This window comes from Vulpes vulpes, chromosome 10 (genome assembly GCF_048418805.1).
Source record: "Vulpes vulpes isolate BD-2025 chromosome 10, VulVul3, whole genome shotgun sequence".
NCBI classification, from domain to species: domain Eukaryota; kingdom Metazoa; phylum Chordata; class Mammalia; order Carnivora; family Canidae; genus Vulpes; species Vulpes vulpes.
In genome coordinates, this window is record NC_132789.1 from 37,208,077 (window position 1) to 37,278,978 (window position 70,902).

General features: G+C 51.0%; 1 protein-coding gene across 18 annotated transcripts; it reads right to left on the bottom strand.

Annotated features, from left to right (window-relative positions):
* Positions 1-1,916: 1,916 nt before the first annotated feature.
* On the bottom strand, positions 1,917-29,132 carry LIPA (lipase A, lysosomal acid type). Of its 18 annotated transcripts, XM_072723614.1 has the most exons (13): positions 28,963-28,995; positions 27,728-27,817; positions 27,352-27,425; positions 26,221-26,301; positions 25,911-26,022; positions 24,174-24,291; positions 13,657-13,855; positions 12,445-12,554; positions 11,736-11,872; positions 7,375-7,521; positions 6,326-6,397; positions 4,269-4,340; positions 1,917-3,375 (listed from the first exon to the last, which is right to left on the bottom strand). In XM_072723614.1, the coding sequence occupies exons 4-13, from the start codon at positions 26,238-26,240 to the stop codon at positions 3,142-3,144; spliced, it is 1,221 nt and encodes a 406-aa protein (XP_072579715.1). In that variant the 5' UTR covers positions 26,241-26,301; positions 27,352-27,425; positions 27,728-27,817; positions 28,963-28,995; the 3' UTR covers positions 1,917-3,141. The 18 variants fall into 18 exon arrangements, with proteins under 18 accessions (XP_072579715.1, XP_072579709.1, XP_072579719.1 ...); XM_072723608.1 differs by lacking the exon at positions 26,221-26,301 and having other exon boundaries at positions 28,986-29,014; XM_072723618.1 differs by lacking the exon at positions 27,352-27,425.
* Between the last annotated feature and the right edge of the window lie 41,770 nt (positions 29,133-70,902).

Here is a 70,902-nt window from a genome sequence, read left to right on the forward strand (position 1 = left end):
AGAGAGATTTGGAAGCAAAGCCAAGAGAGCCCTCTGATGGCGACGGCAAGAAATGACTGTCTTCTCAACCATTTGGGGGTTTTGCCCCGGGTGACCACAGCATCTTAGAGCCCAAGTTGGGTGCATTAATTAGTCTTCTTGCCCTGGAGATCTCTGGGTATCTTTGGTGCTGCTCAAAGGAATATATATCAAACCTAGTTGAAAAGAAGAGTCAGACCTCCTACCAACCTGTACCAGGACCTCTTAAGGGACAAGCTCCTCTCCACTCAACCAAAGATAAAGCAAGACTGTTTTGTTAAACAATAAAACAGGGGCACCTGGGTCGCTCAGTCCATAAAGCATCTACTTTTGGCTCAAGTGATGATCCCAGGGTCCTGGAATCCAGCCCCGAGTCTGGCTCCCTGCTCAGCGGGGAGCCTGCTTCTCCCTCTTGCCCTGGCTTATGCTCTCTCTCTTGCTCACTCTCTCAAGTAACATCTTTAAAAAACAATAAAGCTTTTGTAATTTAAAAAAAAAGGAGCAAAAAAATAAAATAAAAAATAAAAAAAAGGAGCTATGCAGTGATGTCAGGAACAAGAGGCCACCAACAGAGGCAAACGTGCAAGGTGCCAGGACTGTAGCAAGAACAGCTATGCAATGTCTAGCCTGCCCCACACTGAAGACGACGCCCCGGAGGAAAGCCTGGGAAGGGGGGAAGCGATACACATGCTGGTGGGAGGGGCCCTACGAATCACCCCGCACGTTCGTGTAGTGTCGCCCGGTGCCCAAAACTCTACTGACTCTTTCTCCAAGGCACAAGCGGAGCAGAGACCCAAGTCCCCTGCGATGGCCCGAAGTCCTTGCGTCTGGGGCAAGCTGTCGCCCACTAGTACCCGAGGGCAGCAGGCAGAAGCACCTGCCCAGCTCCCTCCTCCCAGCCCTGCCCATGCATCCCATGGCTGCTCAGCCCAAGCGGTTGCTTTGGCCCAAGGAGAAAGGGCGGCATGGGGGGACACAGAGCCAGTGAGGAGCAGCACCCTCCCAGGCACCTATAGCCTGTGCCTCTGGTGCCACTGGGGTCTTTTGTGGTGCCATGAAAACACAGGCTCCGCTTCAGACCTCAGCCCCTCCCAGGATATCACTGTGCATCTAACTCCACTCAGCTGACTGGTGTGGTCTCGTTCTCCACACTGCTTGTCCGTCCACGGGTACATATCGACTCGCTTTATTCCAGGCTTTTGCTTGACTCTGGGCCTATAGAAATGGGTAAGATGGCTCTTCGGCCCTCAAGCACACTGAGTGATGGAGAGATGGCGCCAGATGCCCCCAGATCGATGCCTTGGGGACCTGATAGCATGAATGATTGGTCTCTGCCAGCCTGGCTGCCTCCTGCAAGGGAGGGGTTAGATGGACAGTCCCCGAATCCACGGTCCCTCCTGCAGCCGGCCACTCCCTGAAGATGGGGGTCTCTGCTTGGTCTCCATCCGACCTCACAAGCTCAACGGCCCCTGTGGGGTAAGGCTGAGAGCCACTGTGTCCAAAATATCCCCCATGCCCCTTAGGTTCGCAACCATTCTCTCCTTACCATGGGAAGGGCCCAAAGGCCCACGGGCAGTGTCAGTGAGGCTTTACCGGGGGCGGGGGGGAGAAGATGAGAAAGAAAAGCCTAAATCCTGCCATAAGAGACAGTCAAGTACAGAAGGGCCAGCAAATAAAGGAGAATGCGGGGGCCCCCGGGGGGCTCAGTGGCTGAGCATCTGCCTTCTGCCCAGGGCGTGACCCTGGGTCCTGGGATTGAGTCCTGCACTGGGTCCCTGCAGGGAGCCTGCTTCTCCCTCTGCCCGTGTCTCTGCCTCTCTGTGTCTCTCATGAATAAGTAAATAAAATGTAAAACAAACAAACAAACAAAAAAAAAACACATACATACACACAGCCCCTCAGGTCCATGAAGCTACTGAGTTTTATTGCAAAGTTCCAATAAGACTTTTTCAGTGTTACAAAGTGGTATCGTGCTGCCTGCACACATCAGCCAGTACCAAGCATCGTTTATTATCGCAGCCAAAAGAGCTGAACCAGAAAAACCTATCGGTTGTCCTTCTGTCCATCTGTTCGTATTGCAAGGACATGGCACAGCAAGGAAGGCAGGTGAGTAAGGGCTTCGTGAACTAGGAGTGGGGTCTGGAGCATTGACAGCATGGACACGTACGAAACTAAAGACACGGGAAGAATCCCTGAGCATTAATCTGAAAACATTCATGTCACATTTCTCTTGGGTGAAAATGGTTAGGACACTCCTCCCGGGCAGCCCTGGGCTCCTGCCTCCGATGCCCAAGCACCGAGTCACAGCGGCCGGCCTAGCAGACGCTAACCCCATGGAGGAGACTGGGGCTCCCTCCCGGTCCACTTGTCTTCTCACACCAGTGGATTTCTGGCCTGCTGCATGATGAGAGGTTCCTGACTACGGAGGCTTTCCTGTACTCAGGCCATGTAAAATATAGGGTGTTGGGGGGTCGTTTTAATGAGTAGAATTTATTGTCTGAAGATTCCAGCCAATTGTTTTGTTTGGTCTGAGCAATTTAAACATTTGCTAAATAACGAGAATCATGGTTGTTGGCTAAAATTCATTATAGAATCTTTACGACTGGCCCAGCTCTGCACCGACTGCATGAGAACATGAGGGTGTCACTTAGCTCTCCGGTGACTCCAAGGCCGCTGGACTGAGCAGCCCTTTGAGGCAAAGAGATAAGAACTGGGCACATCCTGACCATTTTCAAATCAAAAGTCCGGTTATTTGCCAACGAACCTCACAGCTTTCAAACCCCATCACATACTTAGCATGTGTGTCTTGTGCAAGGTAAAAAGGCAGTATTGTGTATTTTAAATTGTAAGGATATACACAACAGTTAGGACCTTTTGCAAGTCAGTGGTAGCTTTAAAGAGGCTGCACCATGTTTGAGACACGAGCTTCACACAGGCCGCGACGAGAGAAAGTAAGCTAGCGCGTTTCTAATCCCGGAGAGACCTGAGCAACTTCAGTCATCACTCGATGGGATACAAAAAATTTAAAAGGCCTGGGAAAGACAATGATTTTAGAGAAATCAAGCCAACAAATTTAAACGTGACTCGTCACCCGAACTGGTGACAGTTTCTCCAGCGTGGCTCTCACAGATACTTCCTCATTAGGTTCACTATTTCGTTATAGAGTCGCCAAGGAGCATCCAAGCCCCAGATAAAGTCCAGATGCTGCCAGTCAGGGATGAACTTGTTGTACACCAGGTGGGTGATCTGGGGCAGCAAAACGCCGACGTCGTCGACATCCGCCAGCAAGTCGTTGCCGCCGCTCCAGACAGCGGTGGGCACTAGCATGTCCTTCACCTTGTAAGGGGGAGGGTAAGTCTGCAGTAAAACCAACAGAAGGCTTTGCTGTTGTTTCACTTTTCAAAAACACAAGCAATCCTCATTCAATACCGATTAGTAAGTGTGATGGGACAGTGGAAGACGAAGTTCTGACAACGGCTTTCAGCTCACTTTTGAAGTCACTACTACTGGAGCAAAAAGAAACCTAACCCTGAGCACAGACCTGTAACCCTAGTAACTGCCAGCTATCGCCCGCTGCCCCGTGCCAGACACCACGGCAGGTGCTTCAGTGCTTCAGCCCCAGAAGAAGGCGCTGATCTCTGGGCGGCGGATGCAAAGCCCTGGAGCCTGGGAGGTTGGGCGGGGGTGTCCTACACCCTACTCTGACTTCCTCTCCCTCTGGGGTTCCACACAGGTCACAGGAACTCTGCCCAGCTCAGTTCCCTTACCTTCCAGAACGATAACAGCCAGCACACCTGCCACACGGGCAGTGTGAGAACTAAACAGGAAAAATATGGGCCACGTGCCTCAGGCTTTAGAGCACTTGGTGCTCAGAAAATGGTCTGTTTCTGTATATTTGGAAGAAAAGGCTTAGGCTGTGCAGCCCGCCCAGCTGCCAGGGAGCAGACTGAGGGTTCCCTGACCCTAGAGTCCATGTTCTGGTCACACTGAACGATGTGAGACGGTGACAGTTGTTACAGAGCCAGCGGAAAAGACCAGGATGGGAGGCCCAGGCCACACCACCCACCACAAGGCTCGGGTTGTTCCAGAAGATGGAGGGAAACTGCCACCGTCTATTCAGGTCTCCCTCACATCTCCCCCAGCACCCGAGCACCCACCCCCCACCCAGCCCAGAGGCCCCGTGACTCCAGCTGCTCCGCTGGTGGTTTTTCAGAGCCAGGTTTAATTCTAAAGACTTTTGAAGCCCTTACCTGATTGTAATGGAAATAATTCCTGGCACAGCTTCCCCAGTCAAAGGCTTGGAACTTCTGGTATTTAATAAACTAAAAAGAAGATAATTTGAGGGAAAATGTTATCTGACACAGAAGTTTGAGAAAGCGTCACAGGTTGCTAGAGTTAGCTGTATCCTCAGAAGTCCATTTTACGCTGACCCCAGATTTACTCTTTATTTCCAAACTGTAATTTAAAATAAAACCGCAAAAAATAAAAAATATAAATAAATAAATAAATTAATTAATTAATTAAAAAATGAAATAAAATAAAACCGCATGGGGGGGAGCATCTGGGTGGCTCAGTCAGTTGAATGTCTGCTTCCTGGTTTCGGCTCAGGTCATGATCTCAGGGTCATGAGATCGAGCCCCACATCAGGGTCTGTGCTCAGCACAGAATCTGCTTGAGATTCTCTCCCTTTCTCCCTCCATCCCCTTCCCCTACTCTAAATAGTTCTAAATAAATAATAACGTCTTTACATAAATTAATTAAATGGCACTGGTACTGTAACGGTGCTGTGTGGTGACAGATGGTGGCTACGCCCGTGGGAGCACAGCATGACCCAAAGACTCGTCGAATCGCTGTGCCGTACACCTGAGACCAATGTAACATTGTGCGACAACTACACTTCAATAAAATAAATAATACAAGAATTTCATTTTGGTTGGAATGTAGCTACCCTATGACACACTAAAGCAGCTACACATGTGCTGTGAATGACACTGGATCGATGACTATACTCATGAGATAAACTTTATGCTGTTTACTGAAATGTGAATCTTAAACATTTCAAAGAGTTAACTACCTTGTTTGGGAAAGAAATGGATATTACATGTAATATACATATTAAGACTTATATAGGGATTAAAATGTACAGGGATTAATATATTCATACTAGTATAAAATACTGATTATATATTAACATACTCATGTGGATTACTATAAATACTATGTTCTACGTCTACTAATCTGTGAATTAATATATTTATTTATCATCCCCATCATAGTTTCTACATATCCACTTTTAGAAGCCTGGATTGTAGCCAACCCAACAGCCTACCATGAGCCCAACTCCCCTTACTTTTTTAAACAATATTTTGTTAAAAGGGGCAACTCAGATGCAGATGGTGACTACCCAGTGTTTGGCAACTGCTCTCCAAGGCACCTACAGCATCTTGGTTTGGAGCTTAAATGGTGAGTTAGTTCATATTTAAAAAGAAGTTATAGAGACACCTGGGTGTCTCAGTAGGCTAATCAAGCATCTGCCTTGGGCTCAGGTGGTGACTTCAGGGTCCTGGGATGGAGCCCCACACGGGGCCAGCCCCCTACTCAGCAGGGAGTCTGCTTCTCTCTCTGTCCCTCCGCCCCCCTCTTTCAAATAAATAAATAAAATCTTTAAAAAAAAAAGGTTAGGAAGGAAATTCCTACAAAAATATGTCCTAAGGTAGAAATAAGCCCCTGATAATACTGTTAGGTGGGAATAAAGCAAGTTATGAAAGAATAAGTAGAAGAAAATAATGTAAGCCATCTAATTAATTAATCAGCCTCTTCCTACAACTATTATTTCTATCATAAGAGCATTATTATTTTTTTCCTATACATGATTCCTGAATTTTCTGGAATGAACATGCATTGCTTTCTGGTACGGGACAAGACAATCAAAACTGCATTTTAAAAGCAAGTGGTTCCCATTGATGCGATGACTGGTTTAGCTCTGGTTTATCCACTGTGTTCCTGGGTTAGTGCTGACGTTGCAGCCTCCCTCTCAAAGCCGCTCCAAAATCTTGCTTTGTGGAACAACACAGAAATAAGATAAATCTAGGACTCCGTGAAAAACTGACGGGGGGAGGGGAGGGCAGGGGGAAAAAGTCAAGCCTGATAGCTGCTGGGTGAACTCGCAAACAGTACGGTAGCACAATGCCAGGAACCCAGGACACGGGGGCAGGAAACCAGCCCCGCTCTGGAAGCGGACTGGCTTTGTGGGGGGCAGGAAGGGTTTGGGATGGTGGGCAAACCCCAGTGCGCCCCCGGAACCTACCTGGGCCCAGTGCAAGATGTTTTGCACAGAAGTTCCAGCAGGAGAGTGTGATATATACACAGGCACTCTAGACTGCAAAATAAATACATTGGAATAAGTAAAGGACACGGCATTCAGGAGGCACCGGTAAGAAACATGTTCTGCACTTCGGAGCCACAATCTCAAATGTATGAGACGAAGAGCAAGGAAAAAAGTTCTAGTTCTCTGACTACAAATACGTCCTATAAAAAGACGTACAACCACGCACACGCAGAATATGTAGGAAGGAAGCAGAGAGACACAGTAACTAACTGTAGGGCTGCGTGGGTTGAGGTTACGGGTCATTTCCATTTTCTTCAGACCTTGCTTTTGTCATTGGGAACAAGAAAAATTGATATCACTTAAAAGAATTCCCTGGAGTCTTCATTCTAGAATTTTAAAGCCTGTTTTCAAAATGCAACATTACAAACGACAAATATATTTAGAAATACCAGCACTGGGGTGCCTGCATGGCTCAACCGGGTAAGCGTCTGCCTTCGGCTCAGGTCAGGACCACAGGCCCCTGCTCGGGGGGATCCTGCTTCTCCCTCTGCCTCTGCCCCTGCCCCTGTGCATGCTCACGCTCTCTCTCTCACTCTCCCTCAAAATACATAAAATTTTTTTAAAAAAAGCATTAGAAGTACCAGCATAAAAAAAAAAAAAAAGAAGTACCAGCATATTGCTGACCAAAGATCTACATTTTATAAAATAAGAAATGTGTGCACACACAGACACACACACACACACAAATTTAAATACACTTAACCATTATTTTTCAAAAGAAACAGATCACTAGAATGAATATAATTATCAGGACTTAAATTACGACAAGTCTCCTCACTCAGCAGGAAGTTGCCCACAGCAGACCTGAGACCAGCAGACAGCATCCCCAGGCACCTGCCAAAGTGAATCCCTTGCGTCTTCAGCGAGGTCATTTCATGCTTCTCTTACATCCTCCAGCACACATGCATGTTCACACACAAGATAAACTCACTGAAAGCTCAAGCAAGTGTGATCATAAACACACATACCATGTTTAAGTTCTTCTCGTTAAATCCACAGATAATAAAAACGGCATTTCCACAGAGCTCCTTCAGAATGACGTGAGAGCAAAAGTGTGCGCTCAGCCACTTCAGAAGCATACTCTGGGGGAGAAATTCTTTGGACCCGAGTAAGTCCTATAAAATAAAAAGAAACCCAAGAATATCTCAGCATTTCATTCTGGCCTACAAGCCCCCCAACCCACCTGCGAAGCGGAGACGCACACCAAGTGTCCCCACATGAGACCCCAGAAGACGAATGGCAACCGGCGGACGGTCACACCAGCATACTTACACGATAGGTTTACTAGGGCAAAAGCAGATGTTAGAGATGTGGACTTAAAGTCTCCAGTGAGGAAAAGAGGCAGAAAAACCAAATAAGTTAACAAACAGCAGACTTTGTACAGCAGGAAGGGGCAATGGGACGTGCAGGTGGCTCAGGGGTTGAGCCTCGGCCTTCTGTTCAGGTCGTGACCCCGGGGTCCTGGAAAGGAGTCCATTTCCCCCGCTGCTTGTGTCTCTCATGAATAAATAAGTAAAAATTTAAAAAAAGAAAAGAAAAGGAAGGGGCATTAATGATCACTCATCCCAGGGCCATCCCCAAGAACTCTCATTGACTGCTGGGCTGGTAGTGACTTCCAAGAAAGTCAAAACCAAGGCTGGTCAACAACGTGTCTCATGTAGGACACATACATCCATATAAAATCCATATAAATTCTACTGGCCAATGAGCCGATTCCTGCCCACTACCTGTTGTTTTTCTTTTCATGCTTTTTTATTGTGATAGAGCATGAGGAACACAAAATTTTACCATTCTAACCATTTTTTAAGTGTTCAGTTCAGGGGCATTAGGACACACATTATTGTGCAGCCCACACCACTACTCCTCTCCAGAGCTCTCCCAACATCTCAAGCTAAAACTCCATTCCCACTAAACAATAACTCCTCCTTCTTCCTCCACCTGCGCTGCCTATTCGTTAATAAAGTTTTATTGGCACACAGGTGCACTCATTTTCTTCTGCTTTGTCTCTGGCTGTTTTCACACTAAAGGGGCAGAGTTCAGTCGTTACAACAGAGGCCATGTGACCCACAAAGCCAACAACACATCCTACGGGGCCCTTTAGAGACCAAGTGTGCCGACTCCTGTCTCCACAAGCCCTGACCAACGGCCGCTGAGCCTGTGCTCAAGGATCTCTGGGGCAATCACTATGCCCCCAAAGATCTTCACGTACGGGTGCAATGCGAAACAGGAAAAGCATCTTCCTTACGTTGCACCCAAATTTGTCCCCCTAGGATTTATACTTCTGCAGATGCCTACCCCACGGAGGGACGAGCAGGGGTGAAAAGTTCAAATGCCTACCAAGGCCGTGTTCCTCCATCCCAGGAAAAAAAAAAAAAAAGGTATGTGGAAGCCCTAATTCCCAGTATCTCGGCATGTGACCTTATTAGAGTCAGGCCCTTACAGAGGCCGTCAAGGGAAGATGAGGTGAGCAGCGCGGCCCCCCACGCAGTAGGACCAGGGTCCTTACAGAAAGGAGGACTCTGGGTAGAGACAGACACGCAGGGGTGCTCACACATGCGGAGATGAAGGCAGAAACGGGAGAGAGCCTCTCACAAGCCAAGGAGAGCGGAGCAAGCCACCAGAAGCCGGGGGGGGGGGGGGGGGGGGGGCGAGGCATGGGGCAGGGTCCTCCTCACAGGCCTAATAGACCGGCGGCGGCGGCACAAAAGCGCAGCGTGTAAAACGGAGAATGTGAAATGCCATGCTGCCTGGGTGACGTTCTGAACCGGAAAGCTTAACCCAGCCTAAGGGTGCAACCGCTTTGGGGTACACAACACTCTTCCCTGCCCCCAAAATAATCAATTATTGAGATTTCAGCGTTAGATATGCTTTTTAAAGGGTGTGACTGATTTGAAGTTGTTACACCACACGGGCCACATTCAGCCCTACTTCGGGCAAGTTCTGTCCCCGTGCGCAGAGCCCGTGAGCTCTATCGGACCTGTCTTCTACAGGATGGCCACTGGGTCCCCTCGGGTTGCCTCTTCTCCTGACTAGCTGCATAATGACTGGCTGGGGGGGAGCGAGAAGCATGTGCAGAGCAGGACGCTGCAGGAAGAGGCATCAGTATGCAAAACTCCTGGCTTTAAGTCTACGTGATGGTCACATGTGACAAAGAGATTTTGGGGTTCTTTACTAAAACCACGGAGACAGGGCATCCCTGACGTGGGGTGCAATACGCCACGTTCTCCTTTGGACGGACAGGGTGGTGACGCTGACCTTGAACTTTATTTATTTATTTATTTTCTATTTTTTTGACCTTGCACTTTAAAACTGCTAACCGAACGTCACTGTGGCACACTCCACTGGCAACTACGTCAAAGCAGGACAGAGTGTTCCAAAAAAGAAAAATTCACCTTATGTACACTTACAGGCCTGCTCAGGTCAATCCTGAAGTCTTCCTAACTTACATCATCGTGTTCTGAGAGTGAGGGCACTGAGCTTCCGTGGAGGCAACCCAGATTTCCCACAGCAGCTAATTGAGAGGTTTTAGGAACATTTATTTTTCCCATTCTGTCACTGTCCCAGGATATCAGAAAACACCGCTGTCTGGGACAGGGACTCCAGAGGACCAGGCTGTTTAGTCTACAGTAGGGTCCTATGGGGTGTTCTGTGAAAGTGCAGATCCCCAGGGCCCTCTGCAGACTTAACGAGGCACCGCCTCCAAGGCGGGAAGTGGGGGGGGTCTACCTTTACAAAGCTATTAAATCACAACCTCCAAGGATTACATGAAATCAGAGACGCTCCTATGAGAGAGCCACTTCAGTTCTTCGGGAAGAAGGTACAGGGGCGTGGCCATGGCACATAAGCAACAACCTCAGCATCTACCACAGGAGTCTGGCTACGTAGGCGGCAGTTCCTGGGACGTGATGAGCACTGGGTGTTACGTGCAAGTGATGAATCGCTGAACTCTACCCCTGAAACTAATAATACACTCTAAGCTACTTAATTGAATTTAAATTTAAAAAAAAAGAAGAAGAAAAAGGTGGGGAAAAGCCCTTAGCTTTAGTTATCTGGATTTCAAAAGACAAAAAAAGAAAAAGTAAGCGGTAATTCCTGCTAAGGGGGAAGAACGGGTCAGTGTTTTATGCGGTCGCATGACAGCTCTCCAAGTGGAAGGCACGACCCTCAGAGCAATATATACCTAAGTTGGCCACCGTCAGCGTTAAAACAAAACACTGAATTTCTCTCAGGATCTGTGTGTGTATTTAAATCCACACCCAGGGAATCCCTGGGGGGCTCAGTGGTGGAGCGTCTGCCTTTGGCCCAGGGCGCGATCCTGGAGTCCCGGGATCGAGTCCTGCGTCGGGCTCCCTGCGTGGAGCCTGCTTCTCCCTCTTCCTTTCTGCCTGTGTCTCTGCTTCTTTCTATGTCTATCATAAATAAATAAATCTTTAAAAAATAATAAAAATAAAAAATAAATCCACACCCAAGGTCTATAGGAAAAGGCCCCATGCTGAGCACCTTGTTCAACTCTAAGGAGTGAGAAGGCCTGGGTAACGGATGGAAGGGCATTTTATTTGTAATCTCTGAATTGTTTGTAATGAAACCTGAAGCTTCTACGACCCGAGTCTGGTTAGAGGGGGCCACACATAACGTGCACTTCTGGTCACGGGGGCAGAGGATCCATCTTATGTGACGGTCGGCTTCCAAAATCAGAGTACAGTCTGCAGCATTCCCTGTGCGTGTGTATAAATGTATCACACGGGAAGCACATCGGGTGCATGAGTAATGGGCCATCTGGCCTCTGCTGGTTCTCAACTCCTCCTCCTGAAAACTGCTTTGTCCTTGGACAGAGCTTGGGGGAGCTCACAGAGCTCCTGGGTTGAGCCTCAGGCGGTTACTGGCCTGTGTTTGGGGTCAGACTATGAAATGCAATAGGAACAGTGTCTTTAGGTTGCCCTTGGGGCCAGGGTCTGGCATGTGGGGGCAGCACCTGCCTCTTCCTCCCAGGCACAGGCTCCCTGGGCTCTCCACGTGGCATCAAGAGCAACTCTAGCTGCTTAAGGGTTCCCTTGGGCTCCCTTTGTGTGGTGGGTGGTGAGTGGCACTGACAAGTGACCCATGAGAAGACAATGCCCCTGCAGCATTAGTGACCCGCCTTCCCTGACCCCCTAGGACCTGGAAGCAGGGGTGACGGGGACAGAAACACCATGGCGAGAAGCCCCACTATTCCATCAACAGCGAGACGGACCGGGGGAAGGCGCAGATTCTCCCTCTAAGGGCCAATTCTTCAGGTCTGAAAAGGAAGTTTGTGGGGCAAGAGGGGTTGGGGTCGGGGGAGTCCACGTACCTTCAGGAGAAATTCTGGTAATTCTCCTAATCTGCAGAGAGGGCTGGTAGAGAACTGGATCGAAGCCACGGGAGCCAGGGCAAAAAACATTTTGACCTTTGCGGCCAGCTCGGGGATCTGTGAAAATGCTATAAAACCTGTGGGAACAGAAGGAAGATACTTGGAATTCCCTCTTGCGGGACTTCCTCTGAGGCCGGCAAGGCTGCGCAGCAGCCCCGGGGCCCTGCAGCAGCAGCACGGTCACCGGGGCAGGACCCGCAAACCAGGAGGGCGCTGAGTGACCAGGACATGTGCAGCTGATTCAGTTCTGAGCCTGCGTACGTGCTGGACGAGGTCCAGAAGCTCCCCCTCGGTCAGCTAAGCCGAGCCTGGGAAAGACTCTCCCCAACAGGAACAGGCCGCCCCACCACCAGCCCCAGGGAACGTTTACCGCGGCCCTCAGATCAGTCACCAAAGACTCAAAAGGAACTTATGTGCTTAGAATGTTCTAGCTCTAACGTATCTCTTGATACGAAAGTCTGCATTTCCAGAGAACATGAGGTAGTACCCACATTCTCTGCCCTTCCCCTATTCGTTACTTTTGCTTGGCATTAAAACAAAAAACACACATCTCAATTTGAACTAACATTTTTTTTTTCATATTTCACTTTCAGGAACAAATGCAAACTGGACTAAGACATTCCATCAAGCTCTCGTCTTTATCACATACCTAGCGTGGTGCCTTGAGAGTGACCCACGTAATACACTTGCTTTTGGCCCGTTTTATTCAGGATGAAGTTGATTGAAGCTGGTAGGTCATAATTTGCCATTTCATCATAACTGGAATCCAAAAAAGGAACGCTCTCGTGAGGACACCGCATGCAAACACAAGTGCACGCGCACAGTAAGGCTGCGTTGTGACGGCGCCCGTAAGCTGAGCCCAGCCGGGAAGAGTAGCACCGAGCACAGAACATGTTAACAGGGCGGCGCGGGCCACCTTCTAAATGTGCCTCCCAAGGGTCACCACTGCCTTCCCTCTCATGCCACAAATTAGCTTAACCCATTCTTTTTTTTAAGATGCCGAGCCACCCAGGTGCCCCTAATTCCTGAATTTTCCCATAAGTATGGCCAAACAGCATGTCTGGCTACACCCATGCTGCTGTGCGGCCGCTGGCCGTCTGTTGTGTAGACACACAACACTCACCTTGTCCATCCACTGCTGATGGGCATTGATAGTTTCAGCCTTTTCACCACTACAAATGGTGTGACAAGTATATCCTTGCCCGGGCCTTTGGTAAAAACTCCCACGCTCGCGTTTCCTGTCCTTATAGGTAACTATGGTTTTTCAAATGAGAAACAAGCCTGGAGGAGTCCACAGCCCTGACCTTCTCTAACACCAGGTAGCAGGACACAGCCGTGGGCCCGCGCGTGTGCCGCTTGTCATCCGGAGATGCGCATGCAGACTTTACCGCCTGCGCCAGGCTCTCCCCTGTATCCTCTCCTTTGATTCTCTCGATGACCTCATGAGTTAGGCATTTATTAGCCCCGTTTTACAAAAAAACATTACTGACATGTCACTCCATGAGTAATAGGCAGAGCCAGAAGTAACAGAGAGGAGAGGACAATTTCTGGAAATAGAAAAGCAGTGCATGTTTATGGAGGAAGGAAGAAGGTCATAGGACACGAGTCATCCAGCAGCTCCCACACGACCCGGACTGCCAATATAACTAAACATCCGTAACCGGATCTAAATCTCAAATGTAATTATTTGCTTGTAATTCAGCTTGCTGTGATTTACTAAATTCCTCAGTAGGCTTTTACCCTTTAACAACCTTTTGCAACCTCTCCTACTGCCCTGAGTTCCCTGTCGATCTGCCTCCCCAGAGTGCCTGCCTGAAGGGTGCTAAGGAAGCAGACCCCATCGCGAGCAACTCAAACACACCTGAAAGCCCAGAACTCATCTTGGTCTATGGAGAGGGTCTTGTGCTTCCGGGACCAGGTGTTGCCCCTGCTGTTCCCCAGCCACACGTCAAAACCGGCGTCGGCCAGGATGAAGCCCAGGCTGCTGTTGGGCAGGTTGGTGACCCAGTTACTAGCATCTGCCAGCAAGCCATGCTGCAGGAACACCACTGCCTTAGGACCTGGAAAACATTGGTGTTTAGGCGGGGGAGCACCCAGCTATAAAGCAAACGTGAGATCGTGATGAGCAGATAATTCATAAAAGATCCCAAAGCAAATAGTGACTCAAAAACAAACTAAAATGTCAAGGTGGGATCCCTGGGTGGCGCAGCAGTTTGGTGCCTGCCTTTGGCCCAGGGCACGATCCTGGCGACCCGGGATCGAATCCCACATCGGGCTCCCGGTGCATGGGGCCTGCTTCTCCCTCTGCCTGTGTCTCTGCCTCTCTCTCTCTCTCTCTCTCTCTCTCTCTCTCTCTGTGTGTGACTATCATAAATAAATAAAAAAATTTAAAAAAATTTTTTAAAAATAAAATGTCAAGGTAACAACGTACTCCTATACAACGTCAATAAAGAACATCTTTTTAAGTGCTGCTGGTAAAGTCACAGCAAAAACAGAGGATTTTGTGTAGCTAACAAGACACATTCACTTCACCATAAAAAAATGTTAATACATTCTTAAGACCTTGTGAAATGCTTCTGTAACCTATTTGTCCAGTAATTACATTTCTTACAATGTATCCTGACAAAATAAATCGAAAGACAGAAAAATATGCACACAAATTCCTAAATATATATACACACACGTTCTTTTATCTATATATTTTTTTTTTTTTTTGCTCACCTATACAGTGATGTAGAGGTAAAACAAAGACTCGGGAGCCAGAGAAACGTGACCTCTGGCTGCTGACATCATGTTAAGACCATTTAGTCATTCGTTAACCAAACACGTATTGAGCACCAACTATGTGCCAGGCACTCCCAGCACTGGGGACGTAGCAGGGGGGAAACAATTCGCCCTCACGGAGCTGACGTCATATTGACCATGAGTGTTGGAGACAGACAAGCCCAGGCTCCAGGCTGTCCCTCCAACCTGGGATGTGCTGCCCCGCGCAGGGTCCTTCAGCATCGGCAACCCTGATGGTCCCCCGCAGCAGGGAGATGTGGGACGCGCCTCACGAGGGCCAGCGGGCGGCAAGCTACGGGATGCTACTGGAAGAGCTCTCAGCGAAGTGCCTGGCACGCAGCGAGCGCCCGACGCACGTCGGCTCACTACCGTCACCCGGGCAGTCTGGGTCTCCGCTCCGTAAACAACTGTCAACAGAAATGAATGAGCTTGTCTGGCCCTAGGGGGCGGGGGAAGCTAACTGTTAAGTAGTCCAATTATTTATTGCAATAATTAAGCCACCAGCGACGACAAGGACCGTGGCAGCCTGGAAGCTTATGATGCGGCCTAAAAGACAGGGAAAGAAGGCAAAGCACAAGACAACAGGCTAACTCTGGATGACAGCGGGGCAGCGACAATGGGCACGAAGTGGGAAGAGCGTGAAGCAGCGAGGGAAAATGGGAAGAAAGATCTGTCTGGACGAATGTTTATTTCTGTTTATGTCCGAATACGGATTTGGGTGGTGACTGTCCCTCTGAAGCAAGGTGGGCTCTCCAGGCAGCTCCAGGGGCAGCGTCCAAGCGCTTCCAGCGTGGGCACCGCATGGGTACTGCGTCTGTAAAGGCAGTGGGACGCCCTGCCCGGCAAGGGCCCGACGCGACTCCTCTGACCTCATGATACACAGCAGGGACCCATCCGTGACCTCCCACCGTCACGGAGAGAATAGAGGGCAAAACAGACAGGACTGGGGCAGCGTTATGAGCACTCCTTGGAGGTCAATGCTTATTTTGGTGCCACGTTACCAGGGTGACCTGGCTCAGAAAGCTCCACGTACAAGGGTCGGGGCATCTATGGCATCTGAGAGGCCAGCTCCCCACTGTTAGTGAAGATCACAATCCGGCAGCAGAAATAAGAATCATCATAAAGGGATTCCTGGGGGGCTCCCCCCAGTTGGTGAAGCATCTGCTTTTGGCTCAGATCATGATTGCAGGGTCCTGGGATTGAGTCCTGCGTCGGGCTCTCTGCTCAGCAGGGCATCTGCTTCTCTTTCCCCCTTTGCCCCTCCCTGACTTCCACTCTTGCTCTCTCTCTCACGCTCCCAAATAATTAAAAAAATAAAATAAATACAGTAAATAAATTTTAGTACACGTGATAGGTTTTAAACAACAGTTGCTCGTCAGCAGGGCTGCCCTGTGTGCAGCGACAGCAACAAGAGGCATCATGGCTCAGGGTAATGGGGCAGCCTGTGTGACAGGCCCCTGGGAGCCACACGTCACCGCTAACGTGTTTCTTCCACACAGTGAGACACTCGCCTCCATCAAAGGTGCTCTGGGGCCGCGCCGGGAGGAGTAAGACTTGACCTTGAAAGGCCAGCAAGTCAGGCTGATCGAGGAGACACTGGCCGCACTCAGGCATGACCGGCCTGGACTGCCTTGTTCCGAGGGGTGCACCTGCCTGTGACGTCCGTGGTCACACAGAAGCACGGTCTGCAGGGGGCCACCTCCCTGGGGGAACACGGAGTCCAGATGCTCCAGGAGCCTGGTGACCCCTGGCCAAGAAGTGGCCTCTGCACTGGGCCATCTCGGGGGAGGCAGGCGTGGCCTCCCCGGGGGGTGCAGCCAGGCCAGGGCCGAGGCCTGTGGGGGGCCAGTGGCCACAGGTCCCGGGGGGCTCTGTGCTTCACTCCCCTCCCTCACCGAGGAGCCGCAAAGGAGAAATGTTGGAATTGGCAAGTTGACGATGCACCAGGAAACTCTTAAACCACCACCGGGCAGCGAGATCCCACGGGCAGCGAGATCCCACGGGCAGCGAGAAGCCCCTAAGGCTCTCTGGGAAGGGCAAGTGCAAAGCCGAGAAGGGGCACACGTCAGGGTAGCATGTGCTCGGGACCCCGGCCTACCTTATGGGAGTGAGGTGAGGAAAGGAGCTGCCACCGGGGCAGGAGGTGACACATGGCCTGACGGCGACGCTGGGCCACTCAGTCCTAGCCACGCATCTGCAGAATTTCTACTGAGCCTGCTGGACAATAAGAGCACTAGAAGCCCAAACCCATCAAGCTGTGACTCAAGGGGCACCCAGGGGGGCCCAGTCAGTGAAGCATCTGCCTTCGGCTCAAATCCTGATCCAGGGTCCTGGGATCGAGTCTGGCTCCCTGCTCAGCGGGGTGTCTGCTTCTTCCTCTGCCTCTGCCTCTACCCCCCTGCTGTGCGCTCTCTGTTTCTCTCCTAAATGAATAAATAAAATCTTTTTTTAAAAAAAGAGACTGAAAACATGTATTTTGCATAAACCTTTCCCGGTGCCTATACTACATCAGACGCTGGGCTAGATGTGGGAGACAGAGGTGGGCAACGCACACGCCCTCCCCCGAGGTGCTACACTGTGGCCCAGGAACAGACACACAGTCATCTTCCAGGCCAGGCCCCCTCAGGAAAGCCCACAGGAAAGAAAGTCATGCAGCCAGAGGCAGGGACACTTTAGCCAGGAAGGGAGACACAGATGGCTGCACGGGGGGTTCTGGCAAAGAAAAGGGCCCCTGGATTCGTAGAACCGACAGGGTGCCCCAGGCTGCAGCCAGACGGGACCCCAGAGTGCACATGGATGCTCCCTGAGGTCTGATGCCAGGAGGGGTGGGGGCCGGTGGTCAAGGTCGGTGCCTTGTGTGACCCAGAGACATGAAGGACCCTGTGGGGTGCACGTCCTTCCAGGCTGGGCCACCTTCCTTTCTTTCTAGAACCAAAGGGCCCTCATGGGCATCTGGCACTCATGGTTCTGTTAAACACAATGGGTCATCGGCAGACAAAACATTAACCAAGCCTGGCCTGGGGTGGCACAGAGGTGGCACAGAGGTGCTGACAAGCTTGTCTCCTCCCCCTGGCATTCAGCGACTGCAGGAGGGCACCCAGAAACGACAGGGCCGTGGAGATGGGCCTGCCCGTGTGCCCGCCGGCATCCCTCCCTTGCTCCTGGCAGGCGAGAGGAGGGAAGGGATCATGTCATTCTTCCCCATCCCACTATCAATCAAGGACTTGAATATTTGCTGGAAAAGGAGTATCGCTCTAGTGGGGCACCCGCGGGGCTCAGTGGTAGAGCCTCTACCCTCGGTCCAGGGCGTGACCCCGGGGTCCCGGGATCAAGTCCCAGGTCGGGCTCCCTGCATGGAGCCTGCTTCTCCCTCTGCCTGGGTCTCTGCCTCTCTCTCTCTTTGTATCTCTCATGAATAAATAAAACTTTTTTTAAAAAAATCTTGAGATGGGAATATCAGCCTGGATTAGCTGGCAGGTCCATGTAAACATAAGGGTCTTTCTAAGAGGGGGGCAGGAGGACTAGAGAGAGAGAGAGGGAGAGGGAGGTGGAAGATGCTTCGCTGTTGGCTTTGAAGGTAGGGGATGGGACCAGAAGCCAAGGAATGTGGGCAGCTTCGAGATGCTAGAAGAGACAAGAAAATAGATTCTCCCCTAGAACCTCCAGAAGGAACGCAGTCCTGCCAACGCCTTGGTCTTAGGACCTCTGACCTCCAGAACCGTCAGACAGGAGGAGTGTGGGGGTATCAAGCCACAGTATGGCTAAGGAATCTGTGCGGGGTCGTGGAGCCAGCAATCCCGGAACAGGACACAGGCGGGCGGTACGTCTCCAGGACCTAAAGAAGAGATAGGCCTGGCTCCTCGCTGGTTTGGAAGGAGACTGCACAACCTAAAGCCTTCCAGAATAGCTCAGAAGGTGAGCTCTGAGTCACACGAGGGCTCCCCCGGCCTCCTGCTCCTTTTGCCAAGGCAGATTCTAGACAAAACGGCATCGAGGACTTGCTTGCGGTGCACACACTGCCACCATGTCGCCCCGGGTAAGGCAAAGTCAGGATCGCCCCTTGTTTTAGAGTCCCTGCAATCATCCCTAGGACTGGACAATTCAAGAGACCTGGAGCCCCAGCAAGGCAGGCCCTCAACAGTGCACGAGCCCAAAGTCCAGGGCTGGTTCAAACCATCCCTGAGGCAGGACTCCGATCACGAAAAACTGCCAAACCGTAGCAGGCATTCTGGCATCTGGTTAATTTGTGGTTATCACTAGTATTTTCATAACAGCTCCTGATTATGGGTCCGGCGCTGTGTTCCACATGGATTGTGCTGTTACGAGAGAATGTGACGATCCACCCCCATGCTAAAGACAACGGATGCCCGGAGATAGAGGGAGGTTACGTGACCTGTGCTAGCACACTCGCCCAGCGGGAGCCAAGCTGTCTTCATTCCAAAGTCCCCACTTTAACCACTGTTCCAACAAAATCAGTCATTAAAAAGCAAAGTGGTAGGGGACAAGAGGTGTGCTTACAAGTACTCCATTTGTACCCAACCACTTCAACGCAAGCCGAACACGCTACTTCCCAAAGCTGGCTGTGTATCAAAAGATACACAACCGGCTGGAGCACTTCAAAAACATACACCTTTCAGGCCCAGCTCCTGATTTAGGGAACTAAATCCTGATTTAGGAACTCCAGGGACAGGCCTGGAAGTAGTTATTTTCGACAGGCTGCCTCAGCTCTCCGGATGCAGCCCACCCACAGCTGTGTTCAAGGGGCCCTCACCCAACGGGGCGCAGGTTCTCCCTCTGCTGCGCCAGCCTGGCCCAGAGAGGACCGTGCTGCCTAAATACCCAGAGAGAGGCCACACGTGGAGATCCCAGGCTGACATCCCACAGGTTCCTGGAGGCGGTTCTAGAGCCTCCTTGTCAAGAACTATGAAGAGCAGACTTCCACTTATCCAGAGCAGAGGGCTACTGAGTGAATTTGAAGAGTCGGCCTCCAAACACAGCCCAGAGCACTCTCAGCAAGTAGTACCAGGGGGAAGCCGTGGTCATAACACTTACAGTCACACTGGAGAAAAGAAGAAGGAGGGGCTTATATCCAAAACAGTCAGGGCCAGGAATTTCCAAGACATAAGCTGGTGCACAGGTCACCTGAACAGAGCACTTCCCATACTGTGGCTTTATCTGGGGACATCACCTTGTCCCCAGGGCGGAGTGGGTAGGAGCTCAGTCCTAAGCCATGTCAACCAGCTGCCTCACCACAGGCAAACCAATCGAGCTCCATAAACCCTGGTCCCCTCACCTGTAACAGAGGTAAGGGTTGCACGAGAATCCACCTCCCGATCCGTGGGGAGCACCTGGCCCAGCCCCAGGAAGGGCTCCAAGCAGTGCACTTTCCACGGGCATCTGTGGCTATGCCCGAGCTCTGGAGCACGGACTCCTCGACACCTGCGTGGCCTTGGCCCTCGATGCCCTGCTCCACCATGTCCCAGGAGGGCCCAGGCTGGAAGGCCTCTTGGAGAGACTGAAGCCTTGGCTGGAGGGACAACTGAATAGTCTGAAGAAGCCTCAGCCTCAGAGAGCGTACGGTCTAGTGAGGATGGAAATCACAGACCCCGTGAGCATCAGAACACGTTATGACCTTGGTCTTCCCGCCATCGGTGCTGGGAGGGAAACACCGGAGGGCTCAGAATGAGCAGCGGGGGCTGGCCTGGCGAGCGGCTGGGGAATCCTCCCGGAGAGGTAACGCGGGGGACAGGACAGAGGGAGGGCGAACCAGGAGGAAGACAGGGAACTGCAGGCACGGCTCCCGACGGGACACTCTGCTTTCCACCCCGACTGTTGCAGCCCCAGCCTGTACATGGACAGCACGTGCAAGGCTGGAACCGGCCTGCGCAGCTCCGTGAGGTCAAGGTCTGAACACAGTCACCTACCCCACGTGCCGTCGGAGCCAAGCACACCTGGGCGTGCATTCAGCTGGCCAGAGCCGACGAGCCGGGCATTGATTAAAGACCCTGCCTGTGCCCAGTGTAGCTGAGGGGCCAGGAATTACATCTCAGCCTGTTGGGGCCTTCGGGGAGCTCGCTGGGGCACAGCGTTTCCTCAGAGACTGCTCCGTTAGCGATTGCACAGAAGAACAGAAAAGCCAGAAATAATCAGAACCCTAAAATAATCAAAGGCAAACACAGTCAATGGCCCTTCTGTCCAAAGATCCAATTCACAAGCCTGACTGTGACTTTTCAGTGAGGACTTCAAAAGCTCCAGAGGCCAGCCCTGGGGCGTCTCGGCCAAGGGGAAGTTCAAAACGCCTGAAGACAACTGCTCATATCCCACAGTCCCACCGCTTGGCTCATGGGGCCATCATACCACCATCAACAGGTACTCATGAGGTACCTGTATCAGATAAACCAATCCACTCCTGGCGCTTTGTTGGGCAATTGCATTATAGGGAACGTATTTCCCAATTAAGCAACAGGTCTGCCTTGTTGTGGTCACTGTTCTATTTTAGGCAAGACAATATGCATTTCCTGGTTTTAGTCAAAGAAAAGAAATCACCTAATCATCATGGGATCCACTTGCCCCATACTTATGACTTAAGGTTGCGTTCTCTAGTTCAAAGAGCACTGTCTCTGGAGTCAGACTGGCTGAGCCACTATTCTTTGCCTCAAAGCAGTTTCTTTCTGTGTCACCCAGTAAAATGAGGGTGTTCACCTAGAACACAGGTTCCAGAATGCAAGGGCCTTGGAATCCACCAGGAAGTAAGTTTAAAATGCAAACTCTCCAGATCCCGGGTTCACACAGGACGTTGACATCCTTCCAATGCTGGTGTCCCGTGACTTTCTGAAATTAGGTTGAGCACATGAAAACAGAACCACTTCCCTTCTAAAGATGGGTTTCCTAATTTCAATTCCCTTTTGGAGCGAGTGCAGAGCAGGGGTAGCTCAACACTTGACAGAGAAGTTGGCTTAACAGCGAGAAGCACACACATGCGCTCCACAGGCCACTAAGAGCTTTCTAAATATGTGTTCCACACTAACTGGCTGGTAGGACATTGGCCAGACAGGCAAATGATTGTCTACACCAGTGCATTCTTTACTGAGTCCAAAAACCCTCTACAAATATGTGTGTCATACATGTGTACACAGGGTTCTGTTCTATTTTACTATAGAGAAGGTGTACGGGGCTGCCTGGGGGGGCTCAGTCAGTGAAGCATCTGCCTTTGGCTCAGGTCATGAGCTCAGGGTCCTAGGGTCCTGTGCGTTCCCCATTCCGAGGACCAAGGGTATCCACGGCCCCACAGCACGCACGCCAGCCAACCACCACCACCACCACCAAAGACTTTGGACTAGAAGCCACAGGACCCGAGTGAGCAAGACTAAAAGGGAGTTATGGGATCATCCAGCCAATCAACTGTTTCTGCTGGTGAAGAATCCAAGATGCAGAGGTAAAAGCACCAGCGCCTCTGCCAGCTGACACAGACCTAGCGCTGAACTCATGACCCCTTCCTGCCACCAGGGAGCCAACTGAGACCGGTGCTCGCTTTCCTCTCCTGGCAGGGCACAGCGCTCCAGCTGCAGGAGTGGCGCTGCCCACAGGCATGGTGGGCGGCCCTCACTATCGGCTCTAATGCTGCGTGAGACCCAAGCCTGGGGGCGCGTCCACAGAACAGAGAGGGTGCATTGTCTAGGCCTGTTTTCATGAAGCTTCTTTTAGCAGAGATTCACATTACTAATTGGTCAACTAACCTTAAGAGATATATCAGTGCAGTCTTTTTTTTTTATATGGGATCTGAAAGCAAAGGGTTTACTAAAAAAAACCAAAAACCAAAGAAGCAAACAGCAAGGAAAGTACGATCCTATGTTCACTTTGGAATAAGTATACATTTTTGTGTGTTTTGAGCAGAAAAAAAAAAGTATACATTTTTGTGTGTTTTAAGCAGAAAAAAAATAGAAGCCCTCAGCATAGCTCACTACTCATTTTTTGCAACATACTTACAATAAGGAAGCTTAATGATGATATATATGTGTAAATCATAAAAATCTCAAGAATTAGAAATTAAATATAAAAAAATGACTTATGCATTAGGAAATGCCTTCTTATAGTTAGAATTTATGGAAGAAAAAATAGACACTCTAGATTAAGAAAAAAAAAAGAATGCCACAAAGCTCATGCTAACATAGGTTTTTAGTTTGCTTTGAATAATAATTTGAGAAAGAACTGAGGGAAAAAAGCCCTTCTGCTCACATAAAATGTTAATGGAAGAACAGTTAGTCATCAAATTTCCTTAATCTCAATTTTAATTTTCCAAGGAAAGTCTCTACAAACAGAAAATGTTAGAGCATAAGGCACATCTGGAGAAATGACTGAATTGGGATCAGATCCTTAGTCTGATACATGTTTAACAATTTCAGGTAGTCTGTCTAGAAATTCATTAATCTGAATCAGAAACCACAGTTTTGCTATGGGAAGATACATACCTATCTTCAAAGTTTTAAGGACGTTCATGTATTACTAGCGAGAGTGGAACAAGACCACACGACAAGCAATTTAACAGCATCTGTCTGTCAAAATCACAAATGTATTCAACATCCTCTGACTCAAAAATTCTATTTCTGGAAACGAATCTTACAAACAAAATTGCACACATACAAGGTTATTTTCAACTGAAGTATTTGTCTTCTACCGGAAGACTAGAAACAGCCCAAATGCCCATTATTAGGGCATCTGTCAAGTAAGTCATGGTATAGCTAAGCTATACCGAACAGTGAAGGGACGCTTGGGGGGCTCCGGGGTTGGGCGTCTGCCTTCGGCTCAGGGCGTGACCCCGGAATCCCGGGATCGAGTCCCGCATCGGGCTCCCCGCAGGGAGCCTGCTTCTCCCTCTGCCTGGGTCTCTGCCTCCCTCTCTGTGTTTCTCATGAATAAATAAATAAAAACTTAAAGAAAAAAAAAGAACAGTGAAGTATTCTATGTATTGTATGGAAAGATTTCCAAGATATTAAGTAAAAAATTCAAGAATCAAAAGAATGTGTGTTACAGTCCACCTTTTGTATTAAAATGGAAGCAGGGAAAAATAATAATTATGTTCATATCTGTTTCTAAAGAGATTTTTTTAGAGGTGAAGAAATCAGAGATTTGGGAAGGATACATACACACCTGGGGGAGTCCAACAATGAGACAGCAGGGAGGGATTTCACTGTATGGCTTTTTATTTCCTTTAAGTTTTGAACTATGTGAATACATTGCCTGTTCGACAATTTAATTTTCAAACAGCAAAAGCTATCTTCGTAATGCTCAAAACCTTTCATTAATAAGGTGCTTCCTTATGACAAAGAGAGCAGAGATTTCAGCACGTCCTCCAACAAAACTGACCTTCGAATCTTGAAGCAAAATATGAAGTTAGATGATTCATCCTTACCTATTTAAAAACAGTATTTTTATATGCCTCGTGTAATGTAACGCTTTTAGTACTTGACCTAAAAATAACATTTCAATGCTTTGAAGTTAAAACTCAACTTGGTCACTGATACAAAAACCAGCCAAATACCAGCACTGCGAGTACTTCGCAGAGCCCTGCTCTCTCACCAGAGAAAAGGCCCATACCTTCGTCAGAACGGCCGTTTCTCCCGTGAGGGATTCGGTGGAGGCAAAGAATATATCCATCTTCCGTCTCGATGAAGTGCTCCTCACTAGGGAATCCCCAATGAGAGATAATTCCACTCTAGAGAGAAAAAGAATATTGGAAAGTCTGTGGACAGAAGCCGACACGCTCTCCCACCTGAACAGGTTGAGGGGAAGACAAAGTGTAGGCATTCTTCAGCCTTTAAGCCATCAATTGTCCCTGAACTCCTACTGTGCTCTCTCCAGAAGCACCTCCCGAACAGGGGGGAGCCTCCGCACGTTTTATCCATGTGTTCTGCTCACAGGTGTTTGATTAACCTTGGTTTCAACATTCTAGCATGTTCTATACCAAACGTGTCTAACTCACCACGGCTTTCGGCCTGTTTCCATCTTGGCTCCACAGGGAGACACACACTTCTTTCTTTTCTAAATATGTCAGCTAATACAGCCACCTACCACTACCCTTATTTTAAAAGGGCCTGTCCTGGGAAACAAAGTATCTCATTAACCCATTTTTATCAATGACCTAATAAAATAATGCTAACAAGAGACAGTAATAAAATACACAATAGTAAGGTGGAGCTGAAGAATAAGAGATGAAAAATAGGAAATTATGATCAAATTCACTTCTCCACAAGGAACAACCCATGGAGCCAACTGTCAATCAGGAGCTCAGTGGGTGTGGATAATTCAAGCATCTCGATTTAATGTAAGTGCTCACTATCCTCTCTATCACAAGTATTTGAAAGAATTGATTGCGTCATTTTTACAGAATAAAAATTTTAGAGGAGGGAGAGGAATGAAAGAAAAAATTGGGGACGAGAAATAACACTTGGCCTTAAGACCCTGATATATCAGGTTATATTCTCTTGACTCACTATGGATTTATCTGCCTCTGAGCTTGCCTGGATTCTTCACTGAGGTCACTGCATCATCTGCTTCAAAGTAGCTATTCTTGGGGCGCCTGGGTGGCTCAGTTAAGTGTCCAACTCTTGATTTAAGCTCAGGGCATGATTTCAGGGTCACGAGATCGAGCTCCACATCAGGCTCCTTACTACGCATGGAACCTGCTTAAGATTCTCTCTCTCTCCTTCTCCCTATGCTCCTCCCCACCATGCTTGCTCTTAAAAAAAACATAATAATAATAAAAAATAAAGTATTTTCTATAGTCACTTGTATTTTCCCAATATTTTATGTCTAAGTGAGGTATTTCCAGATTTTACTGTTTACTTAAAATTAATAACTCTTAACTGTGTCAATTACTCAACAAATTATATTTGCAAAGGTCTAACAAATTTTTTTTCAGATGTGTTGATCTTTGTCTTGAACTGTATTCCCTGGGCATTGCTAATCACACTCCTTGTCCAGTGTATCATAAAAGTAGCACTTGGTAGCACATTCTTGCAAAGTTTTGATACATTTTTATCATTCTTTCAATAAATGCAGTGAGACTTAAAGATGAAATGAATTTATAAAAATGTCATTTATCCCATCAAGAAGCATGTAGTTTTACCAGTTAAGTGCAATTCATAAAACGCATGTTACCTGGTGGGAAAGGCAGCAAACAAAATCTAAGGTTCAGAGAACATGAAAAGCACAATGACATATAAAGAGATTAGTCTGTAGCTTCACGTAGCCCACATAACTGAATCACAGAAAATAATGCACATCTGTCATTGCTGCATTTTAAAAGCCTCTTTGAGACTCTGAGAAACTTACCACGTTCATCTTCGTTTCAGGATCCAAGGATGCCAGCTTCCCTTTGAGGGCCTCAGAACGCAGGGTCCCAAGGACCAAACAGATTACCAATCCCAGGAGCTGCATTTTCATTCTGCACAAAATAGTCTGCAGTTATTCGTCTGAATTTCACTACACAGCTTATGTTGGTAGATTAATGCTTCCATAAAAAGTTCTGAACCAGGTTTAGGGCAGGTAAACATCGGGTCAAGGGCAAATACGATACAAAAGACTCCAGCCATATAGGGAAACCAAAAAATAAGGAACCACTTTTTTACTAAAACTCCCCCACCTGCCTTCACCAGTTAACATGTGACCTTCGGAGCCCAGCACACCCACTCACTCTCTCACCACAAGGTTCAACCAATTGTTCCTAAGAAATAACAGAAGAGGGGACTTAGAAGACAATAGGCTGAAAATAGGGAAGAGCCACAGAATTCCAGCACCTGTTAGCCTCCCACCTTTTCCCTTCTAATTGTGATTTAAACATTCTCAAGTCCAGTATCAGTTCTTGCCTTCTGTTTCTGTTCCCACACAAAATTACACGTCAGGATTCAAATTTGTCACTCAAATATTATGCTAAGTGAAATAAGCAAGACTGAGAAAGACAAATACCGTATGATGCCACATGTATGTGCAATCTAAAAAAAAAAAAAAGAAGAAGAGTACACAAAAATCAGAAACAAACCCATAAATGCAGAGAACTGATGGCATAGGGGTAGGGGTAGGGGGTGGGCAAAATGGGTGAAGGGCAGTGGGAGCTACAGGCTTGTAGTTATGGGAGGAATAGGTCTTGGGATGAAAGGCACAGCACAGGGGATAGAGCCGATGTTTTTGGAAGAGAGTTACATGGTTCTAGATGGTAGCTACACTCTGAGTACAGCATGAAGTCCAAAGGTGTTGAACCACTATGTTGTGTACCTAAAGCTAATGTAACATTGTGTCAACACTGTGTCAATTACACATTATAATGTATGATAATATGTTTTTAAAAGTAAATAAAACAGATATGTCATCCAAGGAAAAGACTGGAATGAACTAGAGCCTGGAAGAGAAACAGGATAGAAGACCAATCCCTCTCCCCTGCTGAGACCTTGCAACCACCCACAATGATCTAGTTCCCACCAGGGATGGCGCAAAATCACAGCACAGCAAAGACCTTGGGGCTGAATGTTAAAGGCAAAGTGAAGAGAGTCCCCCCAGGAACCTGGATGGTTAGAGGCAAAACTGGAGCTGGAGGCATTCTTTGCTTTTAAAAATATATTCACTCAAGAAAAGGTGTGTGCATGTATATCCATACAAAGACTTGTACAAACATGTTTATAACAGCCTGTGTGTAATACACAAAAACTAGAAAAACCCAAATGCCCCAAATGGGTGGAGATATATATATATATATATATACATACACATATGAATATACCTACTACTCAGCAATAAAAAGAGTGAACACACAATGGATGAATCTCAAAACAATTATGGGAATGAAAGCCAGACCTAAAAAAAAAAAAAGAAGGAATAAATACATATGATTCCATTTATATAAAACTCTGGAAAATGCAACGTAATCTCTATTGATGGAAAGCAGATCTCCGCTGCCTGAGAAGAAAAGGAGTGAGAAGAAAGGATTACAAGGGGCTACAAGGAATGTTTTGAGGGAGCTGGACAGGTTCACTATGCTGAATTTACCAAGGGTTTCATGGGAGCACACGTACGGCAAAAGTTATGGAACCGTTGGTTTAAAGTGTTGTCATTGTACATCCATACACTAGGGCGGTTTATCTGAGTATTCCACCAACCTTAGAGACGTTCTCTAGAGACTGTCGTGCAAATCCTGCCAATGCAAGTCCTGTTGATGCTGCAGTTACTTCTCCAAGCCATGGAGCACACTGTGCATCCAGAAAGAAAGGAATGTAACCTTGAGTCTGCACTGGCAGAGAGGCTCCCTTGGCAATTACAACTGTTTTGTTGTGGTGGTTGGGAAGGCCACCTCCCAAGCCACCTTTTATCATAAATTCAACCGCCCCAAAGTCCATATTTTTACTAGGGAGCAGGGAAGAGATTGAAAAGGAAGAAAGAAAGGTTATGCCCACAACTAAAGAATTCCGTGGCAGCAGACGCCTTCCACCGGGTGCTAACCTACAGAGTCCGGAGCATCTGCGGAAAAGCTGCAGGAGGGTAACAGCTAAGGGCTCTCAACTGCACACGTCCCTCTGCTCACTTTTCCTTCCATCCCATTAAGCCAGCTTTTCAACCAAGTAGTCAACTGGTCCTGGGAAGGATGATGACTGAGTTTAGAGCAAGACAAAGCTCCCTTCCAGGCTGGATTGTTTGTTTTTCCAGGCTTTCTTAGCAACTTTAATCTCCCTTCTTTCTACACCATAACACGCGAGCAAGGCTCTGCCCTGTTTCACCCCAGCCCTCGGCGGCATCTGAGTCACTTAGAACCCCTGGATCTTCAGGGGCGCCCTGGACACAGCAGGTGCGCGGCGCAGGTGCTGGAACACGAGACAGGGGTCGGCCCCAAGGTCCCAGGTAACGGTATGGTCAGGACCCAGTCCACCGCCCGGCAGTAGCTCGGCTCCGTTTACACTCGCTGCGCCCACGCCCGGCTTCTCTCCCACCTGGGCCGACACCTGGGCGCGCACCGTTAGATCCCGGCCGGCCCGGGGCGCAGAGATTCAGCTCGGGCGGGGGGTGCCCCCAGGGCCAGGGCAATACGGAGCCCCGCAGCACTCACCCCCACACCCCCCGAGCTCCGCAGCCCGCAGCCCTCACCCCCGGCGCCCCGCAGCCCCCGGTGCCCCAGGGCACGCACCCCCCCCCGGGAACCCCGCAGCCCGCACCCCTCTGCGCCCCAGGGCACGCACCCCCAGGCGCCCCGCAGCACTCACCCCCGGCGCCCCAGGGCACACACACCCCAGCCCCGCAGCCAGCACTCCCCTGCACCCCGGAGCACTCACCCCCGGCGCCCCAGGGCACGCACCCCCCTGCGCCCCGCAGCCCGCACCCCCCTGCGCCACGCAGCACTCACCCCCGGCGCCCCGCAGCACTCACCCCTCCGCGCCCCGCAGCCCGCCCCGGCCGCAAGGCCTCTTGAGCGGAGCCCGAGGGCGGGACCCGGGACGCGGGGGGCCAGTGCCCCCCCCAGCCACGCTCGCCGCCAATCGCAGCGGCAGCCGCCGGGAAGTGCCGCCGAGACCCCGCCCCGCCCAGGCCGGCACGGAGCATGCGCCGCGGGAGGCGGGGGGGGGGGGGGGGAGGAGGTGCGGGGGGGCGGGGCGGGGGAGGGGCGGGGGAGGGGGTGGGGGCGGGGCGGGGGAGGGGCTCAGGCTCCGCCTCCAGCCCGGCCGCGCCCCCGCCGCACCTGCTCCACCCGGGCCGCGCCCCCCGCACCCGCGGGGAAGAAGTGGGCTGTGCAAGGGCTCAGAGCAGCAAGGCTGCTTTGCATTTTGTTTTATTTCTAAAATGCCCAGTATCAGGGCTTTTTATTTCATAAATGCGCAGACTAGGGATGGGAGCATCTGAGTGGCTCCCGCGGCTGAGCGGCTGCATTGGATCCTGTCCCGGGCCCAGTCCCGCGTCGGGTCCCCGCGGGGAGCCTGCTTCTCCCTCTGCCTGCCTCTCTGTGTGGGTCTCATGATTAAGTAAATAAAATCTTTTTTAGAAGCCAGCAAACAAGGTCCCCGTTCCCCTTGTTACATTCCAATGGGAAAAGACGCACCACGAGTAAACATGTAACAGGAAGTAGTAGAAAGCACCACGAAGAACAATAAAACAATAAAGGCACAATGGAGGACACTCCTATGTTATGTATAAGATAGAAAAGGACTTTGATGAGGTGACAACTGAACATAAACAGGAAGGCGGCTGAGAGCCATGTAGATACAGCAGAAAGACCATTCTGGGGTGAGAGAATAGCAGGTGCAAAGGCCCTGGGGCAGGAATATTCTGGTGGGTTCTGGGAAGAGCAATGAGGTTGGTGTTGCTGGAACAGAATGTGATGAAGTCCCAGAAGTAGTTGGGTGCCTCAGAGGGGCAACTGTAAAGATTGTGCTTCTTCTTCCTACCCAGATGGAAAGCCAGTGGAGAGTTTCCAATAGAAAGGCAACATACTCTGGTTCACACTTTAGAAAGATCACTCTGACTGCTGAGGTCAGCTAAGGAAGCGGGGAGACACGATCGATCGATCGGAGGCTCGTGATGGCTTGGGCGCGGTGCTGAGAGCAGCGGGGGCAGGGGGGGCGGGGCAGCAAACACTTGAATTCAAGCGAGGAAAGCACAGAGAGCAGCTTGGGAGGGAAACCGAGAGTCCTGGTAGACGTGTTGACTGTGAGACACTTGTTAGGCTACTCTCTGCAGGCGGGACCGCACCAGGGATTCCACCCCCAGGAAGTGGCTCCGCGGTGGCAGAGCGGCCAGGAAGCCAACAGGCCTCAGGCAAGGCCCACAGAGAGCAGCAAGGGCAGGAAGGGCTGAGGACCTGGAGGACGGCTGTTGGCCAGAGACGCCTCTGGGCCGGGAGAGGAGGGTTCCGCCCCGTGGCCTTCCTGCCTCCTGCCCCTGAGCCTCCCACCAGTTCCCCCTTGGGGGCAAATGCAGCCTGACCCTCATGACCCAGGAGCCTAAGAAAGGGAAGCTATGGGGCCGCGCCACCTCCACCCCCCAAGATTCAGAGCAGGGGACAGCCGGGGAATGGATCCAGGGACAAAATGGCAAAGACCAGCTCTGGCACGTACCCATCTCACGTTCAAAGTCAAATTCCAGGCTGGAGACAGAGCCTAGAGACCGAGCGAAAGTCCCAAGACTGGGTGAGGCCTCCTAGATACGAAGCACAGAGAACACACGGAGAGCAAAGGATAGGCAAGCTGAGCAGCCAGGGAGGTCGGAGCAGAGCCGCGAGGGCTGTGCTGGACTGAGTGGAAAACCCTCAGGAAAGCGGTGGCGCTTGGCCTGGGCGTTGGAGTGCGGGGAGCACCGAGAAATGAGTGTCACGTTTAGCGGTATTTCTACGTGTCAGGCGTTGTGCTAAGCCCTTTACCCAGATTGCTGCAATCAAAATGTCCCCATTTTACAAGTGAGTAGATGGAGGATTAGAAAGGTAAATATCTTGGAGGCACCTGGGGGGCTCAGGGGTAGAGTGTCTGCCTCTGGCTCAGGGCTTGACCCCGGGGTCCTGGGATCGAATCCGCGTCGGGTCCCTGAAGGGAGCCTGCTTCTCCCTCTGCCTGTGTCTCTGCCTCTGTCTCTGGGTGTCTCTCGTGAGTAAATAAATAAAACCTTAAAAAAAAAAAAAGGTGTAACATGCTGTTGCCATATGACCCAGCAATTGCCCTCCTGTGTACACACCTGAGAGAAAAGAGGACTCACCCTTCTATAAAAACTTGTGCACAAATATTTCATAGAAATATTATTCCTAACAGCCAAGAAGTGGAGACAGCTCGATGTTTATGAGTGGATGAATGGATAAATAAAAGGTGATAGGTCTATACAATGGAATATTATTGCACAATAAAAGGAAAGCAAAGTAGTGATATATGCTACCACATGGATGAAACTTGAATGCTTGCTAAGTGATAAAAGTCAGTCACCCCCAAAAGAGAAAATAATTCCATGTACATGAACTGTCCAGAATAAGCAAGTCTGTACAGCCAAAAACTAGATTAATGGTTGCCTAGGGCTGGGGACAGGGGTCGGGAGGACGAGCCCGGACAGTGTGGGCCAAGGGCTAAAAGTTGTGGGTTTCCTTTTACCATGACGAAGGTTCTAAAATTAATTGTGGCGTTCATTGCATAACTCTGTGGATAAAGTGAAACTCATTTAATTGTACATTTCAAACAAGTAATTTGTACGGTATTCAAATTGTATATATGCCAATTAGGTGGTTTTTTAAAACCTTATAAAAATGATACATTACAATTAATTACAATTTAACAAGACTAAAAACCCAGTCAAAAATGGGCAAAAGGGAGTAGATACGCAGATGGCAAATAAACACATGAAAATATGCTCACCATCATTAGTCATCAGGGAAATGCTAATCAAAGCCACAACGAGATACCACTATTTTACCCACCAGAATGGCCAAAATTAAAAAGTTTGACGAGGACGAGAAGTAGCTGGAAATCGCCTGCATTGCTAGTGGAAATGTAAAATGGTACAACTACTTTATTTTTTTAAATGTATTTATTCATGAGAGGCACAGAGAGCGAGGCAGAGACCCAGGCAGAGGGAGAAGCAGGCTCCCTGCAGGGAGCCCAAAGTGGGACTGGATCCCGGGACCCCAGGGTCATGACCTGAGCCGAAGGCAGATGCTCAACCGCTGAGCCCCCAGGCGTCCTGGTACAACTTCTTTAGAAAGTAGTTTGAAAGATTCTTGAAAGGCTCTACATAGGCCTACCATCTGGCTCCACTATTCTAAGTATTTACCCAAGAGAAATGAAAAGTGTTTGTGCACAAGTGACCATAGCAGCTTATTTGTAACAGGCAAAAACTGGAAATGATGCATCTGCTCATCAACAGGTAAATGGATAAACAAATTTGCATCTGTACGGTGGAATATTTCTTAGCAGTAAAAAAAAACAAAACAAAACTATTGTGCACACAGAAACATGTATGGCCTTTGAAATAATTATGTTGAAAGAGAGAAGACAAAAACAGCACACACTAAATGATTTCTCTTGTAGAAAATTCTAGAAAATATAAATTAATCCACACTGACAGAAAGACTATTACTAGTTGCTTGGGAAGGGAATTTTATTTTGGAGAAGAGAGGAGGTTGGATTCCCAAGGGGCATGAGCAAACTTTTGAGGGAATGCATGTCTTTATTTTGATTGTGGCGATGCTTTTGTATATAGCTATATACATATGTCAAAACTCATCAAAATGTGCACTTTAGATTTGGGCCACTCAATCTTCATTGGTTATACCTTAAAAAAAAAAAACATTTATATATGCTATCTCACTGAAGCATGAACCACTCTACAGGATTATTATTTTCTCCCCCTCGGATGAGGATATGGAGGCGAAAGCCATGAAAACAGCAATCAGACTCCGCCTGATGCCGAAAGCCCAGTGCTCATTCACCATGTGAGAACTATAGCCCTTCCCATCTCTCCTGAGCACAGGCACTTTCCTGGTGTCGCCGACTCAGACCCGATCAACACTGGCTCCTGTCCTCAGAGTGTGATGCAGGAGACAAGGAGATGGGGAGTCAGAGCCTTACAACAGGAAGGCCTGGGGGGGGCGGGGGCAGCGAGCAGGTGTGGAGAAAGAGAGGCTGAGTCTTCAGCCACTAAAAAGGAATGTTGTCTCACCCTTCATGGCCCGTAGGTAACAGAAGCCCCCCAAGAAAACCGGTTCTACATTTGGGTCCCCTCCAGGGAGGTCCTGTCCCATCTGGGGCTTGGAGGTGCGGGGTCTCGCTGCCCTTTGGCCCTGTTGTTCCCATCTTTCACGCCCACAAGCGTTTCCATACTTAAGATTCTAGGGACTCCATCTCTTTATGCTCAGCAAATTCTGGTAACCTCCCCACCTCCCAAAAGGAGGCAACTCAAACATATCTTGTTTTGTTCTGTTTCCGTTAGAAGCTCTGATAAAATGCTTATTGGCCTGCAGTTGATCCCAGCAGGTGACATAAGTTTGCGGGTGAGGGGAAGGAGTTGTCACCGGGCATCGATTCAGTGAGGAATCCAGGACACTCCAGGCTTTGACCTGAGAAGGTGAGAGAGCACTGCCTTCCAGTTAGTTCCATTGCAAAAAAGCATGTGGTGGCTGCCGGGGACAAATTCCTGCACCAGAAGGATTTCTAGGATCATCGCATGAGAGCCCATTCTTTCCCCACACATGACTGCCTTTGATTCCCATCAGTGACATTCACGGACTCCTACAAAGACCAGGCCCCGAGTGGGGACACTGAAATAGATGAGTCAGAGCCTTTCGTGTCTTCCACATGCCTGAGCAACTAACTGGGCACGAGGCCTAATCCAGAGGCCAGACCCAAAGGCCCCCAGATGTGTTTCATCTGCCAACATAGCTGGGCCCCCAGAATGTTCTAGAAATTTGAATTCGTGGCTGCCAATTAAAAATCAAAAGAGCTAGCATAAAAATGTATTATTCTGTCTTTTCTTTTAAAATGTAAAAAATTAATCAGCATGTCTGGGGGGCTCAGCAGTTGAGCACCTGCCCTTGGCCCAGGATGTGACCCCAGGGTCCTGGGATCGAGTTCCATGTCGGGCTCCTCGCAGGGAGCCTGCTTCTCCCTCTGCCTGTGTCTCTGCCTCTCTCTCTGTGTCTCTCATGGATAAATGAATAAAATCTTTAAAAAACATATAAAAAAATCTTACATCTTCTACGCCCCATCTATGGAATGCCTTTGTCCGTCCCGTATCCCCTACCCCCAACCTGCCAGCTTGCTGAGCATTTAGCTATCTTCCATGATTTGGTTCAAGCAATACCTACTCAATGAAACCTCCTTCTCCATTTCCCACACCCTTATCTCACCCCAGATTGTGGATTCCAGATAAGTTGGTCAACAACAAATTGTTATTACCTGGTCAAAATCAGTAGTTTGAGTAACTGATTTTTTTTCTAATACTTAAGTAATTTGGTGGACACCATGCAGGTTTTTCTACAACTTTAAATGCACCTTTTAGTAATTTTTATTCACTTTTCAGATGTTTCTGGGGCCATTCCTTACTTCCATTTCTTCATCTGTAAAATGGAGATTATTAGAATACTCATCTATGAGGGCTCTTGAGAATTTGAATGAGTTATACATTCCCATGTATTATATTTTAAAATACACAGAAAGTACTTGAACACTGTCTGGGAAAATACTAAGTAGGTTTGTTATCTGTTATTATTTTTTAATTACATAAGTACTGTTCCTGTGATTGCATAAATAATCCAAGTTAATTGAAGGGAAAAAAAGCAGAAAATGAAAATAAATAAAATAAACAAAAAATCTACAATAATCTCACTAAAAGAAAAACTTGGGTAGCATTTACTATACATTTCTCCTGACCTATTTCCTGTACACATATTTATTTTTTCCATGATGAAATATTTTACATATGACACTATGTCCTGATTTTTTGGGATTGTCTAAGTGTGTGTGTGTGTGTGTGTGTGTGTGTGTGTGTGTATTTGTGTGTTAGTCCTGATTTGTTTTGACTACTTAGGTCATCTGACTTTTCTAACATATCTCTGAGATTTAAAAAGGATTTATTTCTACTTTGCTGTCTGAAAGAAACTTAGTGAAAATACAAGTTCACCAGATTACCTCTGGCCAGAGTCATGCGGGCTGTAGTTACTGGGAAAGAAATCTGTACAGTTACCTCAGGAAATAACATAAAGTTGTTTCCCAAAAAGTCGTGGGATGCTCTTCTGCTTAAGGTAAACATAATGTGCAGTGTTTGCAAGAAAAGAAAATAATGAATCAATAGATAAAATGTGATGTATCGATACATAGATATTTGGTGAAAAGGGTTGCAACGTGGCACTGACACCTGCTCCAGTGTAGACAAACCTTGTAGACATACTGAGTGGAACGAGCCATAGAATAATTATACGTATTGTCTAATGGCATTTGTAGAAAGAGAAAGTAGATTCGTCACTGGCAGGTACAAAGGGAAGAGGGAAATGGGCAGTGACTGCTTGTGGGTACAAGGTTTCTTTGGGGGATGATAAAAATGCTCTGGAATTCAACAAATTAGATAATGGGAGCGTTGTACCCTATACTGTTTAGTGAATATACCAAAACCTACTAACGTATGCACTTGAAAAGGGTGACTTTCAGGTCTGTGTGTTACGTCCCAATAAAGCTGTTAAAGAAAAGGTGTGTGAGCCGAAGAAAACTAGTGTCAAAAGAATTTGAGCTGTGGGGCACCTGGGTGGCTCAGTGGTTAAGTGACCGACTTGATTTCAGCTCAGATCATGATCTCAGGGGCCTGGGATCAAGCCCCACATTGGCTCCTCAGTCTCCCTCTTGTTCTGCCTCTCCCCTGACTCAAGCTCTCTCTCTCTCTCTCTCTCTCTCTCTCTCTCTCTCAATAAATAAATAAATCTTTAAAAAAAAAAGAAAGAAAGAATTTGAGCTGTGATACACATCAAGATGTAGCCTGGCAGTTTACCACCTTCTCAAGTCGGGGTACTCTTAAATTTGTGCTTTCTGTTTGGATTTTCCACTTTTTAGTAGCTCAGCTGCCAGCAGGCCATTTTTTAAACTTTATCACAGAGAAGAGGACAAGAGAGTTGAGCCCTAAAGGAAATGGGGTGTAGCCCTGTAGGTACCAGGGCAGGGCTGGGGCGCTCCAGGTGGAGGCCCAGCAGGTGCGGAGGCCGGGCTGCCCCTGGCCTGTGCCACAAGGGAGCCCATGAGGCAGAGGAGCAGGAGGAGGATGTCGGCCTGTCATGCATGACCTCGTCAACCCTTGTGAGGATTTAGGCTCTTACTGATTTGAAAATATCTTCACTGTTTTATTCTAATACCGGTTATTATTGAGAAGTTGGTGGTCATTTTATTATACACAGAGGTGGTATTTTAAAGCCAAAATTGTCCTTATGTCTTTAACTCATTTGTCTAAGGGGTCCCCCCCATTGCATTATAACCCACAAATTTCTGTTGGAGCTCTATAATATATTATCACTTAAAAGTGATTCATGGTTACAAAACAAACACATAAGAAAAAAAAACTCGGGGCACCCGGGTGGCTCAGTGGTTGAGTGTCTGCCTCCAGCTCAGGGCATCACCCCGGGGTCCCGGGATCGAGTCCCAGATCGAACCCTGCAGGGAGCCTACTTCTCCTCTCTGTGTCTCTGCCTCTCTCATGAATTAATAAAATCTTAAAAAACAATCCAAATCCTTTGCTCATACTTTATCATAAATCCTAGAGGGCTCTTGTCAAGTGACCATCCCTCCTGGGGCGGGGTGGGGGAACGATCTAAAGTGACAAGCCCAAGAACATCTTACCTTACGGAAGTAGGCCTCAGCATTGGCAGCTGAGACATGAGACAGCAAGGGAGTCCATCAAGTCTTCACAGATTCTTATCCTGTTTCTTGCTGGAGCTGTTCTTTCCATACAAGAGAGATATCAGGGTCTTGGGAACAATTTGGCTTTTACTTTCCCTTCTCTTCCTCTTAATTATCCTTCCCCTAAGACTCCCTCAGCTCCAGTGTCCTGAGCATAAAGCAAGCCTATTAGACCCAGCAGTAATTTACGAATATATGATGATGAAGCCTGGTCCCCAGTGCTGGATGGCAACAGGCTTAGTCTTACTACAAGGATGGTGATCTTGTTCCAACTTCTGCCTTGACACAGCAGTGAACTTGGCAACCAATATGCTCTATTCTGGCTTATAATGTTACTGTTTGGGCAAGCCCCAAGGAAACTCTCCTTTTAGGTAGTCAGGGAATCAATTCATGCCATAAGAGGGAGGTTCAATTCAGCTCCTTTTCTATCAGGACCAAAGGTGGGAAAAGTCGCTGATGGGTGAGCGGAAGCTGGTCTTGAGTTTGAAGCACCGAATCAGAGTCCTCCCTGGTAGTGATAGTGAGGTTCCTGAAACTGAACCCAACTGTGGCATTTCTTCTTTCATGGGCACGATCATCTTCCTCCTCCAAGTTCATTCAAGGGCACTGACTTAGAAGTACCTCTCCTGTCTGAGACTCTTATTTCCTAATCTGCTTTCCTCCATTTCTCCCACCTCTCCATCCTTTGCATGGGTGTAGTCACCTTTTTTTCCTGAACTCTCGAGCCGTGACAAAAAACTTGTTAAGCTTTTTACACACAGAAATCATTGTTTCGATTTGAGATGTGTCAAAATATTCTTCCAATTTTAGAAAGAAAGACCATAAAAGCAATAGAAGGTTGCATTCTTGGTGTTAGACTTTACCTACGTAATGTTCCTTTTTTTTTTTTTTTTTTTAAGAAACTGTACCAGAGATCTTTTAACAGATTGCTACTAAATAGCTAGAGATATCAAGTTTAACTTTCGTGGGTCGCTGATTATGTTGGGGAAAACAACTCAGTTCTGAGATTCCTTCTGTTCACCATGGCAGAGTTATTTCTGTCCTCCAACCCTGCCAAACATACCATACAAAGGACTTAAACATGCACAGAAAATTATAATTCACCATAAGTCACTCGATGAGCATAGATTTAGTTTAAAGAAGTGCTAACAGCCTATGAAATCAGTAAACACATCCTTTCCTTTTGTGAAAAAGCATTTTTAATCAGGTATGAATAACATTCAACTTTATGAACCAAGAGCTACAGTAAGAAAATTTTTGTTCTTGAGGATTGGAACTGGAATTATTTTAGTTTCTTTTGCACTTTAAAAAGTGCTCACGGAGTCAGTGAGCATGCATCAAGCACTCATTAAATGCAAGGGCTGGTGTTAAACATTATGAAATTTTCGCAACTCAAAGCATGTTGCCTCTAGGGTCTGGGTAAATCTAACAAGGTGTTATAATTAAAAAATGTCCATCATGGATTGGAAGGACAAATACTGGTAAAATGTGTATATTACCCAAAGCAATCTACACAGTCCGTGCAATGCCTATCAGAATACTAACAGCATTTTTCGCAAAGCCAGAACAATCCTAAAATTTGTAGGGAGCCACAAAATACCCCCAATAGCAAAAGCAATCTTAAAAAAGAAAAGCAAAATTGGAGATATCACAGCTCTGGACTTCAAATTCTATTACAAAGCTATAGTGATCAAGACAGTGTGATACTGGCACAAAAATAGACACCTAGATCAATGGAACAGAATAGAGACCCCAGAAATGAACCCACAACCAAATGGTCAATTGATCTTCAACAAAACAGGAAGGAAAATCTAATAGGAAGACAAATTACATGTTTCTGTGTAGTATTGGGAAAGTTGGACAGCAATATGTAAAAGAATGAAACTGGACCGCTTTCTTACACCATTCACAAAAATAAACTCAAAATGGATGAAAGACCGAAATGTGAGACCCAAAGCCATTAAAATCCTAGAAGAGAGCACAGGCAATAACTTCTTTCACATCAGCTATAGCCAGTTTTTTCTAGATATGCCTCCTGAGGCAGGGGAAACAAAAGCAAAAATAAACTACTGGGACTTCATCAAAATAAAAATGTTCTGCACAGCAGAGGAAACAAACAACAGAACTAAGTGGCGACCTATAGAATGGGAGAAGATATTTGCAAATGACATATCTGATAAAGATTTAGTATCCAAAATATGTAAAGAACTTAATAAAATGCAACACCCCAAAATCAAATAATCCAGTTAAAAACTGGGCAGAAGGCATAAACAGACATTTCTCCAAAGAAAGCATCTAGAGCGAAAAACAGACATATGAAAAGATGCTTAGCATCACCCATCATCAGGGAAATGCAATTCAAAACTACAAGGAGATTATCACCTGACAGCCGTCAGAATGGCTAAAATTAACAACACAAGAAACCACAGGTGTTGGTGAGGCTGGGGAGAGAGGGGAGCCCCCTTACACTCCTGGTGGGAATGCAAGCGGGTGCAGCCACTGTGGGAAACAGTGTGGAGGGGGCTCAGGAAGTTAAAAATAGAGCTACCCTGTGATCCAGCAGTTACACTACTATTTACCCAAATACAAGAACACTAATTTGAAGGGATACATGCATCCGTCATACTTACAGCAGCATTACTTACGATACCCGAATTATAAAAGCAGCCCGCGAGTCCATAGATTAGTAAATGGATAAAGAAGATGTGGTGTATATGTGCAATGGAATATTATTCAGCCATAAAAAGAATGGAATCTTGCCATTTGCAACTACATGGATGAAGCTAGAGAGTATGATGCTAAGTGAAGTACGTCAGTCAAAGACAAATGCCACAGGATTTCACTCATATGTGGAATTTAAGGAACAAAACAAACAAGCAGAGGGGAAAAAATAAGAGAGACACAAGCCAAGAAACAGACTCTTTTTTTTTTCTATTGGAGTTCAATTTGCCAACATACAGAATAACACCCAGTGCTCATCCCATCAAGTGCCCCCCTCAGTGCCTGTCACCCAGTCACCCCTACCCCCCGCCCACCACCCCTTCCACCACCCCTAGTTCGTTTTCTAGAGTTAGGAGTCTCTCATGTTCTGAGAGTCTGCTCCCTCTCTGATATTTCCCACTCATTTTCTCTCCTTTCCCCTTTATTCCCTTTCACTATTTTTTATATTCCCCGAATGAATGAGACCATATGATGAAACAGACTCTTAACTACACAGAACACACTGATGGTCACCAGAAGGGAGGTGGCTGGGGGGATGGGGGACCTACGTAACGGGGATGAAGGCGTGCACTTGCCATGAGAACCGGGTGACGTGTGGAAGTGTAGAATCCCTATGTGTACACCTGAAACTCATATAACGTTGTATGTTAACTAACTGGAATTAAAATAAAAACTTAGAAAAAGTAAAAGCAAAGAACAAAGGATGCTAAATTTAAAACAAAAAACAAAACAAAACAAAAAAAAAAAAAACAAAGACAGGGGCACGTGGGTGGCTCTTTAGTTAAGTGTCTGCCTTTGGCTCAGGTCATGATCCCAGGGTCCTGCTGAGTGGGGAGCCTGCTTCTCCCTCTGCCCCTCTCCTGCTCAAGCTCTCTTTCTTTCAAGTAAATAAATAAAATCTTATAAAAATAAAAAATGTTCACCAATGTAAGTTTGCCAGATGTGACCTCCCCCTCAGATAGACAACTGCTTAGTCCCTAATATGGTCAAAGTATAGGACTCGGCATTAAGTGGTGAAATAAATGATACTGTGCTGGGCACCCTTATGCATTGAGGCATATGACTTCAGTGTCCCACAGAACATCCAGCACACAGCCAATAATATTGCTTTTTGTCAGTTCGCTGATTTTTCTCAAATTGTCATACACATTCATATTTTGACAAAGTCTTTGCTGTACGTGCAGTGAAATCAGAGGAACTGATTGCTATTTCTATTCATCTGGCAAACTTACATTGGTGAATATTTCTTATTTTTATAAGATTTTATAAAATATTGCTATTAAGAAGGCAAGAGCCAAGATAAAATTAGCTGAACCATGCAGTTTCCGGACCTTACAGCAGAGAGCTTTTTATATTTGGCCCTTAGATAAAATTATAAGATAGTTAATGACAGACCATTTCAGGATTAATGTTGAATTGGAAGCATCAAGTAGATCACACTACTAGAGCAGCTTGTTTCTAGTGTGTGAAAAAAGCAGGGCCAGAGAGCCTGTTTCCCCACGGAATAAATCCCAGGAGATGCCTGCGTCTCCCCTGTCCTTTGAGATGCTGCTAGAGTCGCTGTGTTGACTGTACCTGCACGATCCTACAGCAGCCAGTGAGGTACCTCCTCTGCCATTTAGAATGTTACCCATGCTTCCTTCATCTGTGCATATCCATCTGGGAGCTATAATTTAAGTAAATACTAACACAATAACAGAACGGAGCAAAGGATTGTGTCTGGTCTTGGATTATGCCATGATAATTTTTGCATTCTTGCTATTTTGTAATACTACTCCGAGAGAGTAGAGGAGACATCTCTCCCTGTTCCAAATAGAAGAGAGAGAGAGAGAGAGAGAGAAGAAGGGAAGAAAGGAAGAAAATATTACTTTTGTACATCATCACGATCAGTCATGTTGGGTACAAAATAAGGAGGCAGATGTCTCAAGGGAGTGAACTAGTGACCAGGTCACATACATGGTACTTGACTATAGACAAAGCTTTTCTGTGGGCTTCCCCTAAATGGCCAGTTCTCAATTGTTGGTTCTGCTCAGACTTGTAAAATAGTTGGACAGTGAACAGAGAAGGATAAACTATGCTATTATTACTTCATGTTATGTACGTCCCTCTGTGGTAAATTTTTTAAAATTTGAATTCAATTAATTAGCATATAGTGTATCACATACTGGCATAGCACCAGTTACCCCGGCCCCCCGCACTCCCTACTGTCCAGCAACCCTCAGTATGTTTCCAATGATTAAGAGTCTCTTGTGGTTTGTCTCCCTCTCTGATTTCATCTTGTTTTATTTTTACCTCCCTTGCCCTGTGATCCTCTGCTTTGTTTCTTAAATTCCACACATAAATGAGTTCATATGATAATTGTCTTTCTCTGATTGACTTATTTTGCTTAGCATAATACCCTCTAGTTCCATCCACACGGTTGCAAACAGCAAGGTTTCTTTTTTTGATGACTGAGTAAAGTTCCATTGTACGTATATAGACCACATCTTTTTTTAAGAAAAAGTGTGTTTATTTATGATAGACAGAGAGAGAGAGAGAGAGAGAGGCAGAGACACAAGAGGAGGGAGAAGCAGGCTCCATGCAGGGAGGGACGCAGGACTCAATCCCGGGACCCCAGGATCACACCCTGGGCCAAAGGCAGGCGCCAAACCTCTGAGCCACCCAGGGATCCCCTATAGACCACATCTTTATCCATTCACCTGTTGATGCACATCTGGGCTCCTTTCATCATTTGGCCATTGGGGACATTGCTGCTATAAACACTGGGTGCAGGTGCCCCTTCGGATGACTACATTTGCACCTTTGGGGGTAAGTACCTAGTGGTGCAATTTCTGGGTCATAGGGTAGCTCTATTTTCAGCTTTTTGAGGAACCTCCATACTGTTTCCTCTGAGGGAAATTAGAAGTGCTGTGTTGGCAAGACAGCAATTCAACTCTAGCTTTTGGAAATATGAATTTCCTTTCCAAATGCTCATGTCTAGTAAATGAACACATCTGGTTAGATCAATGAATCAGCACAGGAAGAGCACTTGCTTCACCTTAGACTTTTCCTAGATCCCAGTCTACTCCAGGAAAATCTGGTCACCTGGAAAGCCCCTCCACCCTCCAGCTTATACTAGAAATGCTCCTTATGCCCAAACAGAAGAAAGAGAACATTCTCCCTAAACAAGGACAGAAGAGGAAGAAACAAACATTTGTATGCATTTCCTATGGGCCTCGTCCTAGGTTCTTCACATCATCTCAATAGCCTGATGCACATAAGCCTAAAATTCTCCTGATTGTTCCCTTCTTTATTCAAAAGAGAGCTACAGTTTCTTTCCTAATTCAGTTTAGATATTGCCCAGCACAAATAAGTATTTCACTGAAAGGAACATAATAGATGCTATTTGTCAGAGGGGAGAATAAGGCAAAAAAAAGCAATTACATTCTTTCATTTGGCTTAAAGAGACAAAAGTGCTGCGCTCTTAGTAGCGCCCAGAGGGATGCAGACGCGCTGCAAAGGTTTAACACGATGTGGTTAAACACAATATTCAAACATTAAACTTTTCAAGCACGTGAAAGTCATCTTCTGACAGATGAACTGGGCATTTTTCATGGTTTCCTTAGGTCACTGCATAAAGTTCTTGCCCTCAAAAGTGTCTGACGCTGATCTTGATACTGTTAAAAAGTCCGATACAAGGGACACCTCGGGGGCTCGGTCAGCTAAGCCTTAGCCTTTGGCTCAAGTCATTATCCTGGGGTCCCTAGATTGAACCCCATTCAGACTCCCTGCTCAGTGGGAAGTCTGCTTCTCCCTCTACCCCTCCCCCTGGCTATTGCTCTCTTTCAAATAAATAAATAAATAAATAAATAAATAAATAAATAAATAAACAAATAAATAAAATCTTTAAAAAAGAAATCTGATATAGGATGACCACATCTCAACAGCGAGAGATGTAGATCATCCCAACCCCTGTCTCCAGAATGCATCATCCTTCTCCACCCTTCCCCCTTCAGGATGGTAGCTCTGCATTTTAATATTTGGTCTTTCAGCTAATTTTTGTTCTGTGCATTTGGTTTGCATCTCCTCACACCTGTTTCTGCCCTCCCAGAGGAGCTCAGCTTTCTGTGACAGGCTGTGTGGGCATGGCATGGGGAAGTAGTAGGAGCCCAGCTGCCATGAGGTCATCTAGGTGTTTGTCACCCCCTGCCCTCTTCCTTCTGGGGAGTGTCTGCCCCTTCGGGGGTGTTGCTGTAGGGGGCCTGCTGTTGTCTTCAGAGGACTAGCCAGGAACAGGGCACGGCCCGATCAGTGTCAGGGTCACCGTCAGGATCCACAGCCACCAGCACCCCAAAACCGCGCACTGTCCCTGGAGTGCTTCACGGTCTGTGATGCCGTGTGTAGCCGGGCCACCGAGGTTAAGGGCTTTTCCCTGGTGGACAGCTCGGAAATGGACTTTTCGTCGTACAGAGTCACTGCGGGCGTTTGCACGGGCTCGGCCAGGGACTGCTGCTCCGCTCAGGAGCTGAGCGCGGTCCGGGCCCTCCCTCAGGCCCTGCACAGCTGCTAAGGACGCTGAGCCATCAAGCCCTCCAGGTGCCATCTGGACTATCAGAAACCACACAAGGATCGCAGAAGGACTGGGTCTTATCTGGGGTAACTACCTCGCCAGCCATTCAATATTTGGGAGAAGGTGAATTTTTTTCTTAATGTATTTTTTACCAAAATGTAAGACTAACTATTTGCAGTAATGAGTCTGCCTCAAGGTCCAGACTTGAGGGTGACAACCTGAGGTCTGATGCTGCCGGGAGGTGGCTTAAACTGGAACCAGGTAGATGGGTTTGAATTCTGGGCAGACGTTTATTGCACAATCTTAACCCTGATTTCTTCCTTTTTCAAGAATTGCTCAATTGTGTCTATACAAGGGGCAGGTGTATTTTGGTGACATTGGATTATTTTCAACTTGATCAGGAGGTCACTCCAGCTGCTGTCCCAGATGCCTTTTTGTTTTTAGAGCAAGGCAACACATTCTCTGGCACCCGGTATGTAGCTGTGTGTCTGGTCAGTGCTGTGCTCTCTATTTGTGTTAGGAATCCCGACAAAGGCAGTTTGCTTCCAGCTGGCACGACAAGAAATCCACTTTCTCTGCCCAGGCTGAGGGAAATATAATTCTCCAGGCCTCTGTCCCAACTTGCCTTGCAGAGAACTGATCATTTCTCCATTTGACCAGACCTCATGCTGGTGCAGGGTGATGGTGGTGGCACTATGCTGATTTAGTTGTGGCAGGCAGGAGTCGCAACCATTCTAGACACCTAGGTAAGACATATGTTATGAGTAGGTGAGAAAAAAGCCCCTTAACATTTCAGAGTTCTGCCTCCTTAATGACATTTCTAACAGTCCAGTGTCTGAGGCCTGTAGGCCTGTTGAACATGTGGCTTCCGATGTGAAAGACATGTTGTTCCATCTGTTCCCTCCGACCACTGAGAAAGAGGCACCCAGCCTACTGGGTCTCCTTGGAGTTCAGAGACAACACACACCACATCTGTACGTGCTTCTTTGGCCCATTTTCTGAATAACCCTAAAGGCTGCTGGTTTTGACTGGGCCAGAACAAGAGAAAGAGCTGCAACATGTCTGAACTGTAGACAGGCCGCTCTGCTACTTGTGCCACATGATTCATCAGATTTGATGGTGTCCAAAGTGCCTGTGGCAGATCAGGGTGCTCTAGGGAGCTTTTGTCAGGTGAATCACAGAGCTTGACTTTAGGGTCTTAGGATACAGCTGCACCGTCCTCTGCCAATGCCTGTTCTCCTTGGAGAAACAGTGTCTAGCTTGTCCGGGGCTCTAGTTGACTGAGTGCTTGACCAGGAACCGCCAAGTTATGTATGGCTTGATGACTGTTGATAATTGGACATAGTCTGACCCATCAAACTACCAAGTTGGGTGCATGTAAGAGCTCTCCACCATCAAGTGGAAGGATGTAGATGAAATTGAGCCTTTGTAACACCTAAAGGCACAAATAAATCACAGGAGCAAGATTCCCACAACCCATCCTCCTACTACATTCTCTTCTGTCTCAGTCATGACCGTGTCCTCGTGAGGAGTTCCGTGTGGCTAACTGACAAAGGAAGAGACTATTTGGGCCAATTTATACATGGTTCTATACGATATGTCAGTACCCCCAAAAGTAGACAGCTGCCAGCCTTCAGCCCCATTTCAGGATGGTTCTGAAGGGCAATGGTTATGGGATGTTCATCTAGTGGAAAAGTTTGACAAGTTCACCTGGCTGTTAACATTCCCTGGAGGGACACATGTCCAAAGCTGTGGATCTACACTGATTTGTGGCTCCATTACCCTGGAACCTGAAGCTGTGATGTGGCCACCTTGAGCTCTGTGTTTCAATAAAGCTACAGGCACCAGAACTTGGATCAGTGACTGCTCCCTTCTGTCTTCCTCTTCTTTTTCATTTTTTTAAAGATTTATTATTTATTTATTTATTTATTTATTTATTTATTTATTTATCTATTTATGTATTTATTTATTTAGGGGAGAGAGAGAGAGAGAGAGAGAGCAGGTGGGGAGGAGCAGAGAGAGAGACAGAGAGAGAAGCTCCAGCTCCAGACTCTCCACTGATCAAGGAGCCTGACCCAGGGCTCCATCCCATGACCTTGAGATCACAACCTGAGCTGAAACCAAGAGTTGGATGTGTAACCAATTGACCCACCCAGGCACCCATATTGGTTTTTTGTTTTTGTTTTTTACCTCCCTATACTGACACTCCCTTCCTAACTCAGGGCCAACAGGAGACCCACATTTGCTGCAGCTGTGAGCAGTCCCTCTTCTTGCCCCCGAGCAGTGGTGGTTTGGAAGCAAGGATGTGATGGCCAAGGAGGTACAGGATCCATGTTTAAACCGCCCCGGGGCTGGGAGACCATCCTGAGGGCGCTGTTTGGCCCATGTCCCACGGCAGCCGCCCTGGCAGGTGTCTGCGTGGATCACCAGCCTATCTTCCTCATCAGCTCGCTCAGCTCCAAAGAACTCGGGGCCTTCGCCCTCCACCCAAAGTGTGGGAAATGTGGCTTGGCCACCTGAAACTCTTTTCCTTTTTGTGTCACACTCCAAGTGTGTTTCTCAAAGCACGTTCCCTCTTTGCTTTCTTTCAGGTTCATACAAGTTTTGTTAGCAAACCTTGGACAAAGATTTCATTCTGTACGTTTGAACTTGAACTTCCTGAAGAAGCTCCCCGTAATCCCCGCCAACAGTGAACCTTGCCGTAGGGAGAGGCAAGCGTCTCACCTTTGGTTCCAGCACCCATCTGGGCTGCCGGAGTTCTGCTTTGGACACCCCAGGGGCCCCACCACCCCTGCTGATGTTGTGGGTAGATGGGAGTCCCAGGGGACACGCTGGGGAATTTCCTGGCGCTGGCTGCTCACAGGCGCCCTCCGTGGGGTGCAGTCCAGAGGCCTGATTGGGCCTCACTGCAGCCCACTTGGGTTGGTGAGGCAGGGGTGCAGGGAGACTGGGGACTGGGGCCTGGCGGGGTTAAGCGGTCTTTCCTGGTCTGCATGGAGACCTGGCCTCCAAAAGTGAGGCATTCCTGCTCTGATCTGCGTTGGTGGAGAGGTCACGGGGGGGGACAGGGGATGGGGGCACGGGGGTCTCCCTTCCCTGCAGGCTGCAGGCGGGGAAGGGCCTGGCAGCCTGGCTGTGCCATGGGCCTCCAGCCTATTCCCTGGCCTCCTCGGGCCCCACGTGGCTCCTCTGAACACTCTCGGCACAGCGGTCACGGAGGGAAGGGCAGGTCGTCGTGTGGCCCGAGGGCGGCAGAGGCTCCAGCTACTGTTGGATCAGCTGAAAGCTCTGGCTTCGGGGCGGCTGGGCGGCCCTCTGGCTCACCCAGGGGCACACACACAGCCATGACCTCATCGCATTTCTGGCCGTGAGAGGGTCTTGGGTCCCATCCTGCGTGTGTAAGACACAGGGACCCTGAGCCAGCCTGCCGAGGGTCCTTGAGGCGAGAGCAGGGCTTCGCATAGGGCATTAGTCCTCGTGTTCATGACCCCCGTGGTTCACGGAGCTTCACAGTTTGCCCCGAAGTTCATCTCCTGCTGGGACTGGGAACGAGAGGTCCCCAAGCAGCCTGTCACTGACCGGAGCGGAACGTGGCGCGTGTCCTACTCGGCACCCACCGCAGAGCTCTTCGGGTTTCTGTCCTTCGAAAGGCAGGAGCCATGGAGCGGGCTGTGCGGGGGGGACTCCTGGCCCCGGGGTCCTGGGCAAGTAGAGGGGGAGGCCACAGAAGGTACGCGGCTCGTTGTGAAGGTGAATTGGCCCTGAAGCCCCAGTGTGCAGTCCCGCTCCCTGCACTGCATACCCCCCACAGCAGGCTCTCTGCCCTGAGCTTTCCTGGGCCGGGCACCTCGGGAGCCGCTGTCCAGGCCGCAGCAGGATGGGGGCAGCAGCCTCCTGCCTCTCTTCTTCCCGTCAGAGCCCTGGGGCTCGCACACCCCCCCTCCCCACCAGGGCCCTTCCCAGCGACAGAGTATTTCACTATGGGGGTGACCTTGTCTTCATGACTCCCACCTTGCCGGGGCCTCTGGAAGCTGGAGGAGTCCCGCGGCCCCCCTGCAACCTCCACTGCTGTCGCCTGGCTGCCCAGAATCTGCTGGACCGTCTCCACCGTGGCCGAGACCCCCTCGCGAGGGCTCCAGAGGAGACTGGCCGTGGGGACCCCCTCGGCAGAGCTGGCTGGAGGCCCCGCAGCTGGCGCCTGGAGCCCAAGGCGGCCTGAGGTCAGCTCCCCTCAGCTGGAGGGAAGCTGGGGGGAGGTTTGGTGCGAGCTTGTTCGGAGCTCACCGCAGGAAGTTTATGACAGCACCAAAACACAGCGGCGGGCAAAAATAGACAAATACTTACAAATTAGAGACAAGTGGATGAAAAAGAAGGAAAAGTGAAGGAGAATTTTAAAATGAAAAAATAAACATGAGAAGCAGGAAAACTAAATTAATAACCAACAGAGAAAGACACCAGGGAGGAAACAAGCTAATTTCGGTCTGAGTCCAGGGACTCATTGAAAAGCAGGTTCCTGAGCTACAAGGGTCAGCAACCTGGGCCCCAGCGGGGAAATTTCTTTGGTCTTGGAAATTCCAAAACAATAGATACCATGTGAAAATGTTCTATTGCTTAACACAATAAAGCACATTACTAATATCTATAACGCTGATGGGAAGCTAGCTGTCATATTTTCATTTTTTAAAAGATTTTATTTGTTTGAGAGAGCGAGCTGAGCAGGGCGGCCGGCAGGGGCGGAGAGAGAGGCAGACACCCCGCGGAACCCCAGGACCCCGGGATCGTGACCTGGCCGAAGGCAGCCGCTTCACCCACGGAGCCCCCCAGGGGCCCCCATTTCTTACAGTTTGCCCAGTTCTTTGGAGTGAATCCCTCCCTTCTCACACTCCCACCTTGGAGCACTGCACAAGCTCCCATTTCTGGAATCTTCTTCCCAGAGGACATTCTTCACTTAGCTCCTTCCATGCCCCATGCAGCCTTTGCTAAAACACCCTCTTCGCGAGACCCCCGTCATCTACATACTGGGTCTTCCAGCATCCTTTGCCCTCTTATCTGGCACTCCTATCCAGAACTTTGTATTATGGAAATTCTCAAATACACACGAAAGTAGGAAAGCATAAAGCCCTTTCCACAGGAATCTAGCATCCAACATCAATAGTCAACATTCTTTCAGGCTTGATCTACCCATAAATATTTCAGTCGGCACCTTTAAATAATCACGTTTTAGAAACAGAGCCACCACGCCACAATCGGATGTGGCAGATCGACAGTGCCTTTTACCAGTCCACATTCAAATTTCCTGTTGCACTTGACGGGATGAGCACTGGGTGTTATTCTGTATGTTGGCAAATTGAACACCAATAAAAAATAAATTTATCATTAAAAAAAGAAATAATCATCAAAAAAAAAATTTCCTGTTGTCTCAAAGATGCCTTGTTACAGTCGGGATGTTTGAATAAAAGTCCAAATAAGATACACACATTGCTTTTTGACTTTTCCATAGCAATATCACTGCAAAACCCTATCCATCTTACGTATTTGTTTAATGTCTGTCTCTCCCATCAGAATATCAGCTTCATGCAGAGATTTTTTATTGTTTTGTTTTTTTTGTATCTTCAACACCCAGAATGGTTCCTCACATGTAGTAGGCATTCATTAAATGTTTAGGGAAGGAGAGAAAGAAAGAAGGAGGGAGCAAGGAAGGAAAGGGAGAGGGAGGGAGGAGTGGGGAGGGATGAGGGAGGGAGAGAGGAGGGGAGGGAGGAGGGGGAGAGAGGGACGGGGAGGAGGCACCAGGGACGTAAGGAGTATGCTATGTAAACATGCTCAGAGTGGTTAGTTTCTAGCTTTAAAACTTTAGGCAACTCTTCTGAGCCTCACTTTTCCCATCTTTAAAATGGGACCAATAACACCCACCTTTGCACGGTTGTTGTGGGAACTGGATGAAGTGTGTTCAGTGCTTGGCATGTAGTGCACGCTCAGTGGAGCTACTAACTTTCATTGACCAAGCTGAAGACCTTGAGATCATCTTGGGTTTACGCTAAGCCCTACCAGTGTCCTTTTAAGAGGAAAGGAGTAGACACGGGGACACACAGAGAGGAACACTGTGGGGAAGTGGAGGCGCAGGCCAGGAAATTTTTTTTGATGATTATTTCTTTTTTTAATGATAAATGTATTTTTTATTGGTGTGGGGAAGTGGAGGCGCAGCCACAGGCCCAGTGACCCCGGGAGCCACCAGGAGCTACGGGAGGCAGGAAGGGTCCTCCCGAGAGCACGGCAGGGCCAACACTCAGATCCCGACTGCAGCCTCCAGCACCAGGCGAACAAGTCCCTGCGGCTTTGAGAGGCCAAGGCTGGGAAGACTGGTCACAGCAGCCACAGGAATCCCCACCTCGACGCGGCACAGAGCAGCGCGTGTGTACACTGTGTACACAGGTCGTGTGTGCGTGCATGAGCGCCGGGGCAAGAGGAGCAGGATGCCAGCTCCAAGACGTAGCCTATGCTAAGCACTGGGGCCCATCCTCACTGGTGTGCAATGCCACTGCTTGGGGTGGGGCCTTTCTGGGGGGCCCTGTGGAAATGACTAGGAGGCTCTTGGCCAAGAATTTAGGGGGAGATAAGACAGAGAGAATAAAAATTCGGGGCTGGGAACATGGCTCAGTGTGAGAAGGGAGTGGAGGCTTTGGGAGTACTTTCTGTTCCAGACCTGCCTTCTGTCCCTCCCCATGCTGGGCACCCGTGCCAGAGCCCAGGGGAGGGGAGACTGTCACCGTGGTGCCCAGGGGTGCTGACTCAGCTGCAGGCAGAGGCTCAGCGCCAACCTTCGCCCCAGGTCCCCGGGGAGCAGGCAGCGTGGCCAGGCCCCGGAGCAGCCAACCGCAGGCCGGGCTCAGGCTCTGGGAGTGACTGCGGCACGTGGAGCAGGGAGGAGAAACTGTGCACGCCCCTCAGAGCTCCCACCAATGTCTGGGAGTGGGAGGTGGGGAGGGCAGGGCTGGATCCTGCTATCGCAGGTGGAAATGGAGCTGGAGAAACAGTTTAGCTTCTCTTGCCTGCTTCTCTCATGGAGACTGGTGTTGGCTCCAGGCTGGGATGGCCCGGGGAAGCCTGGTGACAAGCAGGCTCCGAAGCCTGTGTTGCATTACTGAAAGCCTGTGGTTGCTGGAGCACATGGAAAACAAGCTTGTTTTAAAAGTCCAATGGAAAGAATTTTAAGACTTCCTATAATTTAGTGAGTTTGATCAATAAAAATAATTTACAATAAATTGTGGATAGTACCTTTGAATCACAAAGCACATCTCCAGAGGTATCCTATTCTTTTCTTGGACTTCTAGCAAATCCGTGGTCATCTGGCCCTCCTCTCCCCACCGTCTCTCTCATCCATCTGAGACCTACGAGTTGGGAAGTTTTTGGTACTTGGGGATGTTTCAGCATCTCCGCTCAGGCCTCCACGGGCCCAGGAGCAGCTAGGGATCCTGGAGATCAGGACTCTCACTGGGTTGACTTTCTTTGTGGGGGAATGTTCCAGCTTTTCAACCGAGTACTGCAGTTCCTGAGCCGCCGTGTGTGGGGCACCGTGCTAGGCCGAGCTGGGAGGTCACGGGGCTCTCACATCCTTGCCTCCGCCCGCAGGAGCATTTGGGCTGAGCATACATTGAGATCAGCAAAGGAAGAGAAGGACGGTGTCGCAGAGCGGCTGGAAGTTCATGCTCTGACACCAAGGATAATATGCAAGTTTCAGCTCCTCTGGGGGATTCTGGTGAAGATTCCTTGGCTCCCTTAAGCCTCAGTTTTCTCATTTATAAAATGGCAATCATAACCATGCTTGCCTTAGGGGCGGGGTCATCCCTGGGTTGTGCAGGCCCTAGACAAACATTTGTGTGGGTCTCCAGTCTATATAAACAACTTGGATCTTTGCAGATAGGTGGGCTGGCACCACTCTGGCAGCCCAATCCTATATTGTCCCTCTAAAGAAATGCTGCTCTGGGTAGCCCTTTGAGAAAGACTAGCTCGCTAGCACCCCCAGCCCCCGGCCCCCTGGGATGACCCCACAGGTGCAAGTCTCAGAGCTCCTTGGCTGGGGGACCCTGCCCCCTGTGTAAAGGAAGTGCCAGCAGACCAGTCCCACGTGTTGGCGAGGGACCCAGTAAGTGTAAGCTGCTTCAGGGAAGCACAGGTCCCCTGAGACGTGGGACAGGATGCTCCTGTCTGCTCCTGGGTTCTGCGAAAATGGAAAGACATCATTTGTGGAAAGCATCCAGATGGTTACCATGGCTACTAGCACATGAAAATGTCTCAAAAATAGTAGCTACTGGGCAGCCCGGGTGGCTTCCGCCCCGGGCGTGACCTTGGAGACATGGGATCAAGTCCTGCATCCGGCTCCCTGCATGGAGCCTGCCTCTCCCTCTGCCTGGGTCTCTGCCTCTCTCTCTGTGTGTGTCTCTCATGGGTAAATAAATAAAATCTTAAAGAAAATAGTAGCTACTATTATTATTAATAGTGATAAGGCAGTAATTGCCGCAGGATTTATCAGAGGAGTTCCAGCGAGCGAGGTCGCTGGCTTGGAAACGGTGCCATCAGCCAGGGAGCAGCGGGACGCCGCGGCAGGGCCATTGGGACACCCCCGGGTGGCCAGCCTTGGAACAGCAGGAAGCAACCTCTGTTAAAGAAGCGTGGCCGGAGTGCCACAGACCAGAGAGGGCAGAGGCTTTATGGCGGCCAGCTGGCGGCCAGGCGAGAGGGCACAGCCTGGGGGAGCCAAAGCTCAGAGGCCAGGAAGGTCAGGGGGTGCTCAGGGGGCGGGGGGGGGGGGGGGGAAGCCGGCTCCTGCCTGTCCCAGCTGCAGCAGAGCTTTGGTGCAGAGAGCACTCCTGGGAGACCGTGAGTGGGTCCCCCAGCCCTGGGGGGGGGGGGCACTCCTCTCCTGGCTAAGGTGAGGCTCCCTGGCTGCGGAGCCAGCAAACAGCATCCACGCTAGCGCACCCTGAAAGGAATTAATGCCACAAACTAAAATTCAGGAAGCACACACCGAAATGAGACATTTTAATCTGAAACCATGTGCAAGCAACTCCGCACTTGTGATAACGATGAGGACCGCAAAATCCGCGGTAGCCGCCCTTGAACCCATCGGGGGTGGGGGCGCAGTGCACAAGAAAGGCAGCGGATCCGGCTTGCTAACCTGCACGGAGGCCCCGTGTCCATCCCCGGGGCAGGATTTTAGGTATGTGTCGCTTAAGGTAAATGTAGTTAATATAGAGGAGCACCTGGTGGCTCAGTCAGTGAAGTACCTGCCTTCAGCTCAGTCATGATCTCAGCGTCCCAGGATGGAGTCCCCCATTGGGCAGCCCGCTCAGCGGGGTGTCTGCTTCTCCCTCTCCCTCTGCTCCTCCCATTCAGTCTCTCAAATAAATAAACTCTTTAAAAAAAAAAAAACTATTTAAGGGACACCTGGGTGGCTCAGTAGTTGGGCGTCTGCCTTCAGCTCAGGGCATGACCCTGGGGTCCCAGGATCGAGTCCCACGTCCGGCTCCCCACAGGGAGCCTGCTTCTCCCTCTGCCTGTGTCTCTGCCTCTCTCTGTGTCTCTCATGAATCAATAAGTAAAATATTAAACATAAATAAATAAATTTCTAGGGATTGGAATCACAGGATGTATTACCGCAGTATAGGATCTTGTATTAACTCACTGTTGAATGCCAGGCCTGCCTGAGGCCTGATCTTTAATTTTTGCCTTTAAAAACCCTCACTTGTAAGCCGCGGGAGGGCTTGGGACTTTGCACATCTGCCCTCTGTTCTCCAGGGTGGGCCACACCAATGAATAGCCTATCTTTCTTCGATGCAAAAGCTGCAGATTAGGTTTCTCGTGGGCTTGCTGCACAATCGTTTTATTGTTGTTCTGGAGAGAACATGAGGGCTCTACTCTCAGCGCCTTTCAGGGCAGCAGTCCAGTGGTGACTATAGTCACATGCTGCACACTAGATCCTGGGGCTTATTTATCTTATAGCTAAAAGTTTGTACTCAGGGACCACATCTCCCCATTCCCCTCACTCCTTAGCCTTTGGCTCTCTGTTTTATGTCCGATGGTTATAGATTTCATGTCCAAGGAGCTCAGACAGTACTTGGCTTTCTCTGACCTATCTCACTTAACACCACGCATCCATCCACAAAATTTCCTTCTTTCTTATGGCTAAGGAATATCACTGTGTGTGTATATATATGTATGTATATATATATATATATATATATATATATATATGCTTACCCACTCATCCACTGGTGGACACTTAGGTTGTCTCCATGTCTTGACTATTGTGAATAATGTTGCAATGAATATGGGGGTGCAAGTCTCTCTTTGAAATAATAATTTCACCTCCTTCAGAAATATACTCAGAGGTGGGATTGCTGGATCATATGGCACTTATTTATTTATTTATTTATTTATTTATTTATTTATTATTTCATTTATTTATTCATGAGAGACGCAGAGAGAGAGGCAGAGACACAGGCAGAGGGAGAAGCAGGCTCCATGCAGGGAGCCTGATGTGGGACTCGATCCCGGCACCCTGGGGTCACGCCCTGAGCCCAAGGTAATTGCTCAACCACTGAGCCCCCCAGGTGTCCCTTTTTACTTATTTTTAAGTAATCTCTGCTCCCAACGCAGGGCTTAAACTTACGACCCCAAGATCAAGAGTTGCACATCCTACCAACTGAGCCAGTCGGGCATCCCAGCAGTTCTCTTTGTAGTGTTTTGAGGAGCCTCCATGCTGGTTTCCGTAGTGGTTGTACCAGTTGAGATTCTCACCAAGAGTACACCAGCATTCCCTTCCTTCCTAATCCTCACCAGCATCTGTTCCCTTTTTTTTCTTCTATAATAACAATTTTAACAGGTGCAAGGTGACCTCTCACTGTGGTTTTGATTTGCATTTCCCTGATGATGGGTGATGTTGAATATCTTTTTGTGTCCTTATTGACTATTTGTACATCTCCTTGAGAAAAAAATGTCTATTCAAGTCTTCTGCCTATTTTTTTTAGCAATTAAAAATTTTTTTTTTCTATTAAGTTGTATGAGTTCTTTATATGCTTTGGATATCAACCACCGGTTAGATACACGGTTTGCAAATATTTTCTCCCTTGCCATATGTTGCCTCTTGTTTCTTTTGCTGTGCAGAAGCTTCCTAGTTTGATGTACTGCCACTTGTTGATTTTTGCTTTTATTGCTTGTGCTTTGGGTGTTAAACCCAAAAAGTCATTGTCAAGATCCACGTCAAGGAACAATTTTTTTCTATAAAAGCTGTTTTTAACAGACCCTAGAGGAGTGGAGGAAGCTACCAGGCTTCCCCACTAGGGGGCTTGCTTGGCCTAGTGACCAGCCTCACAGAAGTTGGTCTGCAGGTGATAGGGTCCCCCTGCCTCCTCCACAGAGGCCTTGCTACACCCTCTTCAGAAGTGAGTGCTTTAGAAAAAACAAAGCAAAAAACCCAAAACAAACAAAAAAACTCCATCATTTTTCTTTTGTGTTTCTTATTTGAAAAGGATATTCTGAAAACCAGGAAACTACTAAAACCCATAAATTAAAATTACCCACAATCTCAGAACCCAAGGGTTCCTATAGCATCTCAGGGTAGAATTGATTGAATTTTCTTTTTTCAAATAAATAAGAGTTGGCATGAGAATTCCTCTTTTGGGGTGGTGCTCTTTTTCATAGTGGTTTTCTTTTTTCTCCTTTTTTTGGGGGAAATACAAATGGATACATTCTCTGGGTTCAGCATAGAACACCTTGTCCCCAGTATAGGAAGGAGAGACAAGGGGTGTGGGGACTGGATATCCTCCTACTAAGGGGATTCAAAGGTGAGGGGAAGGTGGATGGCAAGCGGGGATTTCTTGCATTGGGTGAATGAATATTTTTTTAAAGAGGTGTTCATGTCATATCTAGATCAAAACATGTATAACCAACCTAACGTCAAGTTTGCTTCTAGGTGAGTAACAGACAGAAACCACACCACTTAGGGTAAGGGTTAGGGTTAGGGCTAGGGTTAGGGGTTAGGGTTAGGGTTAAGTTTAGGGGTTAGGGTAAGGGGTTAGGTTTGTATTTATTGTTAGATTATGGATTAGGGGCTTGGGATTAGTGTTTGGTTTTCGGTAGGGTTAGGGTTAGGTTATTGTCTGTGTACCATTAGCGATTGGGTCTTGGCACGTGCCTGGTGCTGGGACTTCCAATATATTCAGGGGTTTAGTTTTATGCACTATATTTAGGTTTTGGTTTCAAGGACAGCCTGGCTCCACCCAGTCAGAGGCCTCTCCAGAGAATCCAACTACAGGCTTCTGCTGGGGTGAGAATAGACAGGGCAGGCATCTCCTGAGCTGAGATAATGAGAGGATTTGTGGCTCTAAATACTCTTTATTTGGATTTTTAGTTTCCTTTGTATTTTTATCTCTTGGGCGCACCATTTCATCAATACTAACAATTATTATTTTAAAGTTTTACTTGAATTCCTGTTTGTCAACACACTGTAATATAGTTTCAAGTGCACACCATAGGGATTCAACCCTTGGATACAATGCCAGGTGCCCTCTGTCATCCCCATCCCCCATTTCCCTATCCACCCCCCCATTCCTCTGGTATTTATTACTTTATTCTCTATGGTTAAGAGTGTGTTTCTTGGTTTGCTTCTCTCATCTCCCCACCCCCACCCCTTTGCCAGTTTGATTGGTTTCTTAAAATCCACACGTGAACGCAATCGTATGGTACTTGTCTTTCTCTGACTGACTTAGTTCATTTAGCGTCAGTCCTTTCCATTTCTCCCACATCGTTGTCAATGGCTTCATTCCATCCCTTCTGATGACCGAGTGACATCGCAGTGACTGTATTTCCGCCATCGTCTGTGCCCACTCATCTGTCGGTGGACGCCTGGGCTGTGTCCGCCGTTCGGCTGCTGTTGATGACGCTGCTGCAGACACTGGGCTGCGCATCCCCCATCGAATCTGTACTTCTGTATCCTCGGGGCAAGTACCTCGCTGTGCAATTCCAGGATCGTAGGGTCGCTCTACTTTTAACTTCTTGAGGCCCCTCCACACCGTTCTCCACAGTGGCAGCACCTGTTCGCATGCCCACCAGGAGTGTGAGGGGGCTCCCCCTTCTCCCCAGCCTCACCAACACCTGTTGTTTCTCGTGTTGTGAATTTTAGCCATTCTGACGGCTGTCAGGTGACATCTCATCGTGGTTTGGGTCTGCATTTCCCTGGTGATGGGTGATGCTGAGTGACTTTCCGTGTGTCTGGTGGCCATCTGGATGTCCTGTCAGAGACAATGTCCATTCATGTTTTCTGCCCATTTTCAATTGGTAATTTGTGTTTAGGATGCTGAGATTTATATTTGCTTTATCTATTTTGGACACTAACTCTTTATCGGATGTGTCATTTACAAATATCTCCTCTCATTTTGTACGTTGCCTTTTAGCTACGGTTGTTTCCTCCACTGTGCGGAATCTTTTCAACTTGATGAAGTCCCAATAGTTTATTTTTGCTTTTGTTTCCCTAGCCTCCGAGGCGTGTCTAGAAAGAAGATCCAATGGCCAATGTCCAAGACATTGCTGCCTATCTTTTCTTCTTTTTATGGTTTTAGGTCTCACATTTAGGTCCCTAATCCATTTTGAATTTATTTTTTACATACATGGTGTAAGAAAGTGGTCCTGTTTCATTCTTCTGCATGTGGCTGCCTGGTTTTCCCAACACCGTTTGTTGAAGAGACTGTCTTTTTGCTGTTGGATATTCTTTCCTGCTTTGTTGAAGATTAATTGATCATAGAGTTATAGGTGTGTGTCTTGTTCCGGTTTTCCATTCTGTTCTACTGATCTAAGCCTCTCCTTCTTGTGCCTGCACCATACTCAGCGGGACAGCACCCCAGCAGCAGGGGATGGGGGCTCTGGGCAGCAGGCCTCTCGGCCACCACGCACTGGGGAGCAATGAGCCAGAGATCACTCAGAGTGAAGGGTGGAGCTGAATTCAAATCCAGATGGCCGAAGCCCACAGTTGATCCCAGTAAAAAAAAAAAAAAAAAAAAAAAAAAAAGGAGCCTCTGGCACCCGCCCTGTTTTAAACAGTAGGGCAGCCCGGGTGGCTCAGCGGTTTAGCGCCGCCTTGGGCCCAGGGCCTGATCCTGGAGACCCGGGGTCAAGTCCCACGTCGGCCTCCCCACATGGAGCCTGCTTCTCCCTCTGCCTGTGTCTCTACTTCTCTGTTTCTCATGAATAAATAAATAAAATCTTTTAAAAAATATAAACAATAGTTGTTCTTCCAATCCATGAGCATGAAATGCCTTTCTATTGGTTTGTGTCATCTTCAATTTCTTTCATCAGTGTTTTATAGGATTTACAGTGCAGGGCATTCACCTCTTTGGTTAGGCCTAATCCTATGTATCTTAGTTTTTGGTGCTAGTCTACATGGGAGTGAATCCTCAATTTCTCTTCCTGCCGCCTCATTATTGGTGCATAGAAATGCAACAGATTTCTGCAAGTTCACTTTGTGTCTTTTACTGAATTTATCAGTTTTAGCAGTTTTTGATGGAGATTTTTGGGTTTTCTATACAGAAAATCATTCATCGTCAAATAATGAAAGCTTGACATCTTCCTAGCTGATTTGGATGCCTTTTATTTCTTTTTGTTGTCTGATTGCTGTGGCTAGGACTTCTGGGCTGTGTCGAATCAGAGTGATGAGGGCGGACATCCCTGTCTTGGCCCTGGCTGTAGAGGAAATGTTCTTGGTGTTTCCCTGTTGAGGATGATATTCTGGGTTTCTCATATAAGGTTTTCATTATGTTTAGGTACATACATTCCCTCTAAACTTAATCTGTTGAGGGTTTTCACCATGATTGGAGGTTGTGTTTTGTCAGTGCTTTTTTTTTTTTTTAAGATTTTACTTATTTATTCATGAGAGAGAGAGAGACAGAGAGAGAGAGAGGCAGAGACACAGGCAGAGAGAGAAGCAGGCTCCATGCAGGGAGTCTGATGCAGGACTCGATCCCGGGACTCCAGGATCATGCCCTGGGCCGAAGGCAGGCGCCAAACTGCTGAGCCACCCAGGCATCCCCTGTCAGTACTTTTTCCGCATTTGTTGAAATGGTCACTTGGTTCTTATCCTTTTTTTTTTTTTTAATAATGTGGTGTATCGCAGTGATTGATTTGTTAATATTGAACCATCTTGGCAACCCAGGAATAACTCCCATTTGATCATGGTGAATAATTTATTTAATGTATTGTTGGTACAGTGATGTACTAGTTTTTTATTGAGAGTTTTTGATCTCTGTTAATCAGGAATATTGGCCTTTAGTTCTCTCTCTCTCTCTCTGTCTCTCTTTGTAGTGGGGTCTTTTTCTGGTTTTGGTATCAGGGTTATGCCAGCCTCATAGAATGAATTTGACTTTTCCTTCCTTTTCTTTTTATTAGGGGGAGCATAATTTGAGAAGAATGGATATTAACTCTTCTTTAGATGTCCGGTGGAATTGCCCCGGGAAGGCCATCTGGTCCTGGACTTTTTTTGTTGGGAGATTTTTGATTGCTGATTCAATTTCTTTGCTGGTTATCTGTCTGTTCCAGTTTCTTATTTCTTCCTTTTTCATTTCTGCTATGTTATCCATTTCTAGGAATTGATCTATTTCTTCCAGGTTCTAAGTTGTTGGCATATAATTTTTCATAATGTTCTCTTATAATCGTTGGTATTTCTGTGGTGTTTGTTGTTATTTCTCTTCTCTCATTTGTGATTTTATTTGGGTCCTGTCTCATCTTTCCTTTTTTTAAAAAAGATTTTATTTGTTTATTCATGAAAGACACACAGAGAGAGGCAGAGACACAGGCAGAGAGAAAATCAGGCTCCATACAGGGAGCCTGATGTGGGACTCAATCCCCCAGGACCCCGGGATCCTGACTGGAGCCAAAGCAGATGCTCAACCACTGAGGCACCCAGGTGCCTTGCTGATTCAATTCCTTTGCTAGTTATGGGTCTGTTCACATTTTCTATTTCTTCCTATTTCAGTTTTGCTTGTTTGCACATTTCTAGGGATTTGTCCATTTATTCCAGGTCTCCCAGTTTGTTAGCATATAATCTTTCATAGTATTCTCCTATAATTGTCTTATTTTTCTGGTGTTGATTGTGATCTCTCCTCTCTCATTTGTGATTTTATTTAGAGAAGGTCCCTTCTCTTTTCTTGTTGATGAGGTTGGCTAGGGCTTGATCCATTTTATTAATTATTTTGAAGAACCGGCTCTTAGTTTCGCTATTCCATTCTACTGTTTTGTTGTTTCTGTATTGTCTATTTCTGCTCTCATCTTTATTATTTCCCTTCTGCTGCAGGCTTTAGGCTTTGTTGCTGTACTTTTTCACCTCAAAGTACAATGAAAGTAAACAAAAATAAGTAATATATAAGGTATATACATAAAAATTAAAATCAAGCAATTAATAAAAAAGAATCAAAGAAAAGAAATGAAAATAAAGCAAGCCCAAAGTACAGAGGAAGCTCGACCCCGCTCTCCCCGCGGAGCTGGAGCTCTGCGCCTCTGCGGTCCGTCCACCAGGCGGCAGCGAGGGACTCCGGACGGGGTCTGGGGGCGGGGCCGCGGCGCTGACGTCAGGTGCACACCTGCCTCGGGGGAGATGCATCTGCCTTGGGGCGAAGCACCTGCGGGTCAGAGGCGGGGTCTGGCCTCCCGTGGACGGCGCTGTGCTGCCCCCGAGCCTGGCACTGAGGGCGGGATGCGGGCGGGGGGCCGGGTCCCCTGGGCCTGGGGCTGAGCATCCCGCTCCCCGGTCTGCAGGGGCCTCCGCAGAGGAGCCCCCCCGGGCCCCAGGCCTCCCCCGCTTCTGCAGACCCTGCGCTCACCCTGCCTGCGGCCCAGCTTCTGTTTGTTTTTTGATCTGGGACAAGTGACTGAGTTTCAAACCTCCAAGTTTTAGGGGCTGCCCTGGGGGAGACCCGTGCCCCTCCCGCCCGGGAGGGTCTCCTCCCACTTCTGGCCTTTGCTGGCCCGGCCCAGGGACGCGGCCCCGTGACCGCACAGGGGTTTGCAGTTTGTGGCCACACAGGGCAGACAGCTGGCCCTAGTCCCGCGGCCCTCGGCCGGGGTCCCCGCTCCTGGGCCTGGGAACCGTTGGCGCCATCGTCCTTGGGACCCCGGGGACCCTGAGCCCACCCTGTCACTCCAGGGGCCGCCCCCCACTTCGCCTCCCGAGCACCGTCGAGGCCGGCGTGTCCCCCCCTCTAGCAGACTTCTGGAAGTTCTGACTTTGTGCTCTGCTGCTTCTAATAGTGTGCGTAGACCCGTCAGCTGGCTCCCTGCCCCTGTGGGATCCGGGGCTGTGTCTCCCTCAGACTGACTGACTGATTTTCTTTTTAAGATTTTTTCTGTCATCTCTACACCCACATGGGGCTTGAACTCTCTGCCCCAAGAACAAGAGTCGCGTGTTCTTACGAACCACACCGAGAGGCCAGGCTCCCTTTGATTGATTGATAGGTAGTAACTGAAGCCGACGTGCTGCCTGTGTCAGGGCAGAAACTGGGCCCCCGCGTCGAGGTGCGGTGGAGTCATTGGGACCTTGATCGATGTTAAAGAAAGCAGAGCCTCCCCGGGAGCCCAGGGAGCCCAGGGTGACAAGTTGGCCATTTCCTTGACCAGGAGTCATTTGACTGCCGATTTATTTAAATTGCTATTCAATGGCGAAGGTCGTTCTAGGATGGGGATACAGCGAGAACGTTCTGGGTTCGGAGGTAGCTAAAGCTCCCCCGTCATGGACTCGATGTCCTAGTTGGATGCAGAGATAGGCGAGCCAGCAAAGAGATGAGAAACATGGCCCTGGGGTGCCTGGCCGGCCTGGTCGGGGGACCTTGATGTCAGGACTGTGAGCTGGAACTCCGTGTTGGGTGTAGAGAGGACATAAAAATAAAATCTTTAACAAATAATAAATGGATGAACTAATACAGCGTGACATCGAAGGTGAGTGCTCGCTTCAGGACAAACCTCAAAGTGGACTATGTCTAACCTGGGACCTGTTCTTGATGGCCCCGCTCGCACTCCCGGGCCCAGATGACGTCCCCCACGAGGGACGGTCCCGCCCGAGTGGGAGTGGGCCTCCTTCCCTGTAAGGCCCGTGCCTCCCCTCGTTCTGCAGGACAGAAGAGCCGGGAAGGCACGAGCTCGGGGGGATCAGCATAAACCTTGGCAATGGTCCTTCCCGATCCCGGGAGCCAGAGCTCGGCCTCCTTTTGGGACCCGACGTCGTAAAGAAGCCCATGTGGTCAGTGGCTCGGATGCAGGGTGGAGGCTGAAGGAGAATCAGGAAGAACAAAATGGGGAAACCAGAAGCTGAAGGAGAGGAGGACAGATGTCAGCACCCGGAGCCTTCGCGGGGACCCGGCATCCTTTCCCAGGAGGGGCCCCCCTCTGTAGGGTGCTTCCCACCGCCCCGCGCTCCCCGTGGGCACCCACAGGCACATCCCCAGGCCTCCAGCGCCTCTGCAGCCGTGGTCTGGAGCGTCCTCCGTGTGTCCTACCGGGGACCCCAGCGTCACATCTGTAACCGTCCAGCTGCTGTCTGACAACAATCGGGGGATTCCGACGTTTGTTGGGTTAGGGGTGTGTGTGTGTCTGTCACCGTGCCACGATCTGATCCTCTGGCCGCGTCGTCCTGATGCCGAAACGGTTGAAGCACCATCATTTCTGGTGCTGGCGCTGGGCGGCTAGCTGGGTTCTCCCGGCCGACCCAGGCCCCCTCGTGCCGTCCCGTGCCGTCCCGTCCCGCCGGGGGGTCAGCTGAGCTGGAAGTTCCTGCTCGGCCACATTCCCGTGGGTGGCAGCGGGTCCCCGCCGAGCGCCGGCCGCTTCTCTTCTCCCTGATGCCTCTCCAGCGGGGAGCCAGACTTTGGGGCCACCCTGGGGGGAGCTCCTGAGGAGCCGGCTGCCCGTGGGGGGAGCCCTGGGGCTGCCTGTGTGTGTGTGTGTGGGGGAGTCGGGGTGGGGACGGGGCCGGGGTCCCTCGGTCCCCTGCGCTGCCTGCCCCCAGGCCGAGCCCCGCGCTCACCCAGCCCCTACTCTCTAGGGCGTGCAGGTGCCCTCCACACTCTGGTGCGAGAGATCCAGCAGCACCGGGTGTGCACGCTGAGCCCGCCTGGTGAGGGTGGCCCAGGTGTGAGAGCTGCAAGGGCCTGCTGTCCTGATGTCCCCTCTGGGGCCACGCTGACCGCCCCGCAGGCCCTCTGTGCCCCAGGTGCACAGGCCCAGGGCGGGGAGAGGAGGATGTGCCCCGGAGCCCAGGCAGCCCAGGCCCCCTGAACAGAGGGGGCACAGACCTCCCAGGGTGCTTTGCACAGACCCTGGTGACCTGAGGCTCCCCGGCTGTCACTCTGTCCCAGGCTCGTCCTGGCCGCAGGCACAGGCTCAGTCGCAGTAGAGTCTGTTGGGTCCTGACTCTGGCGTCTGGCCACTCCTGGAAGGCACGTGGGGACGTCAGCTGTGTGTGCCTGGCGGCGCCCCTGCAGGGGCTGGTCGGGGACTGGGCGGTGCCCCTCCTCCTCTCTGGGGGTCTCTCCGCACCCCCGTGCACAGAGCTCCGGGAGACCCAGAAATGAGCCGGCCGTGCCCTCTCACACAACAACACTTTATTGAACTTGCAACAGCAAACAGGGGCTCAGAGCCGAGGGTGCCCGCCTTCCCCTGGGAGACCTTCCTGTCCTTAGAGGAAAGCGGGAATCCCACAGGGGTGCGGGTGCTGGAGTCCCCCGCCTGGGAGCCTGTGCGGACTCGACTCTGGGAGGGAGCGCGTGTCCTGAGGTTGGGGCGTTGAGAAGCGGTTCTGGGGAGAGCAGGGCTGACCTGGACCTGCGGCCCATTGGCTCCTGCACTGGGTCCCCGCGGGGCAGCTGGACCCCGGCCTCGGGCCCCGTGGGGCCAGGTGACTGACTGCTGGAGCTCCAGCATGTGGAGGAGCCTGCCTCCTGGTGTGGGTGCGGGTGGGGCCCACGGGCCTGCCCCCGCTGCCCTGCCCTGGGGTGTCCCGGGATCCCCAGGGCTGCCCTAGGTCAGCAACCTGGATCTGTGGGGCACGCCCAGGGCCCAGGAAGCCACATCCTGCTGTGAGAGGGCTCACTCAGCCCGGGGCCAGAACGCAGGCCTGGCCAGGGCCCCGGGGTGCTGGATCCCATTAGTGCTGGGCCTGGGGGGGGCTCGAGTCGCCCCTGCCCCCACAGAGCCCGGGGCCAGGCCAGGTCCCTCTGGGTCAGGGACTGGTGTCCTGTGCGGGGGGTGCCGCCCTCTGGGAGGGACAGCGAGACGAGGCAGGGCACGGTGACGGCGGGCCAGAGCCTCCGGGCCCCCGTACTCACTGCCACACTCTGCCCCAGAGGCCCGCGAGCATCGAGCTGCCCCGTGGACGCGGGGGGCAGAGGGTCCCGGGCCTGTGCGGGGCCTTGGGGCAGTGGGCTCAGCGCTGCCCTGGCTCTGCCCTGGCTGTGCCCGTCACTAGAAGGGGGTCTAGGGGACAGCGGGGTGGGAGGAGCGGCCTGAGCAGGGCCCCTGGGGGCTCAGCTGGGGCTAGGCTAGGCCTGCCATCTGCCTCCCGGCTGCCTCCAATGAGGCCCCACAGCCCCCCTGTGCGTGCCCCCCTCCCAGGGAGATCAGGGCTCCAGGCTGCTCTGGGTTCCGACCACGGCCAGCACCTCCCACACCCCTGGGGGCACAGACTCTGCCTGCACATGACGACACCACGCCTCGAGAGGACCCCAGGCTGGCCGCCCGATGGGCCGAGGGCCCGTCCACACCCCGGGCTGACCCGGCCTCCCCCCGGGGAGCTGAGGCATAGACAGCCTGGCCCCTGGAACCTCGTCTAGGGACCCTCTGGGTTTCTCCAGGACTGGCTGGGCTGCGAGCCTCAGCCTCAGGGCCCCGGGGTTGGGCCTGGCTTGTCTGGAGGGTGGGGCTGAGCTGGGCCCTCCCCGGGGGCAGGGGCCAGGTCCGGGAGCGGGGATCCCAGGGGAGCCTCACCCGGCCAAGGAAGCACTGCAGGAACCACTTTGGGGTATAGATGCCGGTGGACATCTGCTCCTCGTCCTGGCGGGAGGGCAGGGGTGCTCAGGCCCCACGCGGCGGCCCCTGGAGCCGGGTGGACGCGCTCCCCACGGCCCAGCCCAGCCCCGAGGGCGCCCCCGGGCCCCAGGGGGAGGAACGTGACCCCAACTCTGGGCATCTCGGAGGGAGGGCCGTGCCCCCCACCCCCTGCCCCGGGCCCCGGGGACGGAGCCTCAGGAGCTCCCACTCGCCATGTGCTTGCTCAGGTCTGGGAGAGCTCTTTGGAGGACCCGTTCGTGATGACTCTGGAACCTGAGGAGCTTCGGGAAGCCCGGGATGAAGAAGCCTGAGAAGGCCCCAGGCCCCCACAGTCAGGGCCTCCTCCTGCACCAGGCGGGGTGGGGGGTGTCGGGGCAGGGGCCTCCCCCACGCCCTGACCCCCGTGTGCCCACCGCCCTCGGAGCCCTGACTGGATCCGCTCTTCCCAGAGGGCAGGGCTGCCTCCGAGGCCGGGGGCGCGGGGCCCGGGGACTCTCGTCCTCACAGAGACCCCGCGGGGCGTGGGCTGGAGGCTGAGGACCAGGCCCGGCTGACCCAGCACCCTCTCTCCTGCAGGGGCCGTCGCGGGGACAGGCGGGTCCCCAGCCCCTAGGGGCAGCGGGTGCAGGCCACGGGGAGGGTGATGGGCGTGCACGGCCCTCTGTGGGGCTTGGGAGTGAGGCTGCGGCCCCCGGGAGGGGGAGACGCTGCCCCCTGGGCCCCGTGTGGCCGTGGGCTGGTGGGGGGGCCTGGGGGTAAGCAGGCAGCCAGGCAGCAGGCTGGAGGAGCAGCGGGAGTGCGAGCCTGGCCTGCAGACGGTGGGGCGGGTGGCCGTGGCTCCGGGACCCTGAGGCCACCGGGGAGGCGGGGCCCTTGCCCGTGGCGGGGCGGGCTGGGGGTCCCCGCCTGCCCCCCGGTGCAGCAGCCTGCAGGGAGGCCCTCCTGAGCTCCCCTCCTGCCCGGCGGCCCGGCAGGCCCCTACCTTGCATGGCGTGTCTGTCGTCCATCATCAGCTGGGCCAGCGCCCAGAAGGCGTCCTCCTCCGGCAGGAACATGAGGAGGACGGCCGCGATCTCGCTCATGCCCTGGCAGTAGCCCACCTCCTGCAAGAGCCAGAGCCCCACGGAGGGCGTGCGCCCCGAGGCCCCCTCTGAGCCCTCCCTGCGGGCGTCAGGCTCCCCCGGCTCCCTCCCAGCCCGGGCTCCCGGAGGGGGCTCCCAGAGGGCGGGGGGGCAGGTGAGGGCCACCCGGACCAGCTCGGGCGCCAGCACCCCGGGGCCCGCTACCGAGCCCTGCGGCCGCCGTGCCAGGGCCCCCGTCCTCAGACCAGCAGGAGGGGCCTCCGTGAGCTGTGCCAGGCTGCAGGGGACCCGCCAGGTCTGGAGACGCCCCGGAGGGCAGGTGGGGGGGGCCTGACTGTGGCCCCTGGCAGGTCCCACGAGGGGAGCTGGGCCAGGACACCCCGCAGGGCCGCGGAGCATGTGAGCTGGGGTCCTCGGGGATCCTTCTGGAATGCGCCGTGGAAGGGGGCGGCCTCCTGGGCACCTCGGCCTTGTGCCCTTCAGGGGAGTGGGAGCCTTCCCCGCCTGGGTTCCCATCAGTAGTGCCATCTGTCAGGGTCCAGACCCGAGCTCTAGGACGGCCGCGGTGCACGCGGGGGCCCCGGGCAGCCCCGGCCCTCGGGCACGCAGGCCCTGCCTCCCCTGGGAGGTCTGCACCCCACCCACTGCCTGTCCCGGAGGAGAGAGACCCTTCCCGGCATCTCGGGGCCATGGAGCTGGGGCCCTGACTGTGAGTCCTGCTGGTCACCAGCACTCAGGACAAGGCCGCCCGTGGGGCAGGAGGCGGGGGCAGGGACACTCACCGTGTCGTACATGGAGTAGGCCGCCAGCACACAGAACAGGGCTCGCTGCCTAGGAGGGGGGAGAGCGGGGGACTCTGCTCAGTCAGCCCCCGCCCAGCGAGGCCACCGAGGTGCCGACACCCGCCCCGCAGGCCCCGTGGCCCACCGGGCCCCTCCGCGGGGGCCGATCTCTGGGGTCAGGTCTGCGCACGGGGACAGGCGGCTACCTCACACGTGCAGCTCACCGGGGGTTCAGTGCACCCTGGGGTGTCCAACGCCTCCGAGCGGCTCCCGCCGTGGGGTGTGCAGCTCCGGGCTCCCCCAGCGCCGCCAGCGCCCCCTCCAGCCCTGGAGCGCCCCCCCCTGCACGCCCCCATGGGAGCCAGCGCTCCCCCTGCCCCAGTCCCCGCAGCCCCTGACGCCTCTCCTCCCCTGCCCTGGCCCCATGTCCCGGGAACACCACCAGCCCCACGTGGCCCCTGCCCCAAGCCCATGCAGCCGGGGCGTCCGTGGCCCTGAGCACACCCCCAGGCCTTTCCAGGTGTCCCTGGGCTGGACTCTGTGGGGGGGACACCGGGCCCGCCCATCCCAGAGCATCTTGGGGCTCCAGGTCTGAGCCGCCATGAGGAGAGCAGGGAACGTCGTGCAGGTGTGACCCCGATACAGGCTGTGAACCCCTGGGGTTCTGAGTCTGCGGGGGGTACGGGGTGCAGCCCCCTCAGCGCTGCCAGGAGCCGCCCGATGCCCCCCGCATGGTGGCCTGAGTCTGCACCCTGGCTCCGTGGCTCCCAGGGCCCGGGCTGCTGGAGGCCGGGTCCCCACGGGCCGGGGGTCACAGGTCAGCCTGACCTGGCCGCGTTCTGAGGGCCGCGGGGGCCCCGGGGGGCAGCAGGTTCCCTGAAGGGAGGAGCACTGAGCTCTCGTGGGGAGACGGTCCGAGCAGCCCCCCGGGAAGTCCAGCCACCCTTGCCTGGCTGCTCCCCAGCCCCGCCCCTGGTGCCCCTGCAGGTCACCCCTGGGGTCCCGGGCTCCCACACACCCCGCCCACTGCACACAGAGGTAGCTGCACCCTCTGCTCCACCCACCTGCACCCCCCTGTTGGGGCTCCTTGCCTTCCCCCCTCCCCACGGCCCCTGGGGACTCTACAGGACACTGGGGCTTCTGACGGGATCAGGCCGTCTAGAGAACCCCAAGGTGGCTGGGGAGGCTGAGCATGTCCCACAGGGGGCAGCTGCACCACGTCCTTGTGGGGGTGGGGTGGGGGTGGGGGCTGGACCGATAATGTAGGGGTGGGGGGTGTGGGGGTGTGGGGGATGGTGTGGGGCATGATAGGGGGATGGCGTGGGGGCGGTGGTTGAGGGGATGGGGTGGGGGGCTGCAGACACAGGGCACCCCCTTCTCTAAGGTGCACACAGAGACGTCTACAGATAAAGGCTACCCTAGTCTGGGGTTTGCTGTGACCCGTGCCACTGCCCCTGGGGCCCCGTGTGCTCAGCGCAGGGCCTGCCTGGACCGGGGGCGGCGTCTGGGCGGGGGTCGTCATGCTCTGTGTGCTCACCAACTGCAAATGGTCTAAAATAAAATGCCCAGAATTCAGAAGTACATAAAGCACCAAGGGTGGGTGTCACCCTGACCTGTCCGACCCTCGTCGGGTCCATGTGTCCCGGTCTAGCCACGGCCATGCACTCTGGCCCCCAGGTCCCCTTACTGCCCCCCACTCCCCCACCCTGGGCCCTGCTCTTCACGGGGCCGCCCCTCACCCCCTTGGGGTTCAGCTCAGATGGTGACCGCTGGAGTTCCCATCCTGGTGGCCTCCCCATCCCCAAGACCCTGGGGGTGGGGGCACGGGGTCATCCCCAGCACCCTACCATGTGGCAGTGTGTTGTTTGCTGTAGTTGCTCCCCCCGGCCTCGGAGACCCCATGTCCCCTGCACAGAATCCCCCGGGCCTCCCCTGGGCCCCCGAACCCCGCAGGCCCAGCAGCCTCACCCGACCCCGTAGTGGTCCCAGAACATGGTGTGACTGCGGAACGTCCGGTTGATGTCCAGGTCAATCTGCATGATGTCCCGGGAGGAGACCAGGGCCGCCTCCTTTATTTCCTGCGGGGAGACCCTGGGAGGAGGAGCCGGCATCAGTGACACAGACCCCGACCTGTCAGCAGCTGCCGTCCTGGGGCCATCATGGGAGTGTGTCTTGCAGGAACCTCCTTCCTTCCCCTGGGAGCCTGGGGATGGCGGGAGTGCCCACCGTGCCCGTGGGGCCTGCGTGAGGGCCTGTGCCCAGCTGTCATGGGCGGGGAGGGGACTGAAGGTCAGCCCGGGTGGGGAGGGGACAGGGCCAGCCTTGGACAGGGAGGGGACATGGAGGATCAGCCGGGTGGGGAGGGGACATGGGAGTTCAGCCCAGGTGGGGAGGGGACACGGGGGGTCAGCTCTGGTGGGGAGGGGACTGAGGGTCCACGGGGAGTGGAAGGGCCCCACCTGCTATTTCCCGGCATTCCTGGCCTTAACCTGGTCGACATTCAGCAATCGCAGCCACACCTGTCCTTGCACCTGGGGCAGGACCCCCTGGTAGACCTGGCGCCACAGCTGCGAGGAGGAAGGCAGTGCTGGTGAGAGGGGCCCAGGGCGGCCCCTTGGAGCCCAGGGAGCACGAGGCATCTAGAAGATTCTGGCTTCAGCTCCACGGTGTCTGTGGAGAGGCTGGGTCTCCCTGGAGCTGGACCCCGTCCCCCAGTCCCCCATGAGGAGCAGGGACCGTGGCCCCGTCCTGACGCTCCCCCACCGCCGTCCCGGGGCCTGGGGAGGGAGGCTCGGGCTCCCAGCAGACTCTCCCCAGGCAGGGAGCTCCCCCGAGGATAGGGCAGGAGGACACTGAGGGCGGCCCCCCAGCCTCGTCAGGACGGAGAGCCCTTGGGGGCACCGAGCGCCCCACCTTCTCACTGGGGAGGTAGTGGTCCCATCGCTTGAGCATTTTTATCCATTTGTCCGTGCGCCGGGTCTCCTGGCAGAGTTTCTGGAAGAGGACAAACGGGGGCCGCAGGTGAGGCTCCAGCCCGGGAGGTGGGCGCTCGGGCCACGTCCAGTCCCCCGCAGGACCCGGAGGAGCCAGGAAGGCACAGGGCCCCCCGCGGACCATGGCTCTGCGTCTGGGGTGCATTCCCAGTGCCCGTGCAGCACTGGGACAGGGGACTGGGGAGACGCCTGGGATGTCCTCGGGGACGGGGTGCAGACAGCTGGCCCCAGCCCCCGCAACGTCCTGCCCGGGGCCCAGGATGGGCTCTCACCTTGGCCTCGTGGGGGCTGGGCCAGGCAGCTCCTTGTCCCTGGAAGGCAAGAGACGCAGAGCCCTGAGGCCCCGGCCCGAGAGCCACCCCACCCCACTGTCAGCACCCAGAGGCCTGGGGAGGGCAGGGCTCCTCCAGGGAGGGCAGGGGCTGCCAGCGGCCTGAGGGTGGGCAGGGGCGGCGTTCTGGGGGGTTTGAGAAGGATGTTTGCGGGTGGTGGGCTGGGTGGGGACCCCTAGGCACCCCCAGGGTGTGACCTGCCCCCCTCCTCGATGGACCAGCCCGAGAGCTGTCAGTGTGGCCCGGATGCCCCGTGACCATCCCGCTGAGGTCCCCCCGCCTCCCCAGGGCCTGACTGCCCAGCGTCTAGCCGGCCTCGCCCTGCCCCCTGGCCGTCCCCCTGCTGTCCCCTGACTCCCCTCTATGTTGTCCCCTCTGCCTCTGGCCCTTTTCACCTCCTA

Coding starts and splice junctions, on each gene's coding strand:
- LIPA (XM_072723618.1), bottom strand. CDS start 26,240: ATGTTAACTGGTGAAGGCAG. Junction 13,856..24,173: donor AAACGGCCGTTCTGACGAAG/GTATGGGCCTTT, acceptor AATGTTTTCCAG/GTCCTAAGGCAGTGGTGTTC. Junction 6,398..7,374: donor ACGAGAAGAACTTAAACATG/GTATGTGTGTTT, acceptor TTTATTTTGCAG/TCTAGAGTGCCTGTGTATAT.